Source organism: Eschrichtius robustus, chromosome 16 (genome assembly GCF_028021215.1).
Source record: "Eschrichtius robustus isolate mEscRob2 chromosome 16, mEscRob2.pri, whole genome shotgun sequence".
NCBI lineage: Eukaryota > Metazoa > Chordata > Mammalia > Artiodactyla > Eschrichtiidae > Eschrichtius > Eschrichtius robustus.
The window spans coordinates 15319162-15389115 of NC_090839.1; the positions used below are offsets into that span (position 1 = coordinate 15319162).

Here is a 69954-nt window from a genome sequence, read left to right on the forward strand (position 1 = left end):
CTCCTGCTGTATAAAATGACATTTGTTGTTGGGTTTGGGGTAAGTAGGTTTTATCGCCCTTGGTTTGTTTCCTCTTTATCCATTTATAGCTGCCCTGGTGGTGGTGGAAGGAATGTCTGTGGGGTTCTGCATGAGTAAACATGGGCTGTGTGAGTGCCTCAGGCATTCCTAGCTAAGAATATTACTGTCAGTAGGATGACACCCATGATAGATTCCATAGGGACTCTATCTGTGATCCTAAATTTTGTGACCATAGAGTCAGTCACTGATGATAAGGCTGGTTTTTGTCTGGCTTCTCCATCAGGTAAGACAGTTGGAGAATAAAGCTTTGCCCCAAAGTGCAGCATCTATTTAGGGAAGGAAATAGGGACCCTACAGATGACATTTACTCTTTGAAGAATGTCTCTACCTCAACCAGGACTGATTGGCTTGTGTCATGGGTTCTGTGGCTGAAGGAAAGCTGCAAGTCCTCCAGCACTCTCTCACTCTCTCTTTCCCACAGCCCCTCGTCTAGTCCAGTTAGAAACCAGAACGTCTGCTGTGTTATTGACCTTTATTGAGTTGTAGTCTCTCAGGCAGGTCTCCTCCCTTCAGAGTTCCTCCTCAGACAACAGGGAGTTTGCACCAGATGGTAGATGCCCCCTACAAACTCTGACATTCTCTCCTGCTCTCAGAACAACACAACCTTGACAAACACTATCTGCAAGCTCTGCTATCAGCCTGCTTCCTCCACCCCACCTCACTCTGTGGCAGTATCTTTACTCTTGTGTCTTCGTTAAAGAATATGAGCGACCCAAAGAGAAAAGAGAGGGTGGGAGGCAAGTGTGGGAGAGGGAAAGAGACATAGGGACCATGGGAGACCCACAGAAACAAAGAGGTACTAAGATATCAATAGGGGCTTCCCTGGTGACGCGCAGTGATTAAGAATCCACCTGCCAGTGCAGGGGACACAGTTTCGATCCCTGGTCCAGGAAGATCTTACATGCCGCGGAGCAACTAAACCCATGCACCACAACTACTGAGCCTGTGCTCTAGAGCCCGTGAGCCACAACTACTGAGCCCATGTACTACAACTACTGAAGCCCGCGCACCTAGAGCCCGCGCTGCGCAAAAAGAGAAGTCACCACAAGAAGCCCGCGCACCGCAACAAAGAGTAGCTCCTGCTCGCCTCAACTAGAGAAAGCCCTCACGCAGCAACGAAGACCCAACACAACCATAAATAAATAAATAAATAAATTCATTAAAAAAATAAAAGATCAATAGACACACATTGATCAAACAAACAAGAGTGGGTGTACCAGTTAAAATGGAAAATGGAGAATGAGGATATTCTGCAACTCTCAAAGTTATCAAGATAAAGACCTCTGATGGTGACATTCACTCCTAAGGTAGCCTGGAAAGTGAGATAAGCTTTGCCCACTTTCCCTGGTTGACCAGAAAGCCCACCCCAGCTAAGGGGGCTAAGGATGAAGAGCCATCCAATAAGAGACCCTAGCCCAGGGCTGTGGGCTGTAGATGCCAGCTAGTCACATTGATGATCTCAGGAACTCGGTGTTCCCATCAGGAAAGGAGGTGGCTGGCTTGACTCCAGCCCTCATATCCAAGATACTGACTGCTGAAGGACTAGGCTGGACAAAGGCAGCCAGACATTTTTACATTCTGGAATCACCGGACAAGACAGCTTTCCTTCAGAATGGAGTCTTCTGGACTTTTGAGCATCCTGGTGCTATCCATCCTTCTAGTGAATGTCCGGGGACATGGTCTGACTGACTGGTTCTTTCACAGTAAGTACTGGGGCCTCAGCCCTTGCCCTGGAGCGAAGGAATATTGCTGGGAAGGAGAAACAAGCACCTCAGGCTCGAGTTGCTTTCCACCACCTTAGCCCTGGTTCTGGGTTGGGAGTGGAGGGAGATATTTGGGATATTTCTTCCTATTTCCCTCTCTGTGGAAGATCCCTTCCATGAATGCAAGACTCCAGACCTGGGGCAACCCCTACCTTTAGCACTGTTGAAATGGAAGGTCTTTCTTGGTGGAGAGGGGGAAGAATCACAGGATCTAGCATTTTTGGGAGGGGCTATAGGAATCTGGGAAGCCTAAGGGACCTTCCCTTCGCCCCACAACAAAAATAGAATCAACTCCTGATTCTTTCAAATGTAGTCCTATAAAGTGTCCCTGCCTCCCCAGGGGTTCCTTGACTTTGGGCTAAAGGATAATATCCAGAAGTTCCTTTGAACTTAAGACAGTAATACTCCATGACTATATAAAAATAATGATAATTGCTACCATTTACTGAACACTCAGAAAGTAGGGATTTAAAGAGAGGGATCTGGAGTCATACTTGGTGGGTCCAAATTCCGGTTCCACCACTTAGTAGTCAAGTTACTTAAGTTGCATGTGCTTCAGTTTCCTCATCTGCAAAATGGGGATATTAATAGAATCTACCTCGTTGAACAATTATGGGGATTAAATGAGATAATCCATTTAAAACGTTTAGAAGAGTGCTCGGCTTATGGTAGACACTTAACTATATATATATCTATAATGTTAGTTAATATTACTGTGCATCCGTGACAATGATTATAGCTTTACACACTTTGTCTTATTTCTTCCTCACCACTCTGTAAGGCTAAAATGATTTTACAAATGAAGAAAACAAAGTTCAGAGAAGGTAAGTGGTAAATCAAAAGTTAGAATTAAAAAACCCAACGATCTGACTGCTAGGGTGCACAATATTTATCACTGCACAATAGCGCCCCCCAGAGGAACTCCCAAACACTGTCTCCTCAACCAGCCCAAAATGACCCCACTGGCTTAGACCAGTGGCTTTCAATGGGCGATTTTGCCTTCCAGGGGGACACTTACAGCGTCTGGAGACCTTTTTGGTTGTTACAAGTGGGGAGTGCTACTGGCATCTAGTGGGTAGGGGCCAGGGATGCTCCTAAATGTCCTACAATTCACAGGACAGCCTCCACCACCCATCAAATAATTATCCGGCCCAAATGCCTCTAGTGCCTAGGTTGAGAAATCCTGCCTTAGGGGGTGGGACTAGGTAGAGAGTGAGGGGTAGTCAGAAGGGAGGATGGTGCAGGCAGTGTTGGGAAATAAATGAAAGTCCCTGAGGAAAAGGACTCCTGGGGATGAGCAAAGTGAAAGCAAACTTCCCTGACTCCCCGGAATCGCCTTGGGTCTGGAGAAGGGTGGGCACTGTGACTTGTAAGACTCATGGTTATAAGTCCCTTCCCTAGAGAGATGCCCCAGAATCCAAGATAACTGTGAATTCAAAGAAAGGGATGAATGTTCGAAGGACAAAAAATGTCCAAGACATGAGAAGTGTTGCTTCTTCAGCTGCGGAAGAAAATGCTTAAACCTCCAACAAGGTAAGGTTGAGAGTCTCAGAGTAACCAACCCCTCTCCCCATACCCTCAATTTCTGCCCCTCTGCGCTGGTATTGTCCCTGGTTCACTAAGGGCTGGTCTCTGAGCAAGATTGCTGGACTTGGGAAACTTGAAATTCAGATTGATCACCGCCCCTAAACATGATGTATGACATTAGGGAGTATCTTCATCTTGTTTGGGCCTCAGTTTCCTTGAACAAAAGATAGGTGTAGGGCTGGGATTGAACCAGATAGCCTCTTGGCTCCTTTTCACTCTTATTATTATTATTTTTTCTTTTCTTTTTTTTCCACTCCTATGATTTTCTTAGTCCCCAGGGGGCTATTGCTGGCCCACCATATATCAACATTGTTGCTGCAAGTGATAATTAAGATATTTGTATTTCTAACAAATGCAAAAAATAGCTTTTTGCTCCAGATTGACTGCCTCTCTGCCTATACAAATCCAACTTAGCACTAGGAAAGCTTCCCTGACCACTCCAGACCAGAGGGTTCGTCCTTTGCTGATGCAATCTTAACTCTATGCCCATCTCCCTGGGCTCCAAAAAGACTATCAAAGATTCCTTTTTTTTTTTTTTTAATTGTAGTTATTTACAATGTTTCAGGTGTTCGACAAATTGATATATATATATATATAATCTTTTTCAGTTTCTTTTCTATTATAGGTCATTACAAGATATTGAATATAGTTATATATGTGCTATGCAGTAAGTCCTTGTTGTTTATCTATTTTATATACAGTAGGGTGTATCTGTGAATCCCAAACTCCTAATTTATCCCTCCCCCTCCTTTGCCTTTTGGTGACCATAAGTTTGTATTCCATGTCTGTGAATCTATTAAGACTATCAAAGATTTTTTATTCATTCAGTTAAATATTTGTCGATTGTCTCTGAGACCCATAATAGGATTTGACGAGTGTGATCAGGGAGGTTGAGGAAATCTTCCTTGAGAAAGCAGACCTGGAGTTGAGTTCAGAAGGATGTAGCAAATTTAGGGAAAAAATGGGTGGAAGGGCTTTCTAGGCACAGGGAACGTACGTGTATAAAGGCTCGATGGTAGGGCCTAGGGACGCCAGAGAGCAAGAGCAAGTATGAGCATGGTGCGAGGAAAAATGATTCTTGGTAGGTAGGGCCTGATGGGCGAGGGTCTCACCTTGATCTTAAGATCAATGGACATTCATTGAGGCAGGTGGGGACATGGTGTGGCTTTTACTATGCCTACAGAGCAGGAATGGAGTGGCTTAAAGGACTTCAGGATGAAAGAAAATGGTAGCTTGGACTAGATCGGTCGCTGAGGGGATGGAGAAGAGTAGGATATGTTTGAGAGGCATTTAGGAGGTGAAGTAAACAGGACTTGACAATGGAGCAGAGTAGACAGGCAGGAGGATAGTAAGTTGTTCATTTGCCTATCATTGAGGAATTCTGAATCCAGACTTCCTGAGTTCAAATCTTAGCTCCAGCTTGTACCAGCCTATTTATCTTGGGCAAATTAACAACTTTCCCGTGCGGTGCCTCATATAACAAAAAGACTAATGTCAAAGGTTATTTGAAAGATCAAATATGTTGATGCAAATATGAAGTGCTCAGAGCAATGCCTGGCATGTAACAGCCACGTGATACATATTAGCTCACATTATTCATCGTCCATGACTGGGAACTCCTATATAACAGAGGCCGTGCCTTTTCTTTGTCTCTTTAAGCATCTAGCACATAGTAGGTGCTCAATGAATAACTTATTCAGTTCAGTCAGGATGTATTTTGTTTTATCCTCAACATTTGCAAAATCCTACACTGTGTCCGACCACCTGCTGGGAATGGGGTTCCAAGATGAAATCAGACACAATCCCTGCTCACTAGAAGCTCACAACATCACAGATGAGACCAAAGATGTAAACAAATGACAAACATGCACACAAGGCTCAGAAGCACGGTAGAAAAATGCAGGATTGATTTAGGCACTTGTGAGGGTGTGGTGTGTAGAATGGAGTCCGAGACACCACAGTGGAGTTGATGTCCGGGAAAGGTTTTTAAAGGGAGAATAAGAGTGTCACTAATGAACAACAGAGGGGTGGCAGAGGGAATGTGGAGCGAATGGTGTGGAGGTGTGGGGTGGCATGGTGGGTTGAAGATTGTGGGAGCTTGTAGCTCAGAAGGGCACTGTGGTAGGGGAGGAGGCCAGAACCCCAAATAGGAGCCCGATCATGAAGGGTCTGTGGGTCATGGAAGACTTAGTCATGAAGTCAAGGTCTTAGCTGTGTAATAACATGATCAGCTTTGTCTCAGACCTACCAGGTCCTTCTCTCTGGTGGGCGGTATGAAGGATTGATTGGAGCAGCCAAGGACTGAGGCAGGAAGATCAGTTTGAAGCTAACTCAACAGCCCAGGCATGAGCCACTGAGACTTAAATTAAAGAGACGGGCAGACAGGTGAGCTATGAGAAGGTAAAAATCAGCAGGACTTAACTATTTAGCTGTGGGGATTGACCCTTGTGGAACTTATAGTTTAGTTAGCACCTGTATTAATTTGCTAGGGCTGCTGTAACAAAGCACCACAAACTGGGTGGCTTAAACAACAGAAATATATTGTCTCACAGTTCTGCAGGCTAGAAGTCCAAGGTCAAGTGTTGGTAAGGTTGGTTCTTTGTCAGGTGGTGAGGGAGAATCTGTTCCATGCCTCTCCCCTAACTTCTGGTAGTTTACTGGCAATCTTGGGCGTTCCCTGCCTTGGAGATCTCTCTCTCTCTTTTTTTTAAAATTTATTTTATTTTTGGCTTGCGTTCGGTCTTCGTTGCTGCGTGCGGGCTTTCTCTAGCTGCGGCGAGCTGGGGCCACTCTTCTTTGCCGTGCGTGGGCTTCTCATTGCGGTGGCTTCTCTTGTTGCAGAGCACGAACTCTAGGCTCTCGGGCTTCAGTAGTTGTGGCTCACGGGCTCTAGGGCTCAGGCTCAGTAGTTGTGGTGCACGGGCTTAGCTGCTCCGCAGCATGTGGGATCTTCCTGAAACAGGGCTCGAACCCGTGTCCCCTGCAATAGCAGGCGGATTCTTAATCACTGCACCACCAGGGAAGCCCCGGAGATCTCATCTTCACGTTCACATGGTGTCCTCCTTGGGTTTGGGTGTCTGTGTCTGAATTTACCCTTTTTATTTTTTTATTATGTTTTAAAATTTTTACTGGAGTGTAGTTGATTTACAATGTTGTGTTAATTTCTGGTGTACAGTAAAGTGAAACAGTTTTACATATACATATACCCACTATTTTTTAGCTTCTTTTTCCATATAGGTCATTACAGTATAGTGAGTAGATTTCCCTGTGCTATACAGTAGGTCCTTATTAGTTATCTATTTGACTTTACCATTTTTAAAGGACACCAGTCATATTGGATTAGGGGCCCACCCCATTCCAGTATGACCTCATCTTAACTAATTACATCTGCCACAATTCTATTTCCAAATAGGGTCCCATTCTTAGGCACTGAGGGTTAGGACTTCAACATATGAACTTGAGGGGGAGGGGGACTCAACCCATAACAGAACAGAAGCTAACTGCAGGAAAAAAAGGGGCTTGACCATCTGAAAAACTACCCGCTGCCTTCCCTGCATGGACTTGCCTTTGACTCTGATCCCATATTCTCTTTCCTTGGCATGGTTTGGAGGGCAGAGTAAGTGGCTTATTATTTGGCATTTTCAAGGCACTCCGTATCTTTTATCCATTCAGGATGTATTTATTGAGCAGCTACTCTCTGCCAGGCACTGTGCAAGGAGCTGCACATTCAGATACAATCAAGGAACTCACAACTTAGAGGGCCACAAGGGTGGTCTTACTTGCACCTCAGGACAGCCCTGTGCAACAAGTAGGGTGGGATTTTGCATTCCCATTTTACAGAAGGGAAAGTCAAGGACAAGACAGGTAACGTGGGAGGTTGATGTGCACACACCAAATTAGGAACAGAGCCATGAAACCAGAGGTTCCTCACTCTCAGGGGAGACACTGAGTCCAGTGACCAGAAGGGAAGGGGGAGACTGATGTTCCCTGGGGATGCAGACACCCAAACAGCTCCACTTCGGGGTTTCCCTGCAAATGTGCAAATACATCAGTGGAGCTAGGCTCCCGAGATGTGAAAAGGTGAAAGGAGCTTGTTCAGTTTCATCTGGACAATAAAGGTTGATTTTTTTTTTTTTTTTTTTTTGGCATGGGCACTCTAAATTCTCAACTCTGGGGTCTCCCTGCAGACATATGCAGTATGCCCAGAGAACCTGGCCCCTGCTTGGCTTTTTTCCGTCGTTGGTGGTATGATAAGACAAATAATACCTGCTCCAGCTTCATCTATGGCGGCTGCAAAGGAAACAATAACAACTTCCAATCCCAAGCCATATGCCAGAGCACCTGCCCCCCAAAAAGGTGAGTCCCAGGGGCTCCAGTCTCCCAACCTCGCCAGGGCCACACCGGGAGGTCTGGGTGTTGCTTGGTCCATTCTGGGATGGTTATATCCTTGACAGACGAGGTACTGACAGGACCAGCTCCGATCAGGAGGTAAGAATGCACCTTGCAGAGGGTTGGACAGTGGCTTTCCAGGAACCGAGGTTGGGAAGGGACGTGGTTGTGAATAAATGCTGGCAAGTATGAGGGGTGGGGGAGGATGCAGACGTGGTGAAATCCCAGAGGCCATCTTCAGAGAGGTCACAGGACATCCAGCCTAGTGCCAGACAGGCTGACCAAGCACCCCTTCCAGGACATCAGTTTCCTCTCACAATACTCTTCGCCAGCAGCTCACTCCCATCCACAACCCATTTTTCCTTTAAGGAGATTTAGAGCTTCCCAGAGCAAACCCACTTCCTCTTAATCTCCTGTGAAAAGATGTACAAACATAACTTCAAGATCAGTTCTGAAGATGAGCTGAGCCCAAAATGCTCAGCTGGTCCTGTCCTTCATTCTCAACAGGCTCTAATTTCTGAATGCGTAAGGATACCTTGGAGCCACCACCAGAATTTGGCTCAGGACCCAAGGATCTCTCTGTGTGCCTGATAAACGCTCCAGGCTGGCTTCCACTCCTCCACTCCCAGTGTTCCAGGGCCTTAGCTCTTCCCCAGACTGAACCCTGGGATCTTGCTCCCCTTTCTCCATCTCAGCCTCTTTTTAGACATGATATCCTTCTGTTTTGATCCCATCTCTATGCCTTCCTTCCTTTATGTCCAACTTCTAGAACCCCTTGTTTATACCTGTGTAGCTCCCATTCTCCCCAATAAAGCACTCTGTTTAGTCCTGTGCCTCTGAGACTGAATAATTCACATCTGTTGGCACATCACACTTCGTAGAGAGTAGCTGGTCATTGAGATTTCTGGTGACACCATTAAAGGGAGTGAAGACAATCAGAACCTCGAGAGTTGAGAATTCCATGGATGTTGTTATCTTCCTCTGTTTCTTCAAAACATCGTAAGACCCTTTTAAGACAAGGGCCCATGGGCGTTGCTTTAGTTTGGATCCCCTAGAAAACAATACTAGGAGAAGGGCATGGGTGGAAGTATAATAGTTTATTTGGGAGATTTCTTAAGAAACACAAGTTGAGGAGTGGGATAAGTGATACAAGGAGGAGAGGAGTTGATTATGAGTTGGTTACCACGGTGGGAAACTGCAGCTTTATCCCACTGGGGACCTTCTAAAGAACCATGTAAAACATGTCTCCAAATTTTCTTCATCCATCTCCAGTGATGGGGAAGCTGAGGTGTTTAGCCATTGATTCCCATCCCTTACTGGATACGTGGGGTTGTTAAATCCCTTGCTCTTCCAGACTGTTCTGCACTCAAGCTGAGCAAGCTTCCCAGGGAGCCAGAGAAAACTCAGAGCAGAGAAGTAGAGACTCCGACACTTGAAGTGGGAAGCTATCAGTGTACACTGGATATTATTCAGCCATAAAAAGGAATGAAGCACTAATACATGTTACACTGTGGATGAACCTAAAAAACATTCCGCTAAGTGAAAGAAGCCACACACGAAAGGTCGTATACTATAAGATTCCATTTACATGAAATATCCAGAACAGGTAAATCCATAAAGACAAAAAGTAGAATAGTGGTTGCCAGGGGCTGGAATAGGCTAGGGGTGTGTGTAGAGTGACTGCTAATGGTATGGGCTTTTCTTCTGGGGTGATGAAAACATTTTGCAATTAATAAAGTTGGAAGTTGCACAATATTATGAAGGTACTAAAAAGCCACTGAACTGTTCCTTTAAAGTGGTTAATTTTATTTGATGTGAATTCCACCTCAATTTTAAAAAGTGGATTAGGAAAAGAAAATAATGCACTAGAACTGTCTCCTAAAGCTGCAGGTAAAATCAGAGATGAGCAAAGAGTATGTCCTACTGTTGCTGAAAGCCTTAAATTAGAAACTTCAACAGAACAATCTTCAGGCCCCACTGCTGCAGCTAGCTCTGAGGTCATAACTGACATTTATTTTTTTCCCTCCTGCATCACCTATTCCAAATTTCACCCGATGATAGAAGCTCTCCATTAGCTGTAACATTCTCTCCTGCTTTCAAATCACCACCATCTTGACAGGTACTCTCTGAAGATTTGGTTCAACCTCGAATCAACCTGTCTCCTCCCCCACTCATGGCAATACCTTTACTCTCTGACCGTGATTAAAGAAAAGGGGTGGCCCAAAAAGAAGGAAGAGAAAGACAGAAGGGAGATGAAGGGCAGGGAGAAAGAGACCCAGACAGAGGGAGAAACAAAGAAAAAGAGAGAAAGGCAGAGTAAAAGAAAGGCACTGAGAGAAGAAACAAAAACAAAAACAGTGTGAGAAAAATAAGCAGACAGAAAAATAGATAGGTCAGGAAAAGAGTAAGATTGGAAAGAGAGAAGAGAACTAGGATCCTCTTGATCTCCAAACTCCCCCTGGAAAACAGAAGACCCTGGAATTGAACGTGCCCTTCTGCTAAGGGGGTCTAGAACCCCCGGACAAGCTTTGCCCTTCTCCCTGGTTGACCAGAAAGCCAGAGAGCCTCGGTGAGCTGAGGATGGGGAGCCTGTCCCCGCAAGGGCGCTGTGGGTGTCAGCTAGTCCCAGTGATGGCCTCTGGGACTTGGTGTTCCCCAGAAGAGGGAGTGTGGCTGGCTTGTCGCCAGTGATGTGTGGTTCCTGGAGTGGAACCACCAGGACAGCCAAAATTCAGAAGCAGGAGCTGCCGCGCAGGAGTTCCTGGTTTTGGTGCCACCAGCCAGGCCAGTCCCTTCTAATATGGGGTTCTCTGGAGTTCTGCCAATCCTGGTACCATTCATCCTCCTGGGGTGTGTCCAGGAACGTGGGCTGGTGGAGGTGTTCTTTCACAGTAAGTACTGGGGACTCGGTCTTCCCAGTGGAGAAATGGAACTTGGCTGGGAGGAAGGAACAAAGAATGTTAAAGATGAGGGATGCTTTCCCCACCTCAGTCTGGGATCCTGGGTGGGAAAGAGGGGAGCTATCTGGAGTCCTTCTTTCAGCCCCTTTCCTCCTGATAAGATGCCCTCGGTGAATGCAGGAAACTGGTTCTGTGGCAACTGACTCCCCACCATCATTATGAGAGGAATTCTTCCTGGAAGGGTTTAGACCTGGAGCTCATGAAACAGACTAAGGGAACAGGGAAGCGTAAGGGCTTTCCCATAAGAAAGGCCACACCCCCTAGCACTACCTTCATCAGCTTTCAAATCTTCCCACTGTAGCCCTCCAAAGTCTCCCCACACCCACACACGCACCTACAGGGGATCCTTGTCTTTAGGGTAAAGAATGGTCTTTGAAACTCCCCTGAAATGCTGATATTTGAAGACCCCCGTAATTAGCACCTATGATAAACTGAGCCCTCAGACAGCAGGGAAGCCACACATTGCAAGGCCAAATCTTGCTCCACTCCCTAGCAGCCATGTGAACTTGGCAAGTTCACATAACCTCTCTGTGCTTCAGATGCTTCTGTTTAGAAAATGTGAATGTCGATAGGACCTACCCATAGAGTTGTAATGAGGATTGAGGAGAAAAGAGCAGGTACACCGTAAGCCTTCATCAATATTAGTTATAATGATGATGACGATGATGTCCCAGGCAGCTGGACAATGGCTTTACAAGGTTTGTCATATATATGAATCCTCAAAACAGTCCTACAGGCAAATGAAGGAATCGAGGTTCAGAGATGGTTCCTGCCAGACCAAGGGTTGCACAGAATTCGAAAGCCCAGCCGTCTGACTCCAGAAATGGAAATCTCAATCACTGGGAGCTATAGCATCCCTGCCCCCACCCAGGCAACATCCAAATACTGGAAGGCCAAGGGACCAGAATAGTCCTAGGGGAGAGCATCTTTCTCCCTGGAAACTTATGGGTGGTGGGTTTAGGGATCAGATGCTGAGTTGTTATGGGGCTGGGGGTGGGGACATCATCGTGAAAATCCTGAGCCCCCTGAAGGTCACTACCTTCTGGGGACAGTGAAATGAAAACAAGCCTCCTTACTTCTGTGGTGGTGCCCTGGGCCTGAGAAGGGAGGGTTCCAGCCCCTTCAAGGCCCCAGAGGAGTATATCTTTCCATCCCTTGGAGATGTGTCCCCGAGTCAGAGTAAGATGTGAAACAGAAGAAAGAAACCTATGTACCAAGAACAGACAGTGTCCAGAGAAGATGAACTGTTGCAGGTTTAGCTGTGGAAAAAAATGTGTACATGTCAGACAAGGTAACTCACAAATCCCCTGAATTATTCCACACACTCATGCCTCCCCCACCTTTCTGCCACCTGCGCTGGCATTGTTCGGCTCCTCCGCTGGTTTGCTGATGGCTGGTCTCTGACCAAGAGATTGGGTGCACCTTCAACTTGGCACAAATCCTAGCAGTGCTGGGCTGGGGAGGGTGTTCAGAGACATGGGTTTTATTTCATTTCTGCCTCTATTTAGGTATGTGATGTAACATAATTTTTCCTTTAAGGGCCTTGGTCTCCCCATCTGCAAGAAAGATGTGAGTATTAGACCATATGGTCTCTCTCTTTTTTAAAAAATTAATTAATAATTTTTTTGGCTGCATCAGGTCTCAGTTGTGGCATGCGGGATCTTTCGTTGAGGCATGTGGGCTCTTCATTGTGGGGCGTGGGCTCTCTCTAGTTGTGGCGTGTGGGTTTTCTCTCTATAGTTGTGGTGCACAGGCTCCAGGGTGCATGGGCTCTGTAGTTTGAGGCGCGCGAGCTCAGTAGTTGTGGCACGGGCTTAGTTGCCCCGCGACATGTGGGATCTTAGTTCCCCGACCAGGGATCGAACCCACGTCCCCTGCATTGGAAGGCGGATTCTCTACCACTGGACCACCAAGGAAGTCCCAACCATATGGTCTCTTGACTACTCTTCCGTGATCCTCTGAAATGCCAAGTAGCCACGGAAGTCTCATCAAATGCCAGCAAGCTGGCAGGTGGCGTGATAGCTATAAAAGACAGGTATATGATTTGTATTTCCTGGCTTTTTTTCAGGCCTCTCTGTCTATAGACATCAGTGACGCCTTCCCTAGCCACCTTTGATCTCCTATGCTCTTTCCTCTCTGCCTATATCATTGAGCTCTAAAGAAGACCATCAAGGGCCATTCATTCATTCATTCATTCATTCAACAAACATTTACTGGTGCCCCTGACACCCATGATGGGCTCCACTTGCTCAGTGTAGCCAGGGAGGACAGGAAAGGCATTCCTGGGAAAGGGATCTATGATTTAAGAACTGAAAGATGGGTAGTAGGTAGGCAAAAATTGGAAGGAAGTGCCTTCCAGGCACAGGTAATAGCATGTGCAAAGACCCTGTGAGCAGATACCATAATCAGGCTAGAAAGGCCAGAGAACAGAGATGGGCATGAACATAGTGAGAGATGAGAATGATGAAGCTGGAGTAGGTAGAGAAGGTTCTGACAAGGCAGGTCCTTGCCAGTCAGAGTAAAGGGTCTGGTCTTGATCTTAAGAGCAACAGACTATCTACATTCAAGTCCCTTACTATTTATATGTGACCTTAGGGAAGTTACTTAGCCTCTCTGAGCGTCAGTTTACTCATTTGAAAAATGAGGACAATAAGAGGACCTATGTGTTAATATATGAAAAGTACTAAGAACAGTGCCTGACCCTTTAATAATTGTGTCCTTGTTGCGCTTTAGACTATGAGGTTCTAAAGAACTCTATGTGTGTCTCATAGCACTATGAACAAAACAGTTGTTCAGTAAAGGCTTCTTTAAGTTCTGGATACATTTGATTTTTTATTGTAAACATTCCTGAAGCATCCACTCAATTAGGAAAAGTTCTGCACCGTGCTCTAAGATTCTCATGCCCTTACACACTCTCCTGTGCCTTTGCACATGCCTGGAATGTTCTTTAGGGGAGCGGGCATCCAAACAGCCCTGCCCCTCAATCTCCCTGCAGACATATGCACTTTGCCAAAGGAGTCTGGCCCCTGCATGGCCTACCTTCCACGCTGGTGGTATGATCAGGAAAATGAGGCCTGCTCCAAATTCATCTATGGCGGTTGCCAAGGGAACAATAACAACTTCCAATCTGAAGCTGTCTGCAGGGCTATCTGCCCCAAAAGGAGTAAGTCCCAGCGACCCCGATCTCCATGCTCATCCAGGCCACTCTGGGAGGCCTGGGTGTTGGCTGGTCCACTCCAGAAACTTGGCAGGCTTGGGGCTGACAGAACCGGTCCAATCAGGAGGTAAGAATGCAGTGCACAGAGGGGTAAGTAGAGGATGTTTTGGGAAAGAGAGGGTGGCGAGGGGAGCAGTGGTCAAAGGGATGTGGGAGAATGCGAAGTGAACGGGGGGTACAGAGAGAGTAAGCAGAAGTGGTGGCGTATCTGAGACCAAGGCAGAAGAAGGCCCAGTGGACCAGCCCAGCGCTGGGCACCCTGTACCAGCCAGTCGCTCCAGGCCTTAACTTCTCATCAAACCGCATCACTGATTCTTTTTCTTTTTCAAGGTGATTATAGCCAGGACAACCACATGTTTTATTGACCAAACCAAGGCACTTTTAAGAGTGAAAGGAGATGTCGTTCATTATTACACTGGGAACAACAGGCATAAACTGGGACTCTACTGGAAAAACCAGAACACGTGATAACTCTATGAGTCCCTTAAGTCACTCCACTTCTGTTTTCTCTCCTTGTGAAAAGATATAAAAATGATCCCATCTCCTTTTTCCCATTAATTGCAAGATATGGTCCCTAAGGCGAGCAGAGCCCCAGCAACTCACCAGGACATCATTTTTTTGTCCTGTTGTCTTGCAGAGTCAACTAGCTGGCTGGGATAAAGAAAGCTGGAACAACCTCCAGGATTTGGCTCGTAATCCAGGGATCTTTCCTAGGTGTGGCTGACAGATGTTCCGTATTGGCTTCCACTGGCCAAATCTCAGCTGCCAAGACCTTGGCTGTTCCCCTGAGGACCCCCCCATGATTTGCTGACTCCCTTTTCTCCAGCTCAGCTTCTCTTCAAACATAATGCCCTTCGCCCTTTGACCCCTTCTCAGCGTGTGACCCTATCTCTTCAACTTTCAGGGCCCCCATTTACCCTTTGGAAACCTTCAGTTTCCCCTAATAAAATGCTCTGTGAGGTCTGAGATCTCTGAGGCTGAATCATTCACATCTGTTCCCTCTGTGCAGAGAACAAAAAGTCATTGGCTCTCCCAGTGACACCAAGAGGGGGCGAGATGAGTATGAAAATCCTGCAAACAGAATGCTGGAGATACCGTTGTCCTGGTAAAATTGTCGTTAAGATGCATAAGAATGGAACCCGAGCAGATCCTGGTTTGTATGGGCTAAAGCTTATAAAGGCTGGGGGTTCCCTTAAAAAAGAATACAAATTAAATTTAAAAGTGAACATTACTTCAAATGAGAAAGGAAATTGCACCAATTGCACAATTTAAGAAGAAAACGAATACTACAGATTGCACAAAATCCATTTAGATTCATTATTAATTAATTTTTAAAATTTAAGACATCAATTCTGTAAAACTCAGTTTCTTTTTCTTTTTTTAATTAATTAATTAATTAATTTATTTTTGGCTGTGTTGGGTCTTCGTTTCTGTGCGAGGGCTTTCTCCAGTTGTGGCGAGCGGGGGCCACTCTTCATCGCGGTGCGCGGGCCTCTCACTGTCGTGGCCTCTCCCGTTGCGGAGCACAGGCTCCAGATGCGCAGGCTCAGTAGTTGTGGCGCACGGGCCCAGTTGCTCCGCGGCATGTGGGATCCTCCCGGACCGGGGCACGAACCTGTGTCCCCTGCATTGGCAAGCGGATTCCCAACCACTGCGCCACCAGGGAAGCCCTCAATTTCTTTTTTTAATGAATTTATTTATTTATATTTTATTTTTGGCTGCGCTGGGTCTTCGTTGTTGCACGCGGGCTTTCTCTAGTTGCGGCGAGCGGGGGCTACTCTTCGTTGTGGTGCACGGGCTACTCAGTGCAGTGACTTCTCTTGTTGCAGAGCATGGGCTCTAGGCATGCAGTCTTCAGTAGTTGTGGCACACTGGCTCAGTAGTTGTGGCGCACAGGCTCTAGAGCGCAGACTAAGTAGTTGTGGCACACGGGCTTAGTTGCTCTGCGGCATGTGGGATCTTCCCACACCAGGGCTCAAACCCGTGTCCCCTGCATTAGCAGGCGGATTCTTAACCACTGTGCCACCAGGGAAGTCCAAAACTCAATTTCTATAGAAAGATAATTCAGCCTTTTGTTTAACATGGCTGATCAAAAAATGATTATAGTTTGATTTTGATTATGGTTGGAGTGCATAAATGCACAGCTGTATTTGATATTTGTAGTTCTCCTACAGGTGTGTGTCCTAAAAACTCAGGGATTTAATAAATTCTCTTTTGTATACTTCCATCAAAAAAGAAAGCAATGCAGGGTGTGTTTAAAATTGTACATGTTGCATTATCAGGTATATTCTTCCTAGTGAAGAATATCTGTTCTGAACAGGCTTCCATAAGAACTGATTTTTTTTTCTATTTATAAATTTATATATCCGATATTTGGAAGAACTTTTTCTTTTTTTAAAAAATAAATTTATTTATTTATTTATTTATTTATTTATTTATTTTTGGCTGCGTTGGGTCTTTGTTGCTGCGCGTGGGCTTTCTCTAGTTGCAGCGAATGGGGGCTACTCTTCATTGTGGTGCGTGGGCACGGGCTTCTCATTGCGGTGGCTTCTCTTGTTGTGGAGCACGGGCTCTAGGCACGTGGGCCTCAGTAGTTGTGGCACACGAGCTTAGTTGCTCCATGGCATGTGGGATGTTCCCGGACCAGGGATCGAACCCGTGTCCCCTGATTGGCAGGCGGATTCTTAACCACTGCGCCACCAGGGAAGTCCCTGGAAGAACTTTCTGCAGAATGATTTTTCTGGCTCCATACATTTTAAACCTTGTTTTTCCTCTACTACCCACATTCTTCTAGGGCTAGGTACATTCTATTACAACACAACCTCTAGTTCCATGCCTTAGTGTCATGATGCCAGAGAGCTGGTCCAGTGGGTGGTAAGAATATTGCTTAGAGCCATTCTTACACCAGGACAGATGGCAGCAACTTATGACACATAGAAATAACTGAGAACTGCCTAAATATACCCCACTAACTCCAAACTCAATGGATCCCCAACTCAACTTCCTTTTAGCTGGAGGCCAAAAATGCTAGCAGCCATTCCAATACCACCTGACCCAGGAGAAGAATGAGAGAGGGAAAGATGGAGTGGAAAGAGGAAGCAAGCTGATTGATTATGGTTAGAAGACCTTGCTTTCACAGATGATACAAATCATTTGACCATGTGAACATATTACCTGGGCCACTCCCAGTGTCTTAAAAGGGGTCTGTTCAAGTGAGGGGTCCTGATGCTTGAACTCCGTCAACTTTATGGTAGATCCATCTCTGAAAGGGCTCTTGCAGCTGCCACGTGGGAGGACAAACTACTCTGAGACAATCATGCTAAAAAGTCCTGTGTAGATGCTCTAGTCCGCAGCCCCAGAGAAGCTCTGCCTGAGAACCAGCATCAGTTTCCAGCCATGTGAATGAGCTCCCAATCCATCAGAGCCTCCAGATGACTGTGGCCCCAGCAACCATCTGACTGCAACCCTATGAAGACCCCAAGAGAGGACCACCAAACTGATTCCTTCCCATTTCCTCACCCACAAAATGGTGAGAAAAATAAAATGGTTGTTTTAAACTGCTAAGCTTGGGGAAATTTTATTTGCAGCAGTAGGTAGGTAATTGGAACAGCTGAGAAGGAAGTGGATGGAAGAGAAGAGGGAAGGAGGGGAGGGGAGGGGGAGAGGAAAGACATGGAGAAGTCTGGGGGAAGGAAAAAAGGAGTCCCCAAAAGACTGGGCAAGATAAGAGGGCACCAGGCTTGAGAAGGGAGCCCTACAGCAGGAGAAGCCCCATAGCACACCAAAACCTGGACACTGCTTTTGAATAAACTCATTGTTTGCTCTGACTTCAATCAAAAGTTTCTAAAGAGAGTCTGGGATCCACTTACTAGTTGAGTAAGACCTTTCCTCTCCTCATCTCTCGGTTTCTCCCTCGTTAAAAAGGGCTGGTTAAACTGATAACTATTTCTGAAAATGCTGTTAGCAAACACCTACATTAGGGTCACTTAGGGTCACTTAGAGTGGGGAGGGGCTTGTCTAAAATGTGGGTCCTCCAGGTCTAGGAAATTGCCATCTCTAGGAGTAAAGCCCAGGAATCTTCAAGTACTGCCAAGTGATTTTATCAGAACCTGAGGATTGAATGATATTTAAGAACCAATCCATCAGTGGGAAAAAAAAAAATTAGAGGCTTAACAAGTTTATTGGTGCCTGCTCCTGGTATAGAAGGACATCAGGAGAAAATGTTAGAATCATTGAAAGTTGGGGAGGATCAGGGCAGGGTTGGGCTGAAGACCCCCAAAACACTGCTAATTTGGCAGTTTTGCAGAGTGACCATCTAGCCAAGTGGTCCTCGTGTGTGGTGTCTCCCACATTCACATCGCTCTTGCCTCCACACCTCTGTCCTCCTGGGAAGCCTGTTCCAGTCCTGTGCATCCTTGTGATGCAGGCCAAATTACCAACAAGTCATCAATGGTGTGCATCCTGCGGGGAGAGCACTTCTCTGGGAATAAAGAGATTGAAATACGAGTCTCAACTTTGCCCCTGGTTGAGTGTATGACCTGATTGGGACAGGGTAGGGTGAAGGGATGCTCCTCTCAGGAGCTGTTTCCCATCCATATGAAGGTGGTGGACTAATAATGTCAAAGAGTACTTCTAAATTTGAGAAAATATGGTAGCTCAGGAACACTGCCGAATCTGATAAGCAACTGGTTTGAGAGACACAGAGAGCCAACTATGGGACTTGAGCATCTGTGGATTTTTGTACCTGTGGGCCCCATGAATATCAAGGGATGACTGTATTTGAAAACAACTAGAGAAAAATGACTCATCACATACAGGGGACTAATAATACAATTAATGGCTGACCTCTCATCAGAAACAACAGAGGCCAGCAGGCATTGGAATAACATATTCAAAGCTCTGAAAGAAAAATACCACAACTATCAAACAAGAATTCTATATTCAGAGAAACTGTCCTCCAAAAATAAAGGCAACCAACCATATATACAACACAAACTAGTATCTCTAATGTATAAAGAACTCTCAAAACCCAGCAGTTTATACAAACAATTCAATCAGAAAATGGGCAAAAGACATAAACAAATATTTCACCTAAAATTATACATAGGTGAAAAATAAACATATGAAGAGATGTTCAACATCATTGGCCATCAGGGAAATTAGAACTACAGTGAGACATCACTACACAGCTATTAAAATCGCTAAAATAATAAAAAGTGACAATAGCAAATGTTAACAAGGATGCAGAGAAACTGGATCACTCATACAGTACTGTTGGGAATGTGAAATGGTACAGCTGCTATGGAAAACAGTTAGTCAGTTTTCTCATAAAACTAAACATGCAATTACCATAAAACCTAGAAATTGTACTCTTGGGCATTTAACCCAGAGAAATGAAAACTTATATTCACACAAGAACCTGTACATAAATGTTCATAGTAGTTTCATTCATAATAGCCAAATATAGCCCAGGTGTCCTTCAGCAGATGAATGGTTAAACAAACTGTGGTCCATCCATGGAGAAATACTCAGCAACACAAAGAAATGAACTAATGATGCATGTAACAACTCGGATGACCCTCCAGGGATTTATGGTGAGTTTAACAAGAGCCAATTCTAAAGGATTAAATATGTGTGATTTATATCCATTTATATCACATTTTGAAATGACAAAATTTTAGAAATGGAGAACAGATTAGTAGTTGGTAGGGGCAATGGATTGGGGGGCAGGAGGAGTTAGGAAGAAGAGAAGTGTGATATAAAAGGGCAGCATTAGGGATCCTTATACTAATAGAACTGTGCGGTACTTTGACTGTAGTGGTGGATACACAAATCTACATGCGTGATAAAATCACATAGAACTAAGTACATGCGCGTGCACGCACACACACAAATGGGTACAAGTAAAACGAAAATCTGAATGAGATCAGTGGGTTGTTTCAAGTCAGTATCCCAGTTGTGATATTGTACTATAGTTTTTCAAAATATTACTATTGAGGGGAACTGGGTAAAGGGTAATATTTACAACTGCATGTGAATCTACAATTATCTCAATAAAAATTTCAGTTAAAGAAAATAAAGGCAGAGATTTCCCTGGTGGCGCAGTGGTTAAGAATCCGCCTGCCAATGCAGGGGACACGGGTTCAAGCCCTGGTCCGGGAAGATCCCACATGCCACGGAGCAACTAAGCCCGTGCACCGCAACTACTGAGCCTGAGCTCTAGAGCCCGTGAGCCACAACTACTGAAGCCCGCCCACATAGAGCCCAGACTCCGCAACAAAAGAAGCCACCGCGATGAGAAGCCCGTGCACCACAACTAGAGAAAGCCCACGAGCATCAGTGAAGACCCAACGCAGACAAATAAGTAAAATAAATAAATAAATAAATAAATAAATAAATAAATAAATTTATTAAAAAACAGAAAGAAAAGGTAAAATGATTACTTTCCCTTATAAATGGGAGAACTGAGAGAATTTGATGCTACCAGACCTGATCCTTAAGGCTGAAAGGAGGTGACACTACATGGGAACTTGGATCTGCAGAAAAGAATGAAGAATATCAGAATTGATAAATATGCAGGTAAATATAAAAGTGTGGGGGGCTTCCCTGGTGGTGCAGTGGTTGAGAATCTGCCTGCCAATGCAGGGGACTCGGGTTCGAGCCCTGGTCCGGGAAGATCCCACATGCCGCAGAGCAACTAAGCCCGTGCGCCACAACTACTGAGCCTGCGTGCCGCAACTACTGAAGCCTGCGCGCCTAGAGCCCGTGCTCCACAACGAGAGAAGCCACCGCAATGAGAAGACCACGCACTGCAACGAAGAGTAGCCCCCGCTCGCCGCAACTAGAGAAAGCCCGAGCACAGTAACGAAGACCCAACACAGCCAAAAGTAAATTAAAAAAAAAAAAAAGTGTGTATGTGCTCTTCTCTTAATTTCTTTAAAAAGGATAAGATTGTTTAAAGCGATAGTTATAACACTGTATTGTTAGGTTTAAAACATACATAAATGTAAGATATATTGCAAAAGCACAAAAGATGGGAGCCAGGAAATGGAGCTATACTGGTACAAAATTGCTATATTTTACCGGAATTAGGTCAATAGATACACATCCAATTCTATATCTCACCCTAAGCCCAGGATCTCTAAGATCTCTCTGCCACCCCAAACACAACTCTATTATGAGTTTCTTTCTTCCTCTACCAGACTCCATTTCCAGAAAGAATAAAGCCCAGAAGTGAACAGGCATTGAGTTCATGGAGAATTGATGGTCTCTCTGGGGTATGAAAAGTGATGGAGGGGAGTGTCCTCTCTGAGGGGCAGAGATCCTTGGCAGGGTAGTGGTAGAATGATACAGTATAATGGTTTAACAAAGGCTTGGGTCAGAGAAACGTAAGTTAAATCCCAGTCTGGCCAATTATGAACTGAATAAACTTGGGCATGTCTCATAACCTCCCTGGGTCATGGTTTCCTCATCTGTGAAAAAGGCAAAACAATAAAATCTGAGCCATAGAGTTTTTGTGAAGATCATACAAGATGATTTATGTAATGTGCATAGCATACTGCCTGGTATGTAAGAGACGTTTCATAAACAGAAAACATTAGTATTAGAACAAACAGTGCAAAATGCAGGCCTTGCTTCATGATGTCAACTACTCAGATGCAAACCTTATAGGGTTACAGCTCCCAGGAAAAGCGTCAGCCTGGAGCTGTGGCAACTTCTTATGTCTCATGGAGAATTTTGGGCTCCTGAGTTCTAGAGATATTTTCTCCCCTTCTCTGAAGACCCTATTTATATTCAAGCTCTTTGGCAAAAAATACTAAAAATTATCCTCTGCTAAAAATTCCACTTGTCTTTCTGAAGACATAAATTGACTCTGCTCTTAAAAGTGATCAAGCTCATCTTCCCCCTCTGGTCATTTATTTTGAACATAAATAAGGTGAAAATAGAAATAAACTCTCCTGGTATATGTGTGTTTATGGTAAACGTATTTGTTATACGTACAAGCGAGTCTTCTCTCTAAGTCCCCGTTTCTCTGTTTTGTTTATTATGTTGGGATGATAACAATATCTATCCCAAGGACTTTTCGTAAGAATGTAATGAGTCAAGGCAGAAAATTCCCTGACACGTAGCTGGTACTCAAGTGATGTTAGTCTCCTTCCACCTTCTAGAAAAGAGAAACATAATATGGAGGTTATAATCTGAATGGGGAGACTTTACTTTTTCAAAATTCCACCCTTATTTACTTCCCCTATCCCTACACTACCCAAAATCATCAGGTCTCAAGTCAAAAGTAATTTAATTAATTATTTACACACGCACATACACACACACACATACACACAGTTGGCATAGGGTTCGTAAGACTCCTTTTTTATATTAGAGACAGATACTACCAAATATTTATTCAAAATAGTTGTAGAGATCAATGAAATGATAGGAAGTTAATATAAGATTTACTATGTCATCAGAAGTAATCAATTAATTTTTTTATTTTTTATTTTTATTTAAGTTGATTAGTAAGACTCCTTTGATGAGTATAAGTACTAGGTAGCTAGCAAGAGCTTCCTGCTAGCTTCTCTAATGTGCTTTTAATAAATCTTACACTAGCCCTCCATCTTCTGGAATTACGGTAAGCATGAGGCCCAAATCACCTGAGGAAGGGCCAAGTTACTGAGTCACAGGCAGAGATCTCCCAGGGCAACCTGGTACAGAGTGCCTGTTTGGGAAAGGCCAGTGCCTCGCACTTGTTCAGCCAAGTAAGTGCAGGCACACCTCATTAAGCACCGCTCTCACTTTGTGGAGTTCATATCATGCTGCCAATGTTGGAAATATTTTTATAATTAAAAAGTGTTTATATTCATAACTCCTTTTTGGGGGGGGGCAGAAAAACAACATGGGTTTATTTTAAGGCAAGTACAACAATTAAGACCACACAGGTCTTAATTAAGACAAACACAGGTCAAGTTAAATTTTTAATGTTTTTTTTTTTTCTTTTAGGAATGCTGGGGGAGGAACCTACTATACAACACCATCACACTTTGTAAATAAAAAGTATCAGATACTTGACTTCTTTATCCGCCAACTTCAACAAAAAATAAATTATTTTCTTGTTTTGTAAAAGACCTACAACTGGGAAAAGAATTATATCTCATAATTGTACAGGGGGGAAACCCCACATAGGTTTCTTGAATTTTCACTTTGGCAGCTAGAAATGGTCGGGCAAGATGAGAAATGATCCAGTGAACTCAACTTTAAATATTATATTAATAGCTCTGAAAAACAACAAAAAAATAGCCTGATTACAAATCCACACATTTGTACAGCACGGTTAGAGAAATTTAAAATGACACACAGCACATACATAATCTATAGAGACCCCCATAGGTCTATGGAGGTCTCTACAGAGAGTCATTACTGGGTCGCTACGGGATTTGGTCCATAAGTTATAATTTTTGAAACCCCGAGTGGAGCAGTGAACACAGCCATCCTGGAAGGGGAGGGGGATTTTAAAATCATTATTCATTTCGTTGGGCCGCGTCCCTGTACTGGGGCCTCTTGGGATCTCAGAAACGGGGCGGCGAATTAAAGTCACCTGCAGCTTCGCAGAGGGCTGAGGCTGGCGCGCGCGCTCTCTCTGCTCCCGGGTCTGCGGAAAAAGCGGTGGGCAAGTTTGGGTTCTTTCTGCGTCTCTGCAGCCTGAACTGTTTGAGAGGGTCGCGTCTGCTAGGCGAAGCCGGAGCGGGCCAGGGCGGAGGAGGGCCGGGGCAGCTGACTATTTCGTGCAGTTATAGGAATACGGAGCTGCGTGGCGGTAGAGAGAAGGCGTAGATCTGCAGGGCGGCTCGCGTTGCTGCTCACCTGGGGGGTTCCCCGAGCGTCGAGTCCTCAATCCCCAGCCGGTGGGAGTTGAACATCTCCCTGACGTCAGGGAAAGTCTGCTGCTGGGCTGCGAACGTGTGGCCGGAGAGGTGGTTCAGGTCCCCGCTGTGGTTCAGATACCAGGACGCCGCCTGGGCCGCGGCGCCGGCTGGGGCTGGGGACCCGGCGGGGGCGGCGGCGCCTGCGGGTGGTGGTGGCCGTGATGCGAGTGGTGATGGCCGCCGGCGGCGAGTTTGAGGGCGCTCAGGGGCCATGTGGGGCCGCTCGGGTGGTCCGAGAGGGCCTCGTCCAGCGCGGGGGGCGGGGACGCCCATGTGCGCCGGCCGCTCGGCCCCGGTGTACAGGCTCCTGGAGCGCACGCTGCACTGGTAGCCCCCGGCGCCTGCAGCCTCCAGGCCCTGCGCGCACTGCTGGCCGTCGGCAGCGGGCGGCGCGGCGCGGCGGCGTAGGGCAGAGCCAGCGGCGGCACCACCAGGCCCGCGCGCCCGGCCTATATTCATAACTCTTATGCAGGGATTCCTAACCTTGGCACTATTGACATTTGAGGGCAGATAATTCTTTCTGGTGAGGATGTCCTGTGCATTGCAGAACGTTTAACAGCATCCCTGGCCTCTACCAGTAGGTGTCACCCCTCTCCTAAGTTGTGTCACTCAAAAATGTCTCTAGACACTGTCCCTAAGGGGCCAGGATTGCTCCCACCCAGATGAAAACTGCTTTTCTGATATATATATATATATATTTTTGGCCGGGCCGTGCTGCGTGTGTTCCTGACCAGGGATCGAACCCGGGCCCGTGGCAGTGAAAGCACAGAGTCCTAACCACTGGACCACCAGGGAATTCCCGAAAACTGCTTTTCTGAATTACGTATTAAAAGGCCAATTCTCACTCTAGAAGAGGGAGCACTGTAGTAAAGCTCTCAGCCAAGGGCACCCATAGGCAATCCTGCCTTTCTTCTGCCTGAATGGCAAATGTCAGTCTGTACTTCCTGGGAGCCTCCTTCTGCTATTATTTTGGTTTCTGATGAACTGATTTGACCTCCTAAGAGAGCTAAGGAAAGAATACCAGGAATAATGCTGGTAGACCCACCAAAGTGCAAAAGGAGATGTACCCACAGAGATGTGGAAATGCAGGCTTTGGAGGAGCCTTCAAGGAAATAAAGTGAAAATCTGCAGGCGATGAGAGGGTTGACCAACCATTGTGTGAACTATAGTTGGGAGAAGCAGTGGCCAAGGAGTGAGGATTGTGGCTGCAGAGGATTTAAAAAGAAGGAAGAGTTACCACTAATGTGCAAAGCTGGGTAACACATTTGTGTAGAGACCAAGTGTGGTGCTGATCCAGTTAACACTCCTGTTTCCAAAAAGGCATCATGCCACACACACACACACACACACACACACACACGCACCTGCAAGTGGCATATGCCTGTTGCACATTTCCAATGTATGAAGCATTTGTTTATTCATTGAACACTTGCACCAGTTCTGGGAAATATGCTAAGCCAGCATAATTAATCTCAATTTATAGCTGAGAAAACTGAGGCTCAGAGAGGTTAAATGACTTGCCCACATCAGGAACACCTGGACCCAAAAGCACAACCTCAGACTTTGAATCTGAGGCTCACTAAAATCCCACCAAAGCATACTGGCTTTGTCTTCCAAAAGATCACATCTCTGGAGGATCCGAGAAAGCAGGTAGGTGGGGAATGTGCTGGGCCCTGGTGATTGGGGTGATTCTCTAGACAGAATGGTTCTCTAAACCAAAAAAAGTTGGGTCCTCCTTCTACACAGTAATGTGTGTGTTGTTCCCACGATTCTTTGGGAGCCCCCAGATGCCGGGGAGGCAGCATCTAAGACTATGCCTGGCATGCTGTGGGAACTCAGTAAGTGTTTGTTGAATGAATGAGTGATACAAGGTTATTGGAGCTGAACAGACAAGGGTCCCAGTCCTGGTTCTGAAATTCACTATTCATGTGATAATGGTCAAGGTAGCTTAAACTCTCCTCACTTACAAAATGGGGGTTCTAAGCCTTGCAGGGATCCTGTGTGGATTCAAGGGAGGTAATGAATGAAGAGTATTTTAAATCGTGCTTGGAAAGGTAGAGGCACTCAACAAATGGTAGCTGCCGTTTTATTATTGTTTAAGGGGCTCACACCATGAAGTGTAGTACTGTGGCCTTTGATACATTCTGATCAGATAAGGCCAAAGGAGAAAAACAGAGCTGTGCTTTGGATGGACACTCTTGTTCCAAGGGTGGACCAGCCTCATGAACAGCAGAAGTTAGGGATGAAAGAGCTGGATGTGGGATCAGGCTCCTCCTCCTCGGTCCCCTTCCTCCCTAAAATGCCAACCCCAGGCCGGGCCACTTGCTGGGTGGCGCCATGCAGCTCTGGGTCTCTCTCTGACTTCTCCTGCTTTTCACCTTCTGCCAAGGGCTTCGATCAGAATTAAGACAAGGTTGGTATGGAACATGGGAGCTCCAAGAATAGCCTGGGAATAGGGCCAGGGACCCAGCAGCACAAAGAAAGTCTTGGCCCAACACCTTCTAGCGTGATATTAGGAAAGGAATTTCACCTCTCTGACCTTAGTTTCTTCATGTAAAGTTGGAAGTCCTAATATCTACTTTGAAGAGTAATTGCAAGGATAAAGCTATTCACATAACAGGAACATAAAAGGAGAGTTCAAGAAACTTGTAATCCTGCCTCAGAGGATCTCATGGCATTTTTTTCCCCATTAACAAATATTTACTGAGAACTCAGAGCCAAGCCTGTGTTAGGTATGTAGACTGCAGAAAAGAGTATGATGAGATCCCCGTTCTCAGAGTCTTCTTGGTGAAGGAAGGGAAAGAGTGATTGAGGGCAGCTCCTGTTTATTGATGCTTTTCTATTTATCAAGCTTTTCCTTGGTTACCTCTCACCCTTCAGTAAGCCTAAAATGTGTGTATTACATGCCCATTTACAGTGAAGGAAATTGAGTGCCAAAGATACAGGTGATTTGTCCAGGCTCACACAGCTAGAAAATGATGGAGTCAAGTTTCAACCCTGCTCTCAGATTCAAGTAATTCTAAAAGGGGTAGAGCTTTCTGGGTATCGCTGGATCATAATTTATTTAAGCAAGTCTTCTCTGATTAAATGTTGAGATTGTTTATGGTTTCTCAATATAATAAGTAATGTTGCAAGTAAATCAGTGTGAGCATTTCTGACTGTTTAGTTAGGATAGATTATAAGAAGTGGAACCTCTAGGTCAAAGAGGACATGCATTTTAAAAGCTTTCAATACATAATACCTTCTATTAAAATTCCCATAATTGCCACTTATGAAACACTTATGATATGCCAGGAACCAAGTTAAGTGCTTTACATACATGATCTCATTTAATATTTCCACCAGCCTAAAGAGGAAGATTCTGTTAATATCTGTATCTTATAAATGAGGAAGTTGAAAGTCAGGAAGTTAAATTACTGGCCCCAAATAGCAAACTGGCAGGAGTGAAGCTGGTGTTTGAATCAAAGTGTGACTCTAGGACCCATATTCTTTTTTTTTTTTTTTTAATTTGTTTATTTTTGGCTGCGTTGGGTCTTCGCTTCTGTGCGAGGGCTTTCTCTAGTTGTGGCAAGCGGGGGCCACTCTTCATCGCGGTGCACGGGCCTCTCACTATCGCGGCCTCTCGTTGCGGAGCACAGGCTCCAGATGCGCAGGCTCAGTAGTTGTGGCTCACGGGCCCCGTCGCTCCGCGGCATGTGGGATCTTCCCAGACCAGGGCTCGAACCCGCGTCCCCTGCATTGGCAGGCGGATTCTCAACCACTGCGCCACCAGGGAAGCCCCTAGGACCCATGTTCTTAATCAGTTTGCAATCATTAAAGTTCAGCTCTGCTGAGCAGCCCAGCCTTAGCTTACCTCTCCATCCCATAAAATCCCCTAACATCTCCGTATGGGCCTGCTTCTACCTTTTCATGGTCATATTTTGTGGGCTCTTGAAAGTTGGGATCTTGCCTTACACATTTCTACATCGAGCCAAGGAAAGTGATGTGTACAAAGTAAATACTCCACAAGTACCTGCTGAGTAGTTTCGTAGAAATTACACCGTGGAGGAAAGGAGGGACCCAGGATTTATTGGGTTGGCCAAAAAGTTCGTTCGGGTTATTGTGCCCGAGGTCAGAAAACCTGAACGAACTTTTTGGCCAACCACTATTTTGCAGGGTTTTGTTTTTTGTTTTTTGTTTTAATTATCTATCTATCTATCTATCTATTTATTTATTTATTTATTCTTGGCTGCGTTGGGTCTTCGTTGCTGTGCGCGGGCTTTCTCTAGTTGCGGTGAGCGGGGGCTACTCTTCGTTGCGGAGCACGGGCTCTAGGCGAGCGGGCATCAGTAGTTGTGGCACTCGGGCTCAGTAGTTGTGCCTCACGGTCTCTAGAGCGCAGGCTCAGTAATTGTGGCACATGGGTTTAGCTGCTCCGAGGCATGTGGGATCTTCCCGAACCAGGGCTCGAACCCGTGTCCCCTGCATTGGCAGGCAGATTCTTAACCACTGCGCCACCAGGGAAGACCTGTGCTACTGTTTCTTGGCTGCTCCTCCCTTGTCTCTGCATCCCCTCCCTTCCCTGATTAGCAACTGTTTGAACCTGCCCTTTGGGTCTCAGGGAAGGTCATGGAGGCTGGAGTCTGTCCCCTACAAACAAGGAACGGGGGAAACAGAGAGGCTTCCATGCCCAAGAGCCCCTACAGGGTCCTTCTCAGTTTCATTACGTGTGCACTCCCTATGGCATTTCAGGGAAGGCCATGGCAGCCACATGGCACCCACATTTTCATTTAGCCCTGTGCCCCATAAATTAGGTAGCCGGTCCTGTCTGTGGATTAGATAATAGCACAGTGTCAATGTTAATTTACTGAATTTGATTATTGTACTGTGGTTATTTAAGAGAATGCCTTTATTTCAGGAACTTCACTGAAGTACCTAGGATGTCTGCAACACACTTTCACATGCTTTAGAAAAACATAATATATGGTGTGTGTGTGTGGAGAGAGAGAGAGAAAGAAAGATGAAAGTAAATGTGGTAAAATGTAAGCATTTGATGAATGTGGGTAAAGAGTATGCAGGAAATCTTGGCACTATTCTTACAACTTTTCTTTAAGTCTGAAGTCATGTCAAAATTAAAAGTTGAAAGAATAAATCAAGCATAAAAAAGGAAAAAGTCAAGGAGAAATCACTGCAACCACATCAGAGCTACTAGGAGAGTGGGATACGGTGTCCCATGAAACCATAGGCAAATGGAAAACAAATAACAGGGAAACCTTACAAGTGTACCACAGCTGAACCAGCTGAGACCGATGGAAAACTGTCCTTGTGATAAGCATGAACATGTCTAGCTTGTACATTAATATGTTGAGAGGTTAATGCTATTTCAAACCAGAGTCTCTGGCCCTACAACAGAGATCATGAGTGAGCCAATCTAGAAAATTCTATGCTCCAAATCACTCAGCCCGCCCAGGCATCTGCCCCAGAGTCTGTGTATATTGCTACCTGGAGGTTGGTTAGAGGGGGTCCTGTGGGCACCATCCAGGCCACTTGGAGCTCCGCCTGTGGAGTGAGGTACCAACCTTCCATCAGTGTGGGGTTGTTGTTTTCAGACTGATCGCAAAGGGCGGCTGCCTTCCATTGTCTATTCCCCTGGTAGTGCCAAGAGTCTAACCATAATCCTAAGCCTAACCCTAGCCCATAATAAACCACAGACTTTGGATCGTTCATCTGGTGAAAAATCCCCAGAGGGCTGTCCAAGATGTGAGGGCTGCAAATAATGGGGTTTCAGTAGCTCTAGAGGGTCCCATCTTTTTATGTAATGAACTCACCCCAATAAACCCGGTTTGGCTGGGCCCTGGGCTTCTTTGGGGTTGATATCCCAGCCGTGGGGGGTATGCAGAGACTTCTGGGTCTAGGACCTCTATGCTCTGCGGGCAGGGCCTACTAATGCTATGCTGTTCTGTGGCTCAGGGGGGCGCTGCAGCTCCCACCAAGTACCATCTTTAAGGGCTAAACAAACCAGACCCTCACCAACAGATTGCAGCACTGAATGGAGAGCTAACGAGTTGTCAGCCATCACTCTGTTTTCCTCACCCTCACAGTTTTGCCATGAACTTGTAGTAGAATGATCAACTGGGTAAACGTGATCATGGGGGAAGAAGGGGAGTATTTGTTGTGTTTGCAGTATGATTATTTCACGAGTTAGTTTTTGGAAGCTGCATCAATGGACAGGACAAATGGAACCACACAGCAGTCACAGGAGCCATCATAGCTGGTGCAGCCCTAGCTCCCGGGGCATTAGGGCTGGCAGTTTGGGGGTCTATTACTAGATGAAGAGGCAAAAAAAAGTCATTTCTCCTATGTCCTGTTGGGTAGCGTAACTCCTCTCCCTGCTCCACGTTGCTCCCAGAGTCTATTCTTAATATAACCGCCAGAAGGATCTTTTCCAAACATAAGTCAGATGACATCATCGCTCTGCTCACACCCCTCCTATGGCTCCTAAATTCCTCAGAATAAAAGGCAAAGTCCTTGTAGTGACCACAGGGCCCCCCATGATCTGTGCCCGCACTACTTCTCTGACTGCATCTCCCTTCGTGCTCCTGACCCCTCAGCACTCCAGCCATGATCCTCAAGCACTCTGACCTCAGGTCCTTAGCCCTAGAAGTTTCCTTGGTCTGGACAGCTCTTCCCATGGATTCCGTGTGGCTCATGTCCTTCTTCACTCAGCTCATGACTTGAATGACACGTTAGGAAAGACCTTCCCTGAATAACCTCTGCAAAGCAACAACCCTCTACCTCTTATCCCATCCCCTGGACACACTAGTCCTCTTACCCAACTTTATAGTTCGCCATAATCTTTCTATCACCTGACACGTTAAACCTGTGTTGGTTCATTCATTTAGTGACTATTTCCCCCACCCTACACATGCACGCGCACACACATACGCACACACCTCCCTCCTTGATGTCAAATCCCCACCACCTAGAACAGAACACATGGTAAGTGCTCAAAAAAGGTTTCCTGAATGAGGAATGCCTCTGCTTACGCTGTTCCTCGGGCAGGGCTGTCCTCTACTGGTCTGGCTTTAGAACTTCATTTTTCAAGCTCCGGCTCCCTCATGTGTAACTTCCTATTATGCCTCCAATCACCAACCTGCACTTTGCTGAAGAACAGATGTTTGTTTCTACGGGGTTTTACCGTACACAGCCCTCTGGACTGGAGATGGGGTTTAGAGGCAACAGTGAGGCAGCGTGTTGCTGGAGATGGGAGAAAGTAAGCGCAGGAAGAGACCCTGCCCTGAGCTCCGGAGAGGCAGCAGTTTACCAAGTTTCTGGCCCTGGGAGCCGTCCTTCTAGCCCAAACTAGCATGGCTGCGGTCTGGCTACAGAACACATAGCCCATCAAGATGCTGTCTGCACACAGGCTCCTGGAAAGGAGGAGAGCGTTTTGCAGCATGGTGCTGATGGAAGAAATAGTGGCACGCATACAAAGGCATACCTGTGCCATCCCTGAGTTAGGCAAGGCCCTGCCCAGGGCTCTCTTTCAGAAGGCAGAGCTGGGGAAAGCAAGGAGAAAGTGGAAGGGGTGGTACCCACACATTTAGTCCCTAACGACTCTACCCAGCCTATCACTTTGTTTTTGCTTAGAAGGGTTGGGGAGACTGGAGCCTGGACAGGGAGAGATTGGAAAAGGGAGAGCTAGGAGAAAAGCGATCCTGCCACCCACCTACCTCCAAAGGGAGCCTTGTGCAGCGAGCACCCCCATTCTCATGCGGGAGACTCGTTCCCACGTACCCCCAGGGGGATGGGTGGACAGCCAGGTTCTTTGCTGGCTCATGGCCTGGGGCAGAGACCACCAGGAGGATGAGAAAGATAAGGCTGGCCAAACACCAAGCCACCCAGCTTTCTGTCTCCACACAATCCCACTCAATCTGCCTTGACCTCTCACATTCCACGGTGGGTGGAGGAGCAGGGAAGGGCATAAACCATGTCCTGGGGGGCCAGAGTCTCTGCCATTACTTCTTTGCTTTACCTCCTCCTCACCCCAAAGGCTAGGCATCCCCTCCCCACCTCAGGGATTAACGTGAAAAATCACTGCAGTAGAACCGGCATGGGACTCTGGTGTCATCAGATGACTCAGGTTCAAATCTAAGCCTGTAAAAGGTTGAAAGCAACCTAAATAGTCACCAGTGTAAGTGTGGTTAAATAAACTTCGTACATCCAAACAATGGAATACTATACAGCCAGAGAAATGAATGAAGAAACTTTTATGCTGTGAGTGATCTTCAAGATACATGAAGTGAAAAAAGCCAAGTACAACACAATGTGTATAGTGTACTACAATTATGTAAAAAGGTGGGCTAGATGAGAATTTTATATCTACATGTCCCTGGAGAGATGGAGATAGATGATAGAGAGAAGAGGAATAGAGAGGAAGAGGGGCGGTGAGGAGAGGGAGAGAAAAAGTAGGCATAGAAAGAAGGGAGAGAAGGGGGGAATAAAGAGAGGGGATACAGAGAGAAGAAAGGATAGAGGGAGTGAGCTGGAGCTCTATCTTGCGAAGAAGACACAAGAAACTGATGGCATTCGTTTCCTCTGTAGAAAAAACTGAGTGGCTGCAGGTGCAGGAAGAGGGTCAAGGGTGAGGGTCAAGGGTGAGTACGCATGTTTCACTGCGTACTCTTTTTTTACCTTTTGAATTTTGATCCATGTGAATATTATTTATACAAAATAATGGTTTGATTTTTAAAAAGCAGCTACAACGAAGGACCCTGGCTTTGCCACCTTCTTTCTGTGTGGCCCCAAGCAAGTAATTTGGTGGAGTCCCAGTCTGTAACACAGGACTGTCATCAACTAATTTGAAGGTTGTTTTGGGGATCCAGAAGATCTCACAAGCGAATCTCCCAGCCCTGTGTCTGGCACACAGTACGTGCTGCTGCTGTTGTCAGAACCCCCAGCAACGAATCCCAGTGACTTTGGAAGGATTCCAGCATCTCTCTGAGCCCCAGTTCTCTCCTCCAAAACCCTGGGAGAATAACCAACAACCGCATAGGGCTGCTGGGCGGATTCACCCAGGGAAGTGCCAGCGCACACAGATGAGCCCTGAGTTTATGTTCATTGTGTCAGAGCTGATCTCAGACTTTGTGCCTGGATGATCTGGTTGCACCCCGTACCCCCATGCCCCCACCTCCACCCAGAGTCGCGGGAGGAATGGGCCAGAATAATAAGAACAGAGGCCACAGCCCCATTGGTGCTGGAAGTGGTCACTTTATTGGTTGTAAAAGAAGCAGCTGTGGCCGCTCAGGAGGGAGCACAGAGGCCAGGAAGGGAGGAGGGCAGCTGGGCTGGAGCCAGACAGGGCCAGGCAGACACTTCCACTCCCCCACTCCTCAGGCTGGTGGCTGGAGGTGGAGGAAGAAAATCACAATAATACCGTCAACAACAGTATCCATGATACTGGACAAGAGTGCCTGCAGCTTAAATTCTGGGCCAAAGCTCCCCCTACCCCATCACATCCCCCCCTTAGCTCTCTACCCCCGCCCCCAGGAAAGCCTCACCGTCTTGAGGCCCTGGGGCTCTGCCTGCACTTTTCGGAAGGTCCTAGACTCATCTCTTCTGCTTCTGACCATCCCTGGACACACCTGGGTATACCATGGTCCCCACTGACCATTGTGACCTTCCTGAGGGGCCACTGTCATTTATGTCCCTAAGAATCCTTCCACCACTAGGAAGTTCCACCGTGCCCCTATTCCTTTGGTTAAGCTGGGTTAGCTGATCAAAAAGATCTTATTTATCCCATTTTATAAGCAAAATATTTGCAGTTCAGGGAGGTGAAAAAGGCTAGTTAAGTGTCAGAGCTAAAATCTGAACCCAGGTCTTCCTGACTGCAAAGCCAGCCCATGCAGCTGACACTGATGGAGGCAAGAGGCAGAGAGTTCTGGTCCCTGGGGAGACCGTGGTTCTCTCTCAGGCACTGAATTAACAACCTTGGGGCCTTGGGCACATCCTCCCCTCTCTCTGGGTCTCAGTCTTCACATCTGGGCAATAGGTTTCATCACTGACCTGCCAGTCCCTTGGCTGAGAGCTTATCAAAAGTATTGCACGATCAACAATGAGATTTCAACCAAAGGGCCCTTCCAGGTTCTTGCTTGTCCGGGTCCCTCTGTCTGAAACAGCCTCCCCACTGCTGTACTTCACCAGACTACTGACCTTTCATTCATCCTTCAGGATTGGCTCAGGGTCCCTTCTGGGAAGCCTGGTCCCTCCTTTCCCCACCCTGACCTGGGTGAGGCTTTCCTCTTCTATGTCCCCGTCACACCCAGCCCTTCCCTCCATTGCAACAACGACTACAGGCACTGGGGGCGTCTGTCCATCTGTCTGCCTCAGCCACTGGGCTGCAAGCTTGGTGAGGAAGGGCGGTGGTCACCTTCCGTCCCAGAACCTGGCACAGAGCTGGCGGTACAGTGCTGGATCCTGCAATGGCCTGACGATGCACGTTCTTTGGTTTTGCTTCTCTTTATTTTCTTACACTTGCTTTATGACTTGATATTGTTTTATTTTTAATTATATGTGGGGAAAGAGAGGCTCCACAATCTTTTCCTTCCAGCGTCAGAACCCCTCGAGGTGGCTGAATGTAGCCCTGCCTGCCACAGAATAGGTGCTCAACACACTTGAAAGGGGCATTTGAGAAACTGAACTGAAATTAACTGATCTCTACCAGCCCTGTCCTGAAAAGCCAAGCTTTTTGGCGAGTACAGATCAATTCTTCTGCTTCGCACTGGCCTATGCAAAGAGCTTCCTACTTCCCCAACCCATCCAGCCACCACCCGCCCCGCCCCCCCCCCCCCCCCCCAGACACAGCTGCTCCTCCAGCCGCTGACTTATTAACGTGGGTGTTTAGGGGAAAAGGAGTAAATCTTCTCACAGCCCAATTCATCAGCAAATACTGTCCCATCCACCTTCACATAGGTCCCAAACGCAGCCACTTATGTCACCTGGTCCATCATCTCCCACCTGGCCTCTTGCAGGATCCTCCTCGCTGGTCTCCCTGCTTCTTCCACTGCCCAATAGGGCCTCCACACAGCACCCTCAGCAATCTTTGCAAATCTAAGTCAGAGCGTGTCCATCCCCAAGGGCCCGACATCTCTGGGTCAAGACCATGGGTCAAGACCAAAGTCCTTACACGGTCTATCAGGTCCCTCCGCTTACCGCCTACCTCTCGGGCCCTCTCCTCTATTGCCCTCTCCTTGATCACCAGGCTCCAGCCTTCTGGCTTTTCCTGAAACTCACCAGGGAGGCTACTGCATTACACCTGCTGCCCCCTCGGCCTGTAACATTCTCCCTGATATGCTCGCGGCCCCCTCCATCATTTCCATCAAGTCTGTTCGTATGCTGCCTTCTGGGAGGTCCCATGAAAAAACTGCACTACTGCTCCCTGCCGCCCCCCATCCCCGCTCCTTATCACCACTCTGTTTTCTTTTTCTCCAGGCCACTTATTTCCTGCTAACATTTCACAGAGTATACCTGCATATTTATTTTGTTTATCGTTCACTAGCGCATAAAACCATCAGAGAGAAATTTGTGTCTGATTTGTTCACACATGGAGCATCTCCAGCACCTAGAGCAGCGCTGGGCACGTGACGGACGCTCAGTGAATCTGCTGAGTGGATGAAAGTAAATCAAAGGACAGAGCAGGGAACAGCAGTGTGTTAGCTCAGGTTCTCCTTTTCAGCCTGCAGGTGTCATCACATCTGGGCATCAGTGCACCCCTCCCCCCAGGCCACCTACCTCAGAAGACAGGTGTGACACAGGACACTTTCCCGCAACCATTGTGGCAGCATTTCAACAGACCAGGACACTGGCTGTCCACCTGGCACTGGTCCAGGCAGAGGCCGAGCTGGGGGAAGGCGATGTCCACCTGAGGGCAGGAACCCTTCTTTTCTGGGTGGAAAAAGGGGTGGGGGGTGGGCAGAGGGGAAGCAGGGAGCTGAACCCGTCTCCACAGCACGACCACCCACCTGGATTCACAAACAAGAGAGCTGCCTGCCTAAGTGGATCTTGGGGGCTGGAGTGGATCTCAGGGGACCTTGGGAGATCACCTGCAACCTCCCTTCCTTCTGCTCTCTCCCTGAGTGGTTTGGGATCATAGGGCCCTAGTTTGAGTCCCAGATCTGCCTTTTCCTAACTATGTGACCTGGGGCCAGAGATCTCCCAGAGCCCTGTGTCTTCAGGTGTCACATGAGATCTGTGCTGCCCACATCGTGGGGCTGCTGTGGAAGCAGTGGAGGCAACAGACATCTATTCCTTCTCCCTGCACAAAGTCCTTGTAATAAGAATAATAATGAGTAAGGACAGCAGTTAACACTTAGCTGCTTCTATGTGCCAGGCATTATCCTAAGCATTTGACGTATATTAACTCATCTAATCCTCACGATAATCCTAAAACAGGGTGCGAGGAACTGTTACTATTTCCTCATGTTGCAGATGAGGAAACTGAGGTACCAAGAAGTTAAGTAATTTGCCTAAGGTCATACAGGGTAGAGACAGGATTTGAACCCAGGAATCTGGCTTCAGGTCTGTGTAACATGCACTCTGCTGCTTTGTAAGCTGTAAAGTGCAGTGCACGTGTGAGGGGTTACACACCCACAATCTCTTCACTCACTCCCATCTATTCACTCCCAGTTACCACCAACTAGTACCAAGGCTCCCATACAACCTCACTCATCCACACCCAGACAAGCATTCTTCCACTAACACACACACAAACAGATAACACCACAGAGATGTGCTGATTACAAAGCCCTTAGTGTAAATTCATTTTCTCCTTTAAGCCTCCACATCAACTCTCTCTTCTGTAGGGGTTATTTCTACCCTGCTCCTACTACAGAGGAGGAATATTAGACCCAGAGATGTGAAGGCATCACCCAACAGCACACTGCTGATCATAAGTAAAACCAAGACCTGAGCCCAACCTTCCAATGTCCATACACACACACACACACACACACACACACACACACCCTGTGCTCCACTTCCAGGGTCAAGGAGAAGGGAGCTGGCTCAATACCCAGAAGCCCCAGGAGCAAGCCCAGCCAAATGTCAAACGGGCACAGAGCTGGGTGATGAGCTGCAGGGGACAGGAGGGGCTGCCTTCCTGGCACAAAGACACCCTTTCCCTTGAGAAGGGCAGGAGCTCTCAGTACCGAGCTGCCCCCAGACAGAAGGGCATCGGGAGTGGGGTACTCACAAAACAAGCCACTGTGTGTGGAGGGTCTACTCTCTCCTGAGACATTTCACATGTATGATTTCATTTAGCCTCATGTCGACCCTACAGTATCTGGGATTCTCATCCCATTTTGCCAGCGAGAAAGCAGAGGCTCAGAGAGGTAAAGCGACTTGCTCAGGACCCACAACCAGCAGATGATGGCACAACTGGGATTCTAGCTCAGGAGGCCCTCTGGTCCTGTCCCTCTTCCTGCCTCAGTCTGTCCATCTGAGACCAGGGAGCAGCAGAGACCCCCCCTAACGGCAGAGACTCCACTTTTTTCCATCCCCCTCTCTCAGCTGCCTGTCTGCCATCCTCCTTTCTCTCCCAGTGTCCTCCTCTCCTTCCAGTCCTCCTCCCTCTGGTCCAGATTAGAGGCCCCTAGACCCAGAAGCCCCCTGATGGGCCTGTCCTCCCTCCACCTCCCACCTCCCTGCTCACGAGTGACTGAATCTCCAATTACAAACCTTCCCGGCCCCTGTGGGCAACTTCAGAGAAATCACAAGGTGGGAGCATCACAGAGGTTTTTTTTCTGGATAAAGACAAGTGATCCCAGCACCTTGGGATCCAAGTCATATCCCTTCTTCTAGTCCTCAGTCTTTCCCTCTGAAAAATGAGAAGCTTGGATTCCACAGCTTCCTGCTCTGATAGGAGCCCCCATGGCCTGCTGGACAGTCTTGAGCTCCAGCAAGTACTTTTTATGACAGGCCAGTTTCACACACTTTCTCTCTCTCACTCAATCCTTAGAGTGGAAGAGAGTGTTTTAAAGATGAAGAAGAGGGAGGGGTGCTCTGGGAGGGGTCCTGACATTCTTCAAACCACTCAGGCAGAAAGGAACTCCCTGTGTTATGACTCCTGCCCAGCCAGAGATGGCAATGTGACCTTGGACAAGAACCCTTCTCTCTTTTGTAGCTCACATCCACATCTTTAAGATGGGCTGGGTGCTCTCCTAAACCTGGAAAGTCTCCATCTGGACAGAGGAATTCGGGGAGTCCTGCCAGCAGGCGTCCCAAGTCCTTCCTCCTGGGTTGGGGGGGCCCCAGGGTAGGGACTCTGATAGGGAGAAGCGCCCCAGACCTTGGGGCCCAGCCCATCGGGCAGCCCTAGGCTGCCCCGCGGCTAAACCCAGCCAGGAGGAAAATCCGAACCAGCTCCCCTGATCTCAGAGAACAATGTTCCGGAACAACGGCCCCCGCGGTGCGTCCCGGAAGTCCGTCATGCCCCAGAGCATTGAATCCGGCTAGGAGTGGGGGACCTCCCTTCCCCCTGGCTGCACTTCAGCGACGCCTAGGTCTCACTCGAGCCACGGGAAGGAGAGCACGGGCTGATCTGGTTCCATCCGCCTCGACCTGGTCGGGGACCCCTGGGTCGGTCGCGCCCCAGATCCCGGAACAGAACTGGTCATCCCTCCTCCTCCCAACCCCCGCTGCCCCGCCCCGCCCCACCCCGCGTGGGTCCCCCGGGGTTACCATTGGGCATCTGGCAGACGGTGGCGCAGCCGGCCCGGCAGCACTTGAGATTGTCCGCGCATTCCCCATCCGAGAGGCACTCCTGCGTGCAATTCAGGTCCACCTCCAGCGCGGGGCACACGCCTGATTTCTCTGCTCCTGTGCCTGGGAGGCGGACGGGCAGTGGGGGACTCAGTCCCGCTCTCAGAGGATGCCCGCCTCCCGTCTGACGGCCCCAAATCTCAGTCTCCCTGGAATTCTGAGTCTCAGTCCCTGCTCCCCACACCCCACTACAGCCTCGAGAGAGCCCCACCTCCAGGGCCGGGGTCCCCGATACCTGGGACGACAGGAGTGACCAAACTCTTGGCCTCTGAGCCCTCAATTCTTAGGGGACCCCCGCACAACTAAGCGTCTAGGAGCTTCCCATGTCCAGGCAAAGGGTCCCCGCCTCTGGCCACTGAGTCTCCACTGTCAGCAAAGAGTCTTCCCATCTCCCCCCGCGCATATGTCAGCCTTCAGTGTCTCCCCACCTCCAGCACATTGGACCCCACATCTAAAGCTCCAAGGGTCACCACTTTTAGGCACCAGGGATCCCCGCATTTTAGTCTTCATGGGACTTCCCACTTCCACCCCGGGAATCCTCAATTCTCCGTCCCCAGAGAGGCTAGGCTTCTGCCGGGCTCCTTCCAGGCGCTCCTGGTTCGGTCCCTTTGGGCGCCAGGCCTCTCCCCGCCCCACTCACCTGTGACCGGGGGGAGGCCCAGCAGCAGGCCAAGGAGGAGGGCGGCGACGAGCAGACCGAGGCGGCAGCTAGGCATGGTGCTCGCCGGGGCGGGAGTGAGGCGCCGCCCGGAAGGGGGGATTTAACCGCTCGCCCGGGGGGCGTGGGGTAGGGGCGGGGCCGAAGCCGTGCGGGTAGAGGGCTCAGCGGACAAGGCAGGCGGGCCGGCTGCAGCCTCTTGCCATTTCACAATGCCCCAGGATCAGGTGTCACCCTGGCCCCAGTGGGAACCAGGAACCTAAGCTGCTTCCAGGCCGGTGCAGCTCGACCAGCTGCAGCTGGACCCTTGTCCACTCCTCCTTCCCCACCTCCCTCCTGGGGCCCGTGGGCAGGGCAGCGGGAGGCCGAAGGCTAGATCCAGGACTCCGGGGTTCCCATTCCCGGTAATGCCCGCTGCCGGTAAAGGAGGGGGAAAGGGCAGGACCCACAGGGAGGAAGGAGCCTGAGGATGAAGTGGTTGGATTTGGGGTCAGCAGGTCAGAGTGCAGATTGCTCTTTAGAGATTCATGGTGGAGCTGCTGTGTAGGGATACAGAGCACATAGTAGGAGCTGCAGGAAAAATTATTCATGAATGCACCGACTGGACACAAGAAACTGAGGCCAAAGAAGGTGAAACACCTATTAACATCTAGAGCCATTTCTTGTGTGTTTCTCCCTCCCTCTCTTTTCCACACCAGCACTGTCTCAGGGCTCACTGTGTGCAGCTCTGTGTTCAGTGTCTCAGGGAGTCACGGATCTTCCCAGACACCTGTGAACAGACGGATATTGTTGTCATCAGCTGTGCCTGACAGATGGACTGGATGTGCAGAGGGGGTACCCTGCCACCCAAGGTCCCATGAGAAGCTGTAGAGACAAGGTTGGATCCCAAGTCTCCATCCCTCCAAGCCCTCATTTTTTCCATTCCATCATAAATGTACGTTCTTCGTGACACATCTAGGGCACACAGTTGGTGTAGAGAAAGTAATTAAAGGAGACTTCGGCCCTGGCCTTGGGGTGACAGGGTCTGGGTTTGACTCCCACCCACTTCCACCATCTGCCGGCTGAGGGACCTTGAATGAATCACTTCCCTGTTCTGAGCTGCCACACTGTCATCTCCAAAGATGTGTGAGTGGTCCAAAGATGGTGTCTCCTGTTAGAAAGGAGACTGCTGAGTATACACCAAGCTTTAACGTGCAGGCTGGTAAAGGCCAAAACGCAGTTACCCAGCAAGAAGTGCCTGCAAACTTCCTTCCTGATCCAAAATCTGAGGTCAGTAAGCTCCAGGAGGTCTTTGCTGATGGAGGGTACAAGGGGTCGGGGGCAACGACCATTGGGATGACAGGTGAGTAGGAACTGGTGACAGACGTACATCCAGCCACTGTCCCCACAGATGGGTCCCAGGGGAAAGAGGCTGAGAATGCCTCCCCACTTCCCATGTTCAGCCTGGGGACTGGAGACAGGTCCTGGTTGAGAGGGGCCAGGGCTGTTTACTCTGGGCACAGGGAACAGTCAACAGCCATGTCGCAGGAGCCAGGTAGGGGTGCAGCCCAGGGCGGCTCCTGGAACTCAGTCTAGGGCAGCAGAGGACACTTTGATGAGCAAATGGTCTTAGCCTGTGGACCCAGCTGCCTACTGGACCTTCAGCCTCAGGCACTGCTCTCCACAGCCTTCTTCTGGCACCTAGCCAGCTCCCCAAGCCAGGAAACTACCCGACCTCACCCCTCCCCAGCCCTCTTGGGCTCTCCTGGTGATTGACTCTCTCTGACAGAAGTGGGGATTAGTCTGAGGCCAAGAGGATGGGGCGGGGCACACGGATGGAGGATGAAGTTTCATAGGCCAATGATGTTTAGAAAGTTTCATAGGCCAATGATGTTTAGCTTTTGTGATGCTAGCCTGTGCGCTAGGTATATTCATATAGTTTGCTTCTACATAAAATGTAAAAAGGGCAGAGGCTTTAAAACCAAATACATTCAGATCCAAATCAGGGGTTGGCTACTTCCTGGCTATGTGACCTATAACAGCACCTCACATTTTGGACCTACATCTTCTTCTTCCTTAAAAGGAGTATCATGATGGAATTCCCTGGCGGTCCAGTTGTTAGGACTCCGTGCTTTCACTGCTGAGGGCCCAGGTTCAATCCCTGGTCAGGGAACTAAGATCCTACAAGCTGCGCAGCGAGGCCAGAAAAAGGGGGGAGGAGGAGTATCATGAGAAGTGTTTTGTAGGGTTATTTTAAGGTTTAAAAGGAAAAGCATAAACCGGAGGTTGCAAACCTGGCTAGAATATTGTATTGTTAGCCCACACAGTACATTTTAAAAGTTTGAATTAGTTGCTAAATTTAAGAGTGCGGGATTTCACATGAAAGTAAAACTCTAGCATCTTTCAGAGAAAGGAAACGATCTGGGAACACAGTCTTGCAACATTCCATGGCAACCGTCTACTAGAACAGTGGGCCTCAAACCTGAGCAAGCATCAGAATCACTTAGACGACTTGTTCAAACACAGCTTTGAGAGCTCTACCTCCAGAGTTTTGATTCAGTAGGAGCGTGAGAATCAGCAACTAACAGGTTTCCGGGGCTGCTGTTGCTGCTGCTTAAGGGACCACACTTTGAAAACCATGAATAAGCTAAGCAGAGCTGCTCTCTTGTTATGAGAGGAGCGATCTCTCCAGTTTCCATAATCCCCACCATCCCCACCATTGTCTCCCCTGTCCCCACTCTCCCACTCCAAATACTTCCATCCGCATCACTCGCCTGGCCTGGAAGGGATTTAAAACTGTGACCTCTCGGGTGGGCTCACAGTAGGTGTTCAGTAAAAGGTAACTTGTTTTTATTTAACAATCTTATAGCAATCTTAATAATTAGGTATTATTCTCATTTTACAGATGAGGAAACTGAAGTGCAGCTAAGGGAAAGTGACTTGCTGAAGGAAACAGCAGTAAATGAGAAGGAAGACGCTTGCAAAGCCTTTTAGTTGTGTGGCTGCGGTTATTTCAATGTTACACACACACACACACACACACATACACACAGAACTCTATCTGAGGTTAGCACAGATGATGCATCAAAAAATTTGAACGTGACTTCATGAGTGTAAAATCATATTTATCAAGGAAGAAAGGAAAGAAGAAAAGGTTGAAACAGGAGGTGATATGAGTCAGCTGCAGACATGCCTGCTCTTAGATGACTGTAAACAAGTGAACATTGAAGATTTGAGAAATTCCCAGGAGTGAACAGGGTGTCTTTATATACAATGGGGCTTTGTCCTCTTGGACTGTTGGACCCATTCAAACTTCCTTCACTCCAAGGAAACCTCTCTCTCTGAGTGTATTGGCTATTTTGTTGTTTTGTCAGCTAGCATTCTTTTGTCCTTTTTCTGATAACAGTGGCCTGATTTTGATTTGGGAAATGACTCTTCCTCCACCCATGACAGGTGGGGTTGGAGGGGACTGCCATTCAGAGTTCCTGCACTACCCCCAGACCGAGAGTGGCCAATCAGATGCTCTCCTTGGAATTTTAATCTTGACCAATGAGTGAACAAAAGTTCTGAAAATGTATGGCACTCATTCAAAAGTGGCCTGAGAAGACCTTGGTTCTGTCTTGTTTACCATCCTTTCCAAGCATGGTTCTTTTAGCATTACCTTCAGTTTCGTGAGCTAAACTAAATCAGCGCTATAGGTTGCCAACAGAAGATTCCAATGGGATGTAACTTAAGGGTACAGTTAGGAAGGGAGAATGCTTTCCTACACACCTTTTCTGGAAATGGCAGTTCATTTCCAGTCTCAGTATGAAGAGATTCTTCTCCTTCTTTGGAAATATTTTTCCAGTGTGATTTATATTCAGGATTTGTTATCCCTTCCTGTCCTTTTAGCATGTGAGGTTAAATGAGTGAATATATTTTCTAAACTGAAAAGCACTAGACAAATGGAAGGACCCTTTATTTTATTTTATTTTTAATATTTATTATTTAATTTTGTTTTTGGCTGTGTCAGGCCTTAGTTGCGGCATGCGGGCTCCTCGTTGAGGCACACGGGCTTCTCTCTAGTTGTGGCGTGTGGGCACAGTTGTTGCGGCGTGCGGGCCCCAGAGCGCATGGGCTCTCTAGTTGTGGCGCATGGGCTCTCTGGTTGTGGCCCACGTGCTCATTAGTTGGGGCACATGGGCTTAGTTGCCCCACGGCATGTGGGATCTTAGTTCCCCAACCAGGGATTGAACCCACATCCCCTGCATTGGAAGGTGGATTCTTAGCCACTGGACCACCAGGGAAGTCCCAGAAGGACCCTTTATGGTCACTTGCTGAGACAGACACTCTTCTTTCTGCATCCCTCATCCAAACAAGAATTTTAAGGAGAACTTAATTAACATATCACTTTAATGAAGATTTATAGCTTCCCTTGATGCTACCAATGAAAGAAGATGCCTTCAACAACTAGTATTAGGTTTATATAACTAAAACATTTGTATAGCATATTGATCTAATTTTAAGTCTGGTTCAAAATTGGCATATGTGCTCCTGTCATTAAATAAGATAAGCCTCAAAGCTCTTGCATATCTCTTTGTTTTTTCATTCTCAACTTTAGCCCATCTTTCCCCTGTGGTTTTTCAGAATCGTTTCCATTCTATGGAAATCTCCAGAACCACACTTGGCTTCTACCTTAGCCAATGACCTGATCTCCTTCAGTCCCTTCCATGGAAATTTCTTCCAAATTCCATCCTTGTCAATGAGTATATTTCTGAGGGAACCTTGTGAAGAGGAGAATCCCTTCTTTTCCAAGGTTGACTCTTCCACCAGGGGTTCCATTCCTTCCCATACTCCCCGTCTTCTCATTCCCCTTCATCGTCATGTGTTCCCTCCCCATGGGATGGAAGTCTCCGTTATCTCTAAGGAAGAAATAAAAATAAACCAGAAACAAACAAACAAAAAAAAAAAAAAAAAAAAGGAAGGGAGAATGGGTGACCACTACATCCCCACACTGTTCTCACAAATTCTTTCTCTGCCTCCAATAGCCAGACTCAGTTTCTCCTGCTCACAACCAGCGACATCTGATGCCTTTACCAGGGTCACCTTCAAATTCCTCATTTCCAAATCCAATGGCCTTTTCTCAGCCCTCATCCTCCTCTAACTCACAGGTAAGGTCCTCATGGCATAAATGCAAATCAAATTCTTTACACAAAAAATTTTTTTGTGCATCATCTAGCTATAAAAACTATGAATAGCAGAGCTTTCCTATTTGAGTACTTTGAGTCCCACCTCTTGAACCACCAGGGCCTTAGAGGACACAGCTTTCAAACCTCTTTTAGAGGACAGTCTTTGAAGTCAGAGAGTCTTGGGTTCAAATCCCCCTCCTGCCAGTATTGGTTATGTGACCTTGAAGAAGAGGTTAATCCCAGATCTATTATTTCCCATCTCTGTGACCTTCGCAAAGTCATTTAACCCTTCCAAGCTTCAGTTTCTTCTTTTGTAACATGAAATAGTACTTCTAGCCTCATAAGTTCAACATGAACTAAGATAATTTTTTTTAAAAAACAACCAAGATAGCACCAACACATGATCAATAGCTGTTTTCAAAATGCCCCGTAGATGCTCGGAGCTCTGTCTACCTGGCCCTGCTTCATCCCGGTGGCTCCAAGGATGTCATCTCCCTTCATGCTCTGACAGCTCAGGTTCTGGACCAAAGACACTTTGTGCCTCCACTCCCAGCAGTTCAGGGTGCCTGAAAGTATTTTGTCTTTGCCTGGGAAAGTCAGGCGTTCTGGTTTCTCTGCCTGGTCTCCACGGGGAGAGAAACTGTAACAGACTCTCCCAGGTATCTACCCAACGGCCTTTCCTCTTTCTTCCTTCCTAAGAAAGAAAGCTCGATGTTGTGTGTGGCAACAAATTCTCTCCTAAAAATAGCCATTAGATATATACGTGAGAAATCTGTCAGTATAAGGCTATCTATGTGCTCTTAGGATGGAGATCAATAATAAGTATTTAGCACTTGAAGAGTAAACAAAGTAAGAATCAAACATGAAATTCTAGGAAACTGACAAATGATTCCAATGAAATCTGATAATGAGTAACAAAGAGCATATGCCAAAACACAGAGTTAAAAGAAACATATAATCCATGATGTAAAGTAGTTGAAAGAAAGAAAAAAAAGAGAAATGAAGGAAAGAAAGAACCTCCCTCTTTCTCCCTCCAACATCCCTTCCCAGGATTTATCTAATCTCATCCTCCATATAGTCATGAGAGGTGGGCAGGGTAGATTTCATCATGCCCACTTTATAGAGGAGAAAATGGAGGCTGAATTGGCATCCCGAGTCCAGGGAGCACAACACAGGACAGGCAGGGGCAGAGTGCACACACAGCCAGTGTGTACTCCAAGAATTAGTGTGGAATGCTTCGTAGAGTTGTGTAAGGAAGGAGCATCCATGTAAACCAGATTTTTACAGTGGTTGTTATTCATCTGCATTGTTACACAGTACCAGGCACCAGCCTCCCTTGTAAATGGACCCACCTCCAGGGTCGACCCACCTCCAGGGTCGACCCACCTCCAGGGTCACATGGGGAGGCAAGAGCAGAGCTGTATTCTCCCTATTATTGTTATTCTGCGCACTCCCTGGTTACATCATCCACTCTTCTTATACCATTTTCCATTAGGTAAATAATCTCAGATATCCACCTCCAACATGGACCTCTCTCCATTCTTAGTGTGTTACATTCTCTCCTATTGGCCAGTGGCCTTTTAAAAATTAAATCAGATCATGATATTCCCCTGCTCCAAGTCCTCTAGAGGATTCCCACTGCACCTGGAATCACAATCTAGATGCCCTACAATGGCCTGTGAGCAAATCCCTGCCTACTTCCCTCATACTTTCTCGTACTGCACAGGCCTTTCTGTTCCCCGCCTCATCGAGCTTGTTCTTACCCTGGTGCCTTTGCACTCACTCTTCTTTCTGCATCCCCTGGCCACTCACATGGCTCCTTCCCTCCCTCCATTCACAACCACCTGCCTTAAGTAGCCCTGCTTTGCCTTGCCCTGGACTCTGCATGATTTTCTGCCTAGCAGTGATTTCTATGTGAAACATATCTTGTTCATCACCATTGAGTGTGTATCCACCATCTACAATGTCAGTTCCCACAGAGCGGGGAGCTGTGTGTTCACCGCTGTGACCCAAAGCCTAGGACAGTGCCTGGCATACACGGCAGGCACTCAAATAGGACATGGTTATTCAGTCCTTCCTGGGTGCAGGCGCTATTCTAAAGTCTTTACATGGAGTCACCCCCTTGGTCCTTACTACTGACCAAAGAGGTAGGTGCCGTTATTACGACTCTCATTGTGCAGAGGACTCAGACGATGACAGAAGTGAGGTAACTTGGCCACATGGCTAGGAAGTTGGCAGAGCCAGAGTCTGAAGCCATGGAGTCTGGTCTGAGCTTTCGATCACCACATATTCTATCCCTAATCAGCGTTTCCTTAACGTGTGCCTGGATAAGTCAATGTCTACTCAACATCTTCCCATAAATGTTCTACAGGCACCATGGACTCAGTGACGACCAAACTGAACTCTTCGTCCTTCCCACAAGGACTTGCTTCCCCTCCCTTCTCCCAGGAAGCTGCCTGCTGTCCGTGCTTCTTCCCTTTCCTCGCCCCCAGGAACAATCTCGTAGCAAAGCCTGTTGGTTGTTCCTCCTCACTGTCTCTTCTGCAGCCTCTGCCCTCTGCTGAGTCCAGGCCACTCCTGTCTCCCCTCTGGACACTTGTCACTGAAACAGGAGGAAAGGGGGCAGTGTACAACCTTTAAAAGAATGACATAAAAAAAAAAAAAAAAAAAGAATGACATAGTCATAGGACATGACAAAAACTGGTTAGACCCAACTAGGTCCAAGATGACAGAAGATTCGACTTCCAGTAGACCTTGAGCCTCATTATACGCTAATTGTAATACATTAGCATATGCCAAATGACACACCCACCAGCTCCATGACAGTTCCAAGGCCGACCATCAAAGGTCAAAAAGTGGGCGGTGGCCCAATTCCTGGAAATCTCTGCCCCTTCTCCCAAATAGTTGGAATAATCCTCCCACTTTGAAATTACCCAGCCCATAAAAACTAACCACCCCATATTTCGGGGCCTTTTGCCTCCTGAGATGACCCACACTCTGTCTGTAGAGTGTGTTTCTCCCAAGGCTGTTCTCGCATTTTGAGATAGACCATATTCTGTCTTTGGAATGTGTATCTCTCTAAATAAATCCACTTCTTATCTATCACTTTGTCTCTCACTGAATTCTTTCTGTGAAGAGACTTAAAGAAACTGAGCTTCATTAAGTCCTGAGACCAGGTGTGTGATTTCAATTAAAAGACCATGGGTTCAAGTCCCAATCTGGGCCACACGGTTTCATCACGACCCCACTGCCTGGGCCCCGCCCCTCCTCTCCATCCTCCACCAGGGTCTCCTAAGATGTCCAGGTCCTTCCTGTGGCCTCGGGTAAAGCCCAAAACTCTTAGCTCATCTCACAGGGCTCCTCAGGTCTGGTCCTTCAAGTCTACACCCAGTGCCATCTCGTCCCATCCTCCCACACATTCTCACACACCTTCTCCTCCTCCTCATTCATCTCTTGCTTTCCCATGTGCTGAGAACACTTTCCCCACCTTCCTCTCAGGACTCTTGCTCATCCCTCAGGTCTCAGCTGAAAGTTCACTTCCTCAGGGCGTCCCTCCATCCAGCTCCCACCACCTCCACACTTGTCCAGTCGTCTGCTAACCCTCCCTTCACACCCCGTACATCATATTCCTGAGTAATGACTATCTCACATAATTTCCTGCTAGAAAATAGACTATAAGAGAGCAGAGACTGTGTCTGTCCTGTGCACATTAGTAGCTCAGTAAATATTTTCTAGTAATTATTCATATTAACTGATGATTTATAAACCCACTTTGTGTACACACACACACACACACATGCGCACACACACAGAGTCTTTTAAAAACCAGGTACCGGGACTTCCCTGGCGGTCCAGTGGTTAACATCCATGCTTCCAGTGCAGGGGATGTGGATTCGATCCCTGGTCGGGGAACTAAGATCCCACATGCCGCCCTGCATGGCCTAAATAAACAAATAAACAAATAAATTTTAAAAAACCAGGTACCAAAAGAGCGGGGAGGGTTTGTTGGGATTCCGGAAGAGGCCACTGGGGGCAGATGGTGCCTTCCTTAAAGAGTGGTTCCTAATGGCTGGTCCCTTGGGGCTTTAATCCCGAGGAGAACCAGCAGAAGCCCCCAAGTTCCCCCTACATTTCGGAGAGACCAGGGGGTCATATAAAGGGCTGGGTGGGGTGGGCATGAGCCTGGATCTGGGTGAGGCCTATCACTGAAGCAAGAGGGATTTAGATTAAGTGGGAGGAAGAATGGGACAAATTTGGAAGAGGTCTTTGACGTTCCTTGGACAATGGGGGAGATTCCTGAGGACGGACTTCTAGAGGATGACACTACCCCCAAAAAAGTTTTTTGTTCCTTTCTTTAATGCAGCTGACAGCACATTTATAAAGCAGTCAGGAGCCAAGAAAACTAAAACTATGTATTTCTATACAATTCGCTTTGGTCTGTGGTATTCAAAGCACTTCAGCACCATAATCAACATAATTCTTAAAAATACCCAAAGGAGTGAATTTCTTAAGGCAGATACCATCACCTTATTTTGCAAAGAAAGAAACTGTGGTTCAGAGAGGTGAAGGGACTTGCCCAAGGTCACACAGCAACATTCAGAGCGACTGAAGCCAATCACTTCTATTTAGAACCAAGTACTTTTCCATTACACTGCAATTAATTAATATTTATTAATTATAATTAAACAACTTATTTTTTAATAGTACTTCTATTACCCTTATCAGAGCTGCCATTCATTGAAGGGTTACTCTGCCAGGCACTTACACAAGCATTCTACTAATATTATATCCTTAATTCTCACCATAGTTCTATGAGAAGTTTTGAGAAAGAGAAAAGCAGCCCCTGAAATCTGGAAGCCGACTTGGCACTCACAGTTGGCCTTATGTTCCCTTGCTGAACATAAGTATTTCACAGAATATCAACATCAGGCAAGGCCATTCTGTGTCAGTGATGGATCAAGACAAAGATAGGATACTCTGTAATCATGTTTGAATACAGAAAAAATGGACTAAATTATACAAGTCACCAAAAGACCAAGCATCCGCTATCCTGCCTAATATAAGTGACTGCTGCTTCTTTACCCAACACAGCTCTAACCTCTATCTAGTTCTCCCTTCTTAGATGAAGATACCAATTCATAGAACTGCCCCACTTCCTGACAGCATCCATTCAGAGCAAAGCCATCTTCCTGAAACACCGCCCCCAAATCATCTAACACAAGCCCACATCCCGGAAGTCCTTTCTAACAACCTCGTAATGAGAGCCATATGGTTCCCCAAGGTGGGGGAGTTCTCCCTTGCTGCAGTGAGTAATAAACCCAACCTGTTCAGCTAGGAATGGAAGTGTGTCTAGTGGTCTGTGGTTGGAAACATTAACAAGTATAAGCATTATCCTTATTTTATATTTAAAGAAAGTAAAACTCAGAGATGTTGAGAAATTGTCCCAAGACCATCAGGTAGTAAGTAACAGAATCAGTTCTGCCTTCTTATTTAACTACCTCTGCTGTTTAGGGTCTCTATGCCTCAATTTCCTCATCTGAGGCAGGAGGCAGTTAGGCTCTGCTCTTCAAAGGCCCAACCATCCCACATCTTCCTAGAGGCAGGGGCATGAAAACACTGTCAAAGTGGCTCTACCTGGGACAGCTGGGACCTCCTTTTGACTGGGGACCCAGTGGATTCTGAACAAGTCATTCCCACAATGCCTTGCAGCTGAGAAGGTCTAATAATGAACTTGAAATGTGGTGCATCCTGGGAAATACCTCCATAAGCCTCGGATTCCTGCCCCCCCTACATCCTACCCCCTCCTCTCAGCCACCCTCATTCACTTGTTCATATTTTCATATTATCTGATTATCACTGCTCTTGACTTACTGGGAAGAGCAAGAGAGGAGGGTGACTTAACCATACTGACTATCCTCTTATTCTTACACCAACTTCTCTCCTCCAGCCCAGTGAAGGGGCACCTCCTGTGGGTGGCTAACATCCTATCAGCCTCTGCATCAATTGTAGGGAGCTGAACCAAAAGGATTTCCACAACTTTGAGGCCTGAGAATCTGAAAGCTGCTGGAGGGGACTTAGCAAATGTTGCAAAAGAAGCTAAAAGACACTTTGTGGGAGAGGGGGTCGGGGGTACTTCCCTGACAGCCATCTCCCAATATCTGTAGGACTGTCGCAGGACAAAGACAGCAGAATAGGTCAGTAGGTTTCTTGGGAGCAGAGTCGGGACCAATGTGAACGTCAGGGCCAGATGGGAGGGGGACTCATTTGTTCGATGGGACAAAAGAGTTTCTACTGATGAATGCTGCCAGCTGGCACGTGCTGCCGAAGGAAGTGAGCTCTCCGTAGGAGGAGGTATAAAATCTGAGGCTGGTTGAGTATTTACCAGCTAAATGTTCTAGCATTTAATTATTCAGAAGCCTTCCCCAATGTTGCTTCCACCACAATCTCTCCTTCGTTCCAACATCCACTCACCTATGTCACTCACCTCTGATGGGTCTGTTTCTTAAGGACGATAAAGGCGGCTGCCTCACTCCCCTCAGGAGCTGGGACTCGCAGAAGGGCGCAGGAAACTCGAGCTTTAGGACAAGGGCTCTCATGCAAATGAGGTGCTTCCCTCATGTCTCCTGGGTATCTCCTCTTCCTCTGCTCTCTAGCGAGGGGACTCCCAGGTCCGTCTATGTTCAGTGTTGAGTGAACTTTGACGAACACTTTGGGGTCTCCTCATGATGCTTAACAGCAACTTGGAAACCAGTACAGACTCCAGTCTGGGAAATGGATGAAAGGAGAATCTTTTTTCTCATCTCTGCCTCTTTGTCTTACCCCAGAGTTCATGTTTCTCCTCTTCTCTCTACCTGATAGAATCCAGTTCACCCTTCCAAACTCAGCTCAAACGTTGCCTCTTCTGGGAGGCTGATCTTGACCTCTCAGGTGACAGCCACGGCCTCCACCTTGACTTCCACAGCATGTATGTTTCTGAAACTCTATGTCTGCCTTCTAGGCTGGGCAGGGAGCTCTTTGCAGGTCAAGACTATCCTGGTCCAGAGATGCTCTAAGTGGGGTGCAGTGGGGGACAGAAGAAAACATCTACAAATTTCTGCTTATTTCTCTCTAGCTTACCCTTTATTAAAATTTATATTATTGGGACTTCCCTGATGGTCCAGTGGTTAGGACTCTGCACTTCCACTTCCGGGGGCATGGGTTCAATCCCTGGTTGGGGAACTAAGATTCCGCATGCCGTGTGGTGTGGCCAAAAAAAAAAAAAAATCTATATTGTTGATTACTTGAAGTGTACATACTAGTGCAACAGGGTGCATATAATTATAATATAGAGATGGGATTTGCACACTCAGAATATTTACGGATGTGGGTGTGAGTAATCACATAGATTTGGAAGCTACTCACAGAGATTTGGTCATTACTGTTTCCCTGGTTCCTATCACAAAACAGACACTAAATATCAGTACATGTTAGAGTGATGAATGAACGAAGGAATGAGTGATGTTGCCTGGGTTTAGTCTCTTATAATGTCTCATAGTTGTTAGCTGGGTGACACTGGGCAAGATACTTCCCTTTCTTAGGCCCTAAATTCCTCACCTATGAAATAAGGACTTCGGATCAGTTTCTGTGCCACATGCCTTCCAGCATTAATTCTTCTAGGTGAGGTTGGAGTCACTCCTCGAGTGGAGGACAGCATAGTTTAGTCAGTAATTATCCTAGCAAGTGTTTAAATTGCACTAATTACATGCCAGGCTCTCTGGTCTAAGGGCTCAGCATGTCCTAATTCATTTATCCTCACAACAACCCCAGGTAGGAAGAAGACAGGTGCAGAGAGGTTAAGTAACTTGTTCAAAGCCACATAGTGTGGCAGATGTGTGCCCACCCGACCACCGACCACTGCCACCCTCAGTGTTGTTGCCTGACTTCCAACTGCCAGTATCTGCAGCTCTTTGCCTGAGGGATTTCTTGGAGCCACACAAGAAGCCTGTGCACGGAGGAAGCCAGAAGTCCCCAGCCAATGAATGACAGGGAGTTGGTATGTCAATGCTCTTTTACCTCTTGGGGGAGGCAACCACAAGCAAGGTGTTGACCCCGTCTGGCCCATCCCCCATGGGAACTCATCACTAACAGTGCCAATGGGCTTGCTCACTCTATGTTCGTTGGCTGCCTTTCCTGCCCTTTCTTACCTGCCCCCATCTTACCCAACAAACTACTTTCCCTCTGCTCCTTAGGAACTGCACATTAAGGCAGATCCAGGCTCTGGATCTTTACAGACTGGCTGGGGAGTTGGGCTCTTAACTATCTTCCTCCCTGCAAAGGACGAAAGCTTTGGGGCAGTCTGCTAGGCTGTCATGGTTAGGGTCCTGCCATTTATTCACTGTGATGGGTTCAACCGTGTCCCCCACCAAAAAAGAGATGTTGCAGTCCTAACCCCAGGAACTCAGGATGTGAGCTTATTTGGAAATAGGATCTTTAGTGTGGTGATTAAGTTAAGAGTTCATTAGGGTGAGCCCCCATCCAATATGACTGGTGTCCTGATAAAAAGGGCAAGGTAGGTCACAGACAGGGAGAATGCCCTGTGAAGGCTGGACTTAGGCTGCCGCAAGCCAGGCCTTCCAGGAGCTGGGAGAATGGCCTGGAATAGATCATTCTCCAGAGCCTTCAGAGGGAGCATTTCCCTGCTGACATCCTGATCTCAGACTTCTAGCCTCCAGAAGTGGGAGAGAATAAAAATAAATAAATAAACCACTCAGTTCATGGTGCTTTGTTACAGTAACTCCGGGAAACCAACTCACATACCTCCATTTCATCTTCAAAGGATTCTCAGAAGATTAAATGAAATAATGTCAGAAAGATGCTGAGCACAGAGCCTGGCGCATGGCAAGCACTCACTAAATGGGGAGATGCTTTTCTTTAACTGAAGTGGCAATCCCCACCCTACCACAGGACCTCAGGGAAGGAGGTTCCTTGGGCAAGTGGACAGTTGAGTCTCATGCTCCTTCCTTTCTCCTTCTGAGAGTCCGGGAGAACAACCTGCACCCAAATTTGACCTGGTCCAAGAAGCGAAGAACGAAAGCTTTCATGTTGAGGTGTCTCTCACCTGGGTTTTTGTGTAGCTTGGGGTGGCCATTCAGAGGTAAATGGTGCTGTAATGAGTTTGCTTCCTATACCTGGTAGGGCCCAGTCTGAGGACAGGAAAAGGGGTGGTGCCGGCTGCTCTGCAGAATAATGAGAAGGACCAGCATCTCCGTGGACCCTACTGGTGAAGGTTCTTACTTGCAAACAACAGAATCCACTCCAGTTAGTCTAATTAGGAAAAGAATTTATTAAATATAAGATTTAAGCCACAGACAGATAAACATTCAACATCACTGTGGGGAAAAGGGGTTTCTTTATTGAAAAATCCTCTGCCACCACTGACGCTCAGAACTGGATGCCAGAACTTCCATCGCTGCCCCCTCCAAGGAGTGCAGTGATGGTGGAGAGTGGGATGAAGGTGAGGAAAGAGGCAGGGTTCTGCTGAGGAGGGTAGGTCTGAGAAGGAAGCAGAGGAAGAGGCTCAACTCTTTCAGAAGCCAGAGCCCAGCCCTGTGTGGGGCCTCCTAGGACGTCACCATCTCAGGGGATCCCAGCTGCCCGGCGCTCTGCAAGAAGAAAGGAACTTGTTGATTGCCATCACTGAAGCCCCTGACCTTGATAGTCTACACCCTGACAGAGCCTTGACCGTCGCAGAAATGAGCAAGCACAGTACTGCTGACACTAGGATGACCAACAAGAAAAAAAAGCCAGTTTGCCAAGCCTGGCTGGGGCACTCAGGAGCACTGCAGGCCCACTGTGCAGGGTGGTTGCCTCCGTGTTCCCATCTGAAAAAGGAGAGGAGATGAGTGGCTTAGGTTATCTAGAGGGCGATTCCAGTTGTGACCTTCTGCCAAGCTGGCCCGTGGAGGATGTGCTCAGTGTGTGGTTTCCCAGGACACTGCAGCCACTTCTCCTGGGCAGCAGTGAGGGGGGAAAAGACACTGTGCAGGTGTGAATGGTGCGTGGCCCCCTGAGCTCCACCTCTTTCCCCAGACCTTCCCCTCCCACCCTGCCCTGCCCCCTTTCTTACCCTAGGGCCCTGTTGCGGCCACCACAGGTGCTGATGCAGTCCTCCTTATCCAGGAAGTTGTTCTGCTTTCTTCTGCACCCACCGTAAATGAAGGTCTCGCAGAGCCCAGACTTGGCGTTGTAGAAGTATCTGATGAACAGGGCCCTGCAGGGACCCGTGTAGGGAGGCTCCAGGCACAAGGCAGGGCGCAGGGCTGCCAGGACTGGGAGGGGCTCTGGGTCAGTTATGAGAATGGTGAGCACAGCTCGGTCTACGGGGTCGGCAACTGAAACCACCAGTGTCTTGAAATAGAGAATGATGGGGCTGGGGGTGGGGCATTAGCAGAGCTTGAAATGTGAAACCTCCATTGAATGGTCTGCATTCTGAGGCATTATTGTTACTGTTGTTAGGTGTGAGGATGACATGGTGATGATGTAAAAAACCATACACCCTTCATGAAGTATTTATGGAATGATTGGCATGATGCCTTAGATTAGCTTTAAAAAACTCTGGGGGGAAAAAAGGACATACATAAACAATATTCTCCATATGTTGATAATTGCTGAAAGTGAACAATTGTGTACATCGGGTTTATTATATACTCTTCTGTACTTTTGAGTATGGTTGAAATTTTCCACTATTAAAAAAAGTATGAAAGAATCATGCTGTAATGGAGAAAGGCATGGGAAAAGATACAGTGTATTTACTTTGGCTATCTCATGGCGGCGGGAATACTAGAATTTTGAGGGGTGTGATATGGTGATTTATAATAAGAAATATATATTTGGTCTTCGTTCCATCCTGGCACAGAGCTTCTAAAACACTTGGAATTTCCTAAGTGAGGAGAGCAATAAAGGCGTCTTCAATTATGTGAAGAGGGTGACTTTTGGAAAGCCCCTAGGTAACCCAAGGATGGGGGCTGGTTGCCAGGGGAAACAAGTGCCTGATCAGATGGTTGAACTTTCACCCCGACACTCCAAAGCGCCTAGCTCCAGGGAGAAGAGAGTGGGTGGAAGTTTATCAATCACCAATGGTTAATGATTGAATCAATCATGACTATGTAATGAAGCCTCCCACAGAACGCAAAAGCATTGAATTTGGAGAGTTTCCTGGTTGGCAAATGGGAGCAGATATGGGGGGTGTGTACTGATGAGAGAGAGCGTGGAAGCTCCGTGCCCTTTCCCCTTCCCTTGTCTTACGCAGCCCTTCCATATGGTTGTCCTGAGCTATATCCTTTTATGATAAACTGTTAATCTTGTAAGTAAAACGTTTCCCTGAGTCTGTGTCGCTCTAGCAAATTAATTTAACTCCACGGTGGTCGTGGGAACCTCTGATATGTAGTTGTTGGTCAGAAGCATGAGTGACAAGCTGGACTTGTAATTGGCCTCTGAAGATGGAAGGAGACCTGTGGGATACAGTCCTTAACCTTGTGGAATCTGACACTATTTCCAGGTTCTTAGCCTTAGAACTGGTATGATGGTAGGAAAGCCAGTCGGTGTTCCCTGAGAATTCGAGAATTGCTTGGTGGTTTGGAAAAACAAACACATAGCAAGAAGAGGAGTCTTAAAACTTTCCTTACACATCTTTATATCCTCTGAAGTTCTTATGAGCATATATTCCTTTTGCAATTACGAAATAAGAAATATTTAAAATAAAATATACCGCAATTTTTATAATGAGTAAATTTATATTGTAGAAGAAAATGTATTGACATCAGAAAATGGTTGCAGCATATTGTGGCGTAAAAGAAGCACTCCATCCAGTGACATATTAGTTTTGTAAAGCTTAAAACTCCTGCCGTGAAGATATGAGTGTCAATCCCTTTTTTAGCAACAGATCCCTTCTTTCAAAGGAAAACTTATTAAAAGAAACCTGGGTGTTGGGCTGGAGCCCCATCCTCAGCCCTCTCACTACCTAACCCCAGCCATTCTCTCACCCCTTCCTACCCCAGTACCCCCAAGTCTCAAGGAACATCTAGTGCAAATCCCTGGACTATATTCTTTAAGGTCTTAGAGGACCCACTCTCTGGCTGTGTGACCTTAGGGAAGACAAGTAACCACTCTGAGCCACAGCATCCTAATGATAGAAATGAGCATAATAATCCCAACCTTAGAGACTTGTTGAGAGGATTACAGATGATATCCATCAAGTAACTGGCAATCGATCAATACTCAATAAATATTAGTTATTAGAGTAATTGTTAGATGCACTCATTCAATTTTAATTTAATGTTCCAGGGCAGTGTCCAAGCTAAAAATCACCTGTGGACACAATTGCCCATTAAAGCCCTTCAACCCACCCACACCAATGCAGAACAGACGAGTCCCCAGGGACCACCCTGGACATCAACACAGTCAGGTTTTCCATCATTGGGATATATGATGCTTCTTTTCTGGAGCCTCAGATTAAGTAAATGGCTTCCTTTTAGAACTGTAGTATATCAAGAACACATTTATTCTACGTAATGTTTTAAAATGTGTATCGGTCAGAAATTGGAAAAATAATTATATGTTTTAGACATAAGTTGTCAAAATGTAAAATATCTTGATGAACATTTAAGATAGGAACTCAAATTCTCTGAATTATTCATTGTGTCTGTTCAGCCACAGACTTCTCAATCCCTTCAATTAACCAAAAAGAAAATCCTGTGAAACACAGGCTAATCACATAAATGTCCAGAGAACAGGGGGAAAGCTCTCATTTATGAGAAAACCTTGGCATCGACTGGAAAGTTGCTTTCTTAAACATAAGGAATGGCAATTCTCTATTTAAAAGAAGAGTTTCCTCTTTGAAGCAGAAAATTACATCTGATAGAAGATAATATTTTCACTTGAACTTGCAATCAGGAATGAGGCATATTCAGGTCTCAATGTAAAGCTCTTGGTCTCAGCCGAGCAGGGCCAGGATTAGAGTGAAGCAAACAGGCAGGTCAAGCAAGTGCAGGGTCACAGCCTGTCTTTATTTAAAACATTCACATTGAGTGCATGGTGGATTTTTGCATTAATTTTTGAGTTTTTTACACTATTGCAATCAATTATGATTTATCTGCATTATAAGTTTTTTTAGCTTCCCTTTAGATTCTGGGCTTGAGGTGAGTGCCTCTCACCTCACCCTAGTCCCAGCCCTGCCACGGAGGTGGAGCACTTTCTCTCTGGAGGCTGGGGAGGTGAGGAAAGGGCAGGCTGCGCTTCCAGAGGACACGGGGTTGCACTGTTCCCTCCTCATCTCTGGATGAGCAAGTCAATTAGTTCCTGTACATGAGGACCTCAGACTAGAAGGATGTATCCGTAACCTTTGGGTTGCAGGATTTGGAAATCTTGATTTACTTTTTTATGTTTGTCTTTATTGTCTAAGCTTTAGATAACGAACACATACTACTGCATTTATGTACCAGGAAACAGCAAAGGTAAGATAATTAATTGTTTAATTAAGGAACAGGATTATCCTCTACAGAGCAACTCAGTCATGTTATTCAAGAGAACTGGAATCCACCCAGGGAACAACATAGGCACATGCTCCATCATGGCTCACCTGGACCACAGCAGCAGCCTGCCCAGGGGCCTCTGTCTCTGCCCTTCGCCCCCTAGAGGCCACTCTCTGCACTGCAGCCACAGAGACCCTGATACAACCCTGAGTCCTATCCCATTGCTCCCGTGACCAATCCCTCAGTGACTCCCCATCTCTCTCAGAGTCAAATTCTGATTCTTATAAAGTCTTACAAAGCTGGTCAGGACCTACCCCCATGGCCTCTCTGCCTCATCTCCTTCCACTCCCTCCCCTTCACCCACTCAGCTCCAGCCACCCTGGTCTTGGCTGCTGCTCAAACACACCAGGCACGTTTTTCTGCAGCCTCTGCTCAACGCCCCCTTATCACAGCGGGTTTCACTGACCAGTCTACAGAAGGAGCACAGCCTCCTTTACCCCCATCACTCTCTACCTTCAAGACACTTGCCATGACCTGGTATACTATTTCCACCTACTCAATTGTCTGTCTTCCTCCTAGAGGGCACTGGTTCTTGTGCTATGTCTTATTCACAGCTGCACCCCCATACCAAGAACAGTGGCTTGTAGGGGCTTGATAAATATTTGTCAAATGAATGAATCTCCCATTTCATGCTCGTGCCAAGTGCACAGTCATTGAGTAGAATGAACATAATTAAATTCTTGTTAGTTAAATGTCTATTTGATGAGGGGGCAGTGAAACTGAGCAGGACCCTGTGGGGTTCTGGGCACAAAAGTCTTTCTGTGTTGCCCTCCACCTCCATTTCTTATTTGCAGGAAAAAGGCTTCAGCCTCCTAGACCTTCCAGAACACCAAACGGCAGATTCAAACAGTTGCTAATCAGGGATGTGAGGGAATGCAGAAACAAAGGAGAAGCAGTCAAGAAACAGTAGTGTCCAGGTTCCTCCAGAAGGAATATACTTATCAACATCTTTGAGTTCTTCTGCAGGAACTAAGTCCCCCGCCCAGGTGGAGGATGGTAACTTCTGGCTGAGCACAAGATTCTTGGAACGCTGCCCTGTTACCTCACCACCAACCAATCAGAAGAAAGTCACACACCCTGCAGCTCTCATCCCAAATTTTGCCTATTAAAACTTCTCCCTCCCTGAAAACCATGGGGGAGTTTGGGGTTTGTAAGGCATGAGCCAGCCTAGTCTCCTTGCATGGCCCTGCAATAAACCTTTCTCTGCTTCAAACTCACACGTTTCGGTTTCTTTGGCCTCACTGTGCGTCAGGCACACAAATGTGCATTCAGTAACAGCACGCCTGGATAATTATGAATCTAGCTCTAATATTCTGTATCCTGAGAGGATAATAAAATAATAGTCAGACATGGGGGTAAGGGGAAGGGCCTTGAGTTTTTACTAATATTCTAACAGCCTGGGAGGAGCACAGCCTTGACCCCAAGAGCAAAGTCACAGAAGTGTTGCATTTCTTGCAATAATAATGGAGAAATAATGTCATTATTGACCCCTAAATATTTTTTCTTGAAGGAAGAAGGTAGGTAGACAAATTTTTTCAGACTCAGACATCTTGGTGGAAAAAGGACATTATTGGGCATGAAATGTGAAAAAACTCTATATTCATGATGGATAATCCCTTGTAAGAACTTGTTTGGTAGTTATCTCTCGCACAGGTGAGGAAATTGCAGAAAAGCGACTGACCTCAGGTCACAGAGCAGGTGAGTAGTAAGGTCAGGTCAGTATATGATCCTGTTACAACCCATTTGATGAAGCACCTGACATCTGCAGGGAACTCTTAAAACACAGATAACTGGTAAGAATTTCTGGGAGCACTGCCCCCCACTTTTACTCCCCTGTACCTGAGCCTCATCCCAGCCACCAAAGCCCAGGGATGTATGAGTCTGGATTTCTACCCTGACACCAAATAGGTGGTGTCTCTACCAACACCCACCAATCCTCCAACGCCAACTGGGCGGCCCCCAAGTCAACTCACTTCAGACACTAAATCCGAAAAGGTAACGACGACCCCAGCGGTTGAAGGCTCAATGCCATCAGATAGCCCCCACTTCAAATGACAGCTACATGTCCCTGGGTCACACATACTTCTGACCAACTGGCTATAAATCTGGGGGCTCTGGGACCCCACTTTCAACTTTCAATAACGTACTAGAACGACTCACAGAACTCAGGAAATTCCTTTACTGACAGTTCTGGGTTATTATTGATAGAAAGGATAAAACTCAGGGACAGTTGAATGGAGGAGACGCATAGGGCAAAGGGGGGTTGAGGGGTGCAGAGCCTCCAGGCCCCCTCAGGACAGTCCCCCCTCACATCACCTCGAATGTTCACCACCCTGGAAGCTCTCTGATTCCCAAAGTTTAGGGGTTTTTTTATTGAGGTTTCAATAGGTAAGCAATTTGATTGAATCATTGGCCACTGGTGACTGAACTCTCCCTCAGTACCCTCCCCTTTCCCCAGAGTTGCTGGGGGTTGAGGGTTCTAACTCTCTAATCACCAAATGGGATTTTCTGGAGTCCAGCCCCATCCTGAAGCTATCTGAGGTCACTTTCATTACCATACAAAAGACAGTACATTCCAAGGGTTTCAGGAGGCCTGGGCTTGGCACCAGGACAAAGATCAAATATTGACCTTTTTATTACACTACAGTGAGGTTCAGGGATGCAGCAGAGACCAGGAATAGAGAGTTTCAGAGATGGGGTCCCCGGTCTTGTAGAGTTAGGCAGGATAATTTGTTTTAAAGCTGAAAGCGTAATGATTTCTTTTTTAGAGTCATGAAATGTCCCTGGAGTTTAAGCTGCCCAACTTCCCAGGAGAAATCCAGAGAGGGCTGTCAGCACCCACCCCACCCCTGCTCCCCAGCCCCTTCCACGGACTCCCCTCATTCCCCCCTCCCCCCAGCCTGTAGAGGAGAGGTGGGTCAGGACTTACCTTGGGCCTGGTTGCTGGTTTCACCCCCCGGGGTGCCGGCCACCAGGGTGCCCAGGAGGACGAGAAGGGATGCAGAGAGGCAGAGGCAGCTCATGTTCGTGGCCTTGCAGGAGGGCTTCTGAGGAAAGCTGGGGGCTGACAGAGCTTTTCCCACCGCAGCTGAGGGGTGGGACAGGCAATGAGGAGGGGAGTGAGGAAGGGGAGGAGCTGGGCTCAGTCCTGTACATTGCGTAATCTCCCCACCTCCCCTGGTCCTGCTTCTGCCTGCTGGGGCCAAATGCTCAGTAACAGCACTTCTCAGACTTGACTCTGCTTGTGGGTCTGTGGAAGTAAATACACATTCTGATCCCCCAGGTCTGGGTGAGGCCTGAGAAGCTGCATTCCTAACAGGCTCACCATTACAGGTGTGTCCCCAACACATTTCCTCTTCTGTAAAATGGTCCTCAGAACCACGCTTTGAAAGCAAGCCTGGAGGAGACTCACCGGGGTGGAGAAGGATAGCAGACACAGAGAAAACCTGCCTTTCCTATGCACCTTGGGAAAGCGGCAGAGGAGCCAAGAGCGGGAAGAGCTGAATCTCAGAAAGCCCCACATTCTCTCCCACTGATCTGCGTCCCTTCCTAATGCTCTGTCTTTACCTTAATTCTTTGGAATGATCACACACTGGTAGCCTATGAGAAGTACAAGTCACTGGACTCCGTCTGCAGAAACAAACGTGAGTCTCTCCCCATCCCCTGAGGATGAAGCGATAGATTAGATTCCCACGTGCTGGCACCACACCACGCTGTGTGCACAAGTTTGTAGGCTCGGAACGACCATGTTGCCCCCGCCCAGTTACCACTGAGACCCTCGGGTCTGGACGTGAGTGAAGCGCCAGGACCCTCAAACCAGTGGCAAACACCCTTGGGAGAGGAAAACCTCGATTCCTATCTTATGCTGGAGACAGACTTACCTGGGATGTCGGACCCCATGACATTATAACTGCATGTTTCACCATGAGCGGGAACAGATTACGTGCTCCCCCTCAAAATATACCACATGGTGTGTTGGTTATTTTGAGCTGAAGACATTCAAGGCCCAAAAGACTCAGGAAGAGACGATTACTATTCGCTTAACTGCCTAAAGGATTTAGATAGAGGGCCTGTATCAGGAAGAGAGCTAATCCCAGATAACTTTTATTATCAGTAACACTTATCTACCTGCCCAGCATGGCAAATATTTGTTAATCAGATATCTGCTTTTCTCATCTTCCTGGAATTTATCTTCCTCCCCTTGGAGCCCCAATCCTCACTTCCTTCTCCTTCACTCAGGATGGCATATAAGCCTCAACTGCCTGCCCATCTTTGGGTCCCAGGTCTTTGGGGATGCTGTATGTATGAAATTTGTTTTTCTCCTTTTCATCTGTCTTATGTCTAGTTTGTCTTACCAAACCAGCCAAGGAACCTAGAAGGGAAGCATGGAAAGGTTTCCTCCCCAACAACAGTAGGAGGACCTGGGTTTGGCAAATTACTTAGTGTTCCTGGGCCTTGGTGCCCTCATCTGTAAAATGGGATTGTTTATAAAATCAACTCCATTTCTTTGGGATGCTGTGAACGCATTTGAGACTAGTGAATAGAGAATGCTCAGCTCTGTGCCCCTGGGTGGTAAATACTCAAAGATTCAGGGTTCCTCTTATGATCATCAATGTGACACCCAACTCCCAGTAGGAATGTCTGGATCTGACCTCAGGCCTGTGTTGAAATAAATATCTAGATTCAAGATGAGCCACTCCGGCCTGGGGTGCCATGTCAGCAAACCAAAACCTAACTCTGGGTCCTTGTAAATGCTCTGTAGTTCTCTGGACCCATGGGGATGGAGACTTCCCACTTCATGAAGTGCTAAATAGACAGTATCACCTAAATTGTCTTCTTTAATCGTTTTAAACAAGGGAAATGCCTGCTTTCCCTCTGGGGTCTGGGGCTTCCCTAACTGAGGTCAGCCGTGCAGGCAGTATACGCCCATGCGACTGACCACAGTAAAAACCTGACTCCCAGGCAGGAGCGAGCTTCCCTGGTTGGCAACTGCTCGGTCGCATTGGGCTGAGGGAAGCAAGCAGATTCTTTGTGACTGGACAGGGAGGAGACATTTGGAAGCTTGTGCCTGGGTCCTTCCAGCTTCACCCCGTGCATTTTTCCCCTTTGTTGATTTGACTCGGTATCAATTTCCTGTAAACCTAAGTATTACACCTTAGTGTCCTGTGAGTCTTTTTATGAATTAAACCTGAGTGTGGTCTTCGGGATTCCAAACACAGGTAGTTTCCATTGTTATCTCCAAATAGAAACTATATCCACAGAAGTTAAATAACTTGTCTGAGATCACACAGATAGCAAAAGGCAAAGCTGGAAATTAAATTTCTCCTGTAGACATGCCTTTAACAACTACTGGATGACAAGTGAAGATAATCTAACATAATTGATGTCTCAAATAGAAAACTCAACGACTGGAACAGAAAATTTATTTCAAGACGTAATATAAGAAAACTTCCCTAAAAAAATCTGTAGATTGAAAAAAACATTCCATGTTCCAGTAAAAAAAAGAAAAAATGATGCAGAATGATATCAGAATATCCTTGTTCAGTTACTGAAACTCAAGGATAAGCAAAGAGGCTTTTAGGCATCCCGGTACAAAGAAGTAACCTCTAAAGGAGAAAAATATTTAGGCCATTTCATAGCAACACTCCATGGCAGAATTCAGTGGACACGTCCACAATTATTCTGGAAAAAGAAAGCCAGCCTTCTGGCTTTTCCTGAAACTTACCAGAGATGCTCCCATTTTGCACCTGCTGCCCCCTTTGGCTGTAACACTCTCCCCTGGTGGCCTCATGTCTTCCCTCTGGCATTTGCATGACTCTCTGTTCATAAGCTGCCTTCTTGGTGGTGCCCTCACTCGTGGTCCCAGGTAGAAACTGCAACACCGTTCCCTGCCCCCTTCCTCCACCCTAGTACTCCTTATGCCCTTTCTGTTTTCTTTTTTCTCCAGGACCCTGATCTCCCTCTAACATCCACAGAATATACTTGCTTATTTATTTTGTTTATTGTCCAGTAGTGCATAAACCCCCTAGAGAGACTTTCTGTCTCATTTGTTCACTCACAGAGCATCTTAACACCTAGAGCAGTGCATGGCAAGTGATAGAGACTCAGTGAATAGCCATTGAGCGGATGAAAGTAAATCAATGGACAGATACATAAACAGCAGTGTGTTAGCTCAGGTTCTCCTTTTCAACCTCCTGCAGGTGTCATCACATCTGGGTATCAGTGTGCTTCCCGCTACCCCCAGCAACCTCAGAAGACAGGTGTGACACAGGACACCTTCCCACAAACATCGTGGCAGCATCTCAACTGGCCAGACACGTGCTGTTTACCTGGCAGTTGTTCAGTCAGAGGCTGAGCTGGGGGCAGGCGATGTCCAGCTTGGAGCAAGAAACCTGCTTTTCTGGGTAGAAAAAGGAGTAAGGGGTGTGGGCAGAGGGGAAGCAGGGAGATGAACGCTTCAGGGGATGACCTCCCACCACCCTTCACCTGGTTTCACAAACAGAAGAGCTGCCTACTTGAGTGGATTTCAGGGGAGCAAGAAGATTGCCTGCAAATCTCTCCCCTCTGCTCTCTCCACCAGCAGTTTTGAGATTATTGGACCCCAGTTTGAGTCCCAGCTCTGCCTTTTCCTAACGCTGTGACCTGGGGCCAGAAATGTCCCAGAGCCCCGTGTCTTCAGGTGCCACATGAGATCCGTGCTGCCCACGTCCTGGGGTTGCTGTGGAAGCAGTGGAGGCAACAGACATATATTCCTTCTCCCTGTACAGTCAAAGTCCTTTGTTGTAATAATTACAACAGTTAACACTTACTTAGCCTCTTCTATGTGCCAGGCATATAGCATTTGATGTATATTAACTCATCTAATTCTCACAGTAATCCTAAAAGAAAAGGAGAGGAATTGCTAATATTTCCTTATGTAACAGATGAGGAAACCAAGGCATTAAGAGAGTAAGTAATTTGCCTAAAGACACACAAGGTAGAGACAGGATTTGAACCCAGGAATCCGGCTTCAGCATCTGTGCACCATGCACTCTGTTGCTTTGTAAGTGGTAAAGTGCAGTGCTGGTGTGAGGGCTTACACACCCACAGTCCCTTCACTCACTCCCATAAATTCACTCCCAGTGACAGCCATGTAGCACCAAGCCCCCCCCCCCAATCACTCATCCACACACAGACAAGCATTCTTCCACTAACACACACACACACACACACACACGCCCTGTGCTCCACTTCCAGGGTCAAGGAGAAGGGAGCTGGGCTCAATGCCCAGAAGCCCCAGGAGCAAGCCTAGCCAAATGTCAAAGAGGCACAGAGCTGGGTGATGAGCTGCAGGGGACAGGAGGGGCAGCCTTCCTGGTACAAAGACACCCTTTCCCTTGAGAAGGGCAGGAGCTCTCAATACCGAGCTGCCCCCGGACAGAAGGGCATCGGGAGCGGGGTACTCACAAAACAAGCCACTGTGTGTGGAGGGTCTACTCTCTCCTGAGACATTTCACATGTATGATTTCATTTAGCCTCACGTCGACCCTACAACATCTGGGATTCTCATTCCATTTTGCCAGCGAGAAAGCAGAGGCTCAGAGAGGTGAAGCGACTTGCTCAGGACCCATAACCAGCAGATGGCACAACTGGGATTCTAGCTCAGGAGGCCCTCTGGTCCTGCCCCTCTTCCTGCCTCAGTCTGTCCATCTGAGACCAGGGAGCAGCAGAGACCCCCCCTAATGGCAGAGACTCCTCTTTTCTCCCCCCTCCTCTCTCATCTGTGTGTCTTTCTCTCCCAGTGTCCTCCTCTCCTGGTCCTCCTCCCTCTGGTGCAGGTTAGAGGCCCCCCGACCCAGGAGCCCCCGAGGGGCCTGTCCTCCCTCCACCTCCCACCTCCCTGCTCATGAGTGACGGAGGTCTCTGATTACAAACTTTCCCGGCCCCTGCGGGGATCTTCAGAGAAATCACAAGGCGGGAACATCACAGGGGCTGTATTTGGATAAAGAACAGTAATCATAATACCTTGGGACCCCCACTCTTATGCCAGCTTCTAGTCCTCAGTTTTTCCCTCTGAAAAATAGAAGCTTGAATTCCACGCTGTCTAAGGCCCCTTCCTGCTCCGATGGGAGCTCCCATGGCCTGCTGGACAGACTTGAGCTCTAGCAGGTACTTTTCATGACACCCAAGCTTCACATACTTTCTCTCATTCAATCCTTAGAGTGGAAGAGAGTGCTTTAAAGATGAAGAAGTGGAAGGGGTGCTCAGGGAGGGGTCCTGATTTCTTCAAACCACTCAGGCAAAAGCTGAACCTCCTTGCTTGGACTCCTGTGCAGCCAGGGATGGCGGCGTGACTTTGGGCAACAACGTTTCTCTCTCAGATGTTCACTCCACATCTTTAAGATGCTCTCTTAAATCTGTAAAGTCTATTTTCATCTGGACAGAGGACTCCAGGGAGTCTTGCCAGGCTAGGCGCCCCAAGTCTTACCCCCAGGGCTGGGGGAGACCCCAGGGGAAGAATGCTGTTAAGGATGCGCTCCCCAGGCTTTGGGATCCAGCTCTCTCACCAGGACGGCCCTGCAGCTCCAGCTGGCTGGGGAGGTCCCCTGACCTCTGAGAACAATGTCCCCGCAGTGTGTCCTGGAAGTGGGTCCTCCTCTAGAGCACTGAATCCAGCCTGGAGTGGGGATGTCTCTCTTTACCCCTGCTGAGCTTCAGCGACGCCTTTGTCTCCAGGCTGTGGGAGGGAGCGCCCCGGGCGGATCTGGGTCCATCCGCCTTGACCTGGCCAGGGACTCCTGGGTCGGGAACGCCCCTGCTCCTGAACCGGGAGCTGCAGTCACACTCCAGCCCCCGCCCCGCGTGGGTCCCCCGGGGTTACCATTGGGCATCTGGCAGACGGTGGCGCAGCCGGCCCGGCAGCACTTGAGATTGTCCGCGCATTCCCCATCCGAGAGGCACTCCTGCGTGCGATTCAGGTCCACCTCCAGTGCGGGGCACACGCCTGATTTCTCTGCTCCTGTGCCTGGGAGGCGGATGGGCAGTGGGGGACTCAGTCCCGCTCTCAGAGGACGCCCGCCTCCTGTCTGACAGCCCCAAATCTCAGTCTCCCGGGAGGAATTGGGAAATCTCAATTTCTCCCCGGAAATCTCAGTCTCTGGCCCTGGCGCCCCCTACGGCCTTCAGAGAGCCCCACCTCTAGGCAGGGGTCCCCAACACTTGGGAGGGCTGGAGTGACCTAACCCTTGGCTTCAGAGCCCTCAGTCCCTAGGGGACCCCCGCACGGATACCCGCACCGAACAGCTGAGCTTTGGAGCTTGGGCAGAGTTCCCCTCCTACCACTGTGTCTCCAGCCTCAGCACAGAGTCTCTCCCCAGATTTCAGCTTTCAGTGGTCTCCCCACCTCCAGCACATTGAAGCTCACACCTGAAAATCCAAGGGTCACCACCTTTAGGCACCAGGGATCCCTACATCTTAGTCTTCATTGGTCTCCCCATTTCCACGCCAGGAATCTTCACTTCTCTGTCCCCAGAGAGGCTAAGCCTCTGCTGGCTCCCTCCTGGGGCTCCTGGTCCCGCCCCTTCTTGGCAACAGGCCTCTCCCCGCCCCACTCACCTGGGGCCAGAGGAGAGGGAGGGGCGGCAGCAGGCCAAGGAGGAGGGTGGCAATGAGTTGACTGAGGTAGCGGCAGGCAGGCATGGTGCAGGAGTGAGGCACCTCCGGATGGGGAGATTTAACCATGTGCCTGGAGGCGTGAGGTGTTGGCGGGGCCCAGCTGGCTTGGGTAGAGGACTCAACAGGCACCTGGGGCCGGCTGCCACCTCCTGTCATTTCACAATGCCCCAGGATCAGGTGTCACTCTGGCCCCAGTGGGAACCAGGAACCTAAGCTGCTTCCAGGCCGGTGCAGCTCGACCAGCTGCAGCTGGACCCTTGTCCACTCCTCCTTCCCCACCTCCCTCCTGGGGCCTGTGGGCAGGGCAGCGGGAGGCCGAAGGCTAGATCCAGGACTCCGGGGTTCCCATTCCCGGTAATGCCCGCTGCCGGTAAAGGAGGGGGAAAGGGCAGGACCCACAGGGAGGAAGGAGCCTGAGGATGAAGTGGTTGGATTCGGGGTCAGCAGGTCAGAGTGCAGATTGCTCTTTAGAGATTCATGGTGGAGCTGCTGTGTAGGGATACAGAGCACATAGTAGGAGCTGCAGGAAAAATTATTCATGAATGCACCGACTGGACACAAGAAACTGAGGCCAAAGAAGGTGAAACACCTATTAACATCTAGAGCCATTTCTTGTGTGTTTCTCCCTCCCTCTCTTTTCCACACCAGCACTGTCTCAGGGCTCACTGTGTGCAGCTCTGTGTTCAGTGTCTCAGGGAGTCACGGATCTTCCCAGACACCTGTGAACAGACGGATATTGTTGTCATCAGCTGTGCCTGACAGATGGACTGGATGTGCAGAGGGGGTACCCTGCCACCCAAGGTCCCATGAGAAGCTGTAGAGACAAGGTTGGATCCCAAGTCTCCATCCCTCCAAGCCCTCATTTTTTCCATTCCATCATAAATGTACGTTCTTCGTGACACATCTAGGGCACACAGTTGGTGTAGAGAAAGTAATTAAAGGAGACTTCGGCCCTGGCCTTGGGGTGACAGGGTCTGGGTTTGACTCCCACCCACTTCCACCATCTGCCGGCTGAGGGACCTTGAATGAATCACTTCCCTGTTCTGAGCTGCCACACTGTCATCTCCAAAGATGATGATAATATAAAAATCCCATGAGAACACAAATGGCGTGTTCCTAAATGGAACAGCTGTGCCCTCCTTCAGGGCTAGATACACACTGACTGACACAGGAACCGCAGCTCTAGGGCATAACGGGTCGTAGCTCAATGGCTGTGAGTACTTGAAAACTGGTGTCTACTGTTAATAAGGAGACTGATAAGTATACACCAAGCTTTAAAATGCAAGCTGGTAAAGGCCAAAACACAGTTACCCAGCAAGAAGAACCTTCAAACGTCCTTCTTGATCCAAAATCTGAGGTCCTTAAGCCCCAGGAGGTCTTTGCTGATGGAGGGTACAAGGGGTCGGGGGCAGTGACCATTGGGATGACAGGTGAGTCGGACTTGGTGACAGAGGTACATCCAGCCACTGTCCCCACAGATGGGTCCCAGGGGAAAGAGGGTGAGAATGCCTCCCCAATTCCCATGTTCAGCCTGGGGGCTGGAGACAGGTCCTGGTTGGGAGGGGCCAGGGCTGTTTACTCTGGGCACAGGGAACAGTCAACAGCCATGTCGCAGGAGCCAGGTAGGGGTGCAGCCCAGGGCGGCTCCTGGAACTCAGTCTAGGGCAGCAGAGGCCACTTTGATGAGCAAATGGTCTTAGCCTGTGGACCCAGCTGCCTACTGGACCTTCAGCCTCAGGCACTGCTCTCCACAGCCTTCTTCTGGCACCTAGCCAGCTCCCCAAGCCAGGAAACTGCTTGGCCTTACCCCTCCCCATCCCTCTTGGGCCCCCCTGCAGACTGACTGTATCTCACAGGAATGTGGATTAGTCTGAGTCAGAAGGATAGGGTAGGGCTGAAGGTTGGAGAAGAAAGTTTATTAGGTCAGTGGCCTGAGGCAAGCAAAAGCCTGTTAGCTTTGTGTGATGCTAGGCTCTGTGCTAGGTACATACATATATTTTTGCTTCTGCATAAAAAATAAAGAAGACAGAGCCTTTAAAACCAAATACATTCAGATCCGGATCAGGGGTTGGCTGCTTCCTGTCTATGTATGTGACCTGGAGCAACACCTCGCTTTTCAGACCTACATCTTCTTCCTTAAAAGTGGTACCCTGATAACAGTTTTGTAAGCTTATTTTAAGGATTAAAGGGAAGAGCATAAACCAGAGGTTGGAAATC

General features: G+C 47.7%; 5 protein-coding genes across 5 annotated transcripts; 2 read left to right on the forward strand and 3 right to left on the reverse strand.

The window, feature by feature from the left end:
- Positions 1-1693: 1693 nt before the first annotated feature.
- On the forward strand, positions 1694-9299 carry LOC137750328 (WAP four-disulfide core domain protein 6-like). Its single transcript, XM_068524721.1, has 4 exons — positions 1694-1784; positions 3246-3375; positions 7606-7787; positions 9175-9299. Exons 1-4 carry the CDS (start codon positions 1694-1696, stop codon positions 9297-9299), a joined length of 528 nt encoding a protein of 175 aa, XP_068380822.1.
- A 1321-nt stretch (positions 9300-10620) lies between these two features.
- On the forward strand, positions 10621-12896 carry LOC137750329 (WAP four-disulfide core domain protein 6A-like). The gene is made up of 3 exons (XM_068524722.1): positions 10621-10698; positions 11942-12071; positions 12865-12896. Exons 1-3 carry the CDS (start codon positions 10621-10623, stop codon positions 12894-12896), a joined length of 240 nt encoding a protein of 79 aa, XP_068380823.1.
- Positions 12897-33143: 20247 nt separating this feature from the next.
- On the reverse strand, positions 33144-39445 carry LOC137749667 (WAP four-disulfide core domain protein 2). The gene is made up of 4 exons (XM_068523845.1): positions 39351-39445; positions 38630-38773; positions 35684-35836; positions 33144-33297 (listed from the first exon to the last, which is right to left on the reverse strand). Exons 1-3 carry the CDS (start codon positions 39424-39426, stop codon positions 35685-35687), a joined length of 372 nt encoding a protein of 123 aa, XP_068379946.1. The 5' UTR covers positions 39427-39445; the 3' UTR covers positions 33144-33297; position 35684.
- Positions 39446-54107: 14662 nt separating this feature from the next.
- On the reverse strand, positions 54108-61106 carry LOC137749916 (serum basic protease inhibitor-like). The gene is made up of 3 exons (XM_068524178.1): positions 61013-61106; positions 54621-54822; positions 54108-54156 (listed from the first exon to the last, which is right to left on the reverse strand). Exons 1-3 carry the CDS (start codon positions 61104-61106, stop codon positions 54123-54125), a joined length of 330 nt encoding a protein of 109 aa, XP_068380279.1. The 3' UTR covers positions 54108-54122.
- Positions 61107-64332: 3226 nt separating this feature from the next.
- On the reverse strand, positions 64333-67761 carry WFDC2 (WAP four-disulfide core domain 2). The gene is given in 4 exon segments (XM_068524458.1): positions 64333-64397; positions 64400-64483; positions 66944-67125; positions 67706-67761. Coding segments are annotated over 4 exon segments (387 nt in total).
- Positions 67762-69954: the final 2193 nt, after the last annotated feature.

Excerpts from the sequence above, each read along its gene's own strand:
- LOC137750328 (XM_068524721.1), top strand. The coding sequence starts at position 1,694 with ATGGAGTCTTCTGGACTTTTGAGCATCCTGGTGCTATCCATCCTTCTA. Across the intron at positions 1,785-3,245 it reads GACTGACTGGTTCTTTCACA|AGAGATGCCCCAGAATCCAA; the intron begins GTAAGTACTGGG and ends TCCCTTCCCTAG. Across the intron at positions 7,788-9,174 it reads AGCACCTGCCCCCCAAAAAG|ACTGTTCTGCACTCAAGCTG; the intron begins GTGAGTCCCAGG and ends TTGCTCTTCCAG.
- LOC137750329 (XM_068524722.1), top strand. The coding sequence starts at position 10,621 with ATGGGGTTCTCTGGAGTTCTGCCAATCCTGGTACCATTCATCCTCCTG. Across the intron at positions 10,699-11,941 it reads AGGAACGTGGGCTGGTGGAG|ATGTGTCCCCGAGTCAGAGT; the intron begins GTGTTCTTTCAC and ends CATCCCTTGGAG. Across the intron at positions 12,072-12,864 it reads ATGTGTACATGTCAGACAAG|ACATCAGTGACGCCTTCCCT; the intron begins GTAACTCACAAA and ends CTCTGTCTATAG.
- LOC137749667 (XM_068523845.1), bottom strand. The coding sequence starts at position 39,426 with ATGCCTAGCTGCCGCCTCGGTCTGCTCGTCGCCGCCCTCCTCCTTGGC. Across the intron at positions 38,774-39,350 it reads GGGCCTCCCCCCGGTCACAG|GCACAGGAGCAGAGAAATCA; the intron begins GTGAGTGGGGCG and ends TCCGCCTCCCAG. Across the intron at positions 35,837-38,629 it reads CGTCTGCCAGATGCCCAATG|AAAAGAAGGGTTCCTGCCCT; the intron begins GTAACCCCGGGG and ends TTTTCCACCCAG.
- LOC137749916 (XM_068524178.1), bottom strand. The coding sequence starts at position 61,106 with ATGAGCTGCCTCTGCCTCTCTGCATCCCTTCTCGTCCTCCTGGGCACC. Across the intron at positions 54,823-61,012 it reads AACCAGCAACCAGGCCCAAG|TCCTGGCAGCCCTGCGCCCT; the intron begins GTAAGTCCTGAC and ends AGCCCCTCCCAG. Across the intron at positions 54,157-54,620 it reads GGCCGCAACAGGGCCCTAGG|AGCGCCGGGCAGCTGGGATC; the intron begins GTAAGAAAGGGG and ends TTCTTCTTGCAG.